Source organism: Sprattus sprattus, assembly GCF_963457725.1.
Source record: "Sprattus sprattus genome assembly, chromosome: 18".
NCBI lineage: Eukaryota > Metazoa > Chordata > Actinopteri > Clupeiformes > Clupeidae > Sprattus > Sprattus sprattus.
Window position 1 is genome coordinate 7,585,830 of NC_137916.1, and position 71,104 is coordinate 7,656,933.

Here is a 71,104-nt window from a genome sequence, read left to right on the forward strand (position 1 = left end):
TTAAGACAAGAGATGGAGATCTGGAGATGCTTCTCTTCAGATTGATTTACCATACTTAAGCCTAAAATTATGTGAATATAGCCTACTTACTATCCAATGGTTGGATATCTTTGAAGAATGATCTGCCGTCTCCCTATAACACAAACTATATTTACCTCCTTTCTTTTGCTGTAAAAAGTTGACTTAAATATGCTGTCATGCGGTTTTGTGAATCCCACACTTATCTCTTGTACAGTGACCCTGGGGATGGATGTGAAGCTTGCTGAAATGTTTCTGTTTACCCTTCTGCTCCTCCACACCTCTCTCCCTACCACGTCGCTCAATGCTGGAAGATTTAGAAGACACATGAAAATTGTGATAATGGGGGGATCGTAGTCACTCCACTCTGTGCCCTCTGTGTTAAGACCATGTTATTATTATGTTGTGATGAAGTTCAAGTTGTATGCTTTTGTCTTGCTGTATTTGTGTTGTATTTGCAGTATAAAGGGCAGCTTTGCCCATAGAATACTCTTAGCAAAAGTGTGCTTTTTTCCAATACAAGCTAAGACTCTTGATACTGGTGGTGTGATTTTATATATTATGTGCTAACTGTGCTTTCCCTATCATTTCACATAGGCCTATCTAACGGTAAAGGGAAAAAAAAGATTAGATCTACTGAAGGATTGTGGTAATTGTGTTAAAAGATAGTGGCAGTTTGCCTCTACATTTGAGAATAAAGAATAGTTCACTTTTTCCTGTATCTCTGTTTCACGGTACATCTAGGTCTTTGGATAATTACATACCATGCCTGGCATATACAACGAACCTGCTCAGAATATTTTGTTGTGATTGTGTTAAAAAAAACAATTATATGATTCGCAGCGCCACAGATGGCTTTTGACATAGTCAGTGAGCTCATGACAGTCAAGGGTGTCCCAGCTACAAAGCAAAGAGGAAATGGTTGATGAGGAGGCCACAGATTTAGTTGGGTCCATTGCCAGTATCAGGAAAAAATGTTGATGCAAATTGAGAGGGAAGAGACTATTTTGTGAATGTGTCACACATTGGCAGGATAAAGATCATGCATTACTGTCTGATCATTTGATCATTATGAAAGCAGACTATGAGTCCTGTTTTAATTCTCTGTCTGTATGCCACTTTATGTCAATAATCAGCCCAAATCTGTGTTGTCTATCTTTAGAAGATATTACGACCATCTGACAGCATCGTTTTAGGATGAATAACCAGCATGAGTGCCATGTACTGAAGGGAAGTTAATTACCAAAATGAAGTCAAACTGCAGTATAGTAAAATAAAAAGGACATTTGTGACTGGCAAGAACTAAATGCACCCGGCACTGTGCTTATTACAGTGAAGCAGTAAAACAGAAAGGCATAAAGTAGGTTACATTGGTATTTTTAACTGACAAGATATCAACTGTGTACAGAGGTGTTCTAAGAATATTCCATTATCTTATCATGCACCACATATCGTTTGTCTCATGCTGGATATAGCCTCTGTCTGTACCTAAATTCTTTACCCAAAAAGGTAAATTAGTTCACGCCAATTACTTGATTTATTCTGAAGACGGAAGATGATGTGAGACCAACTGCAGTTCCATCATATAACCGCACAGGGGAGGTAGAGAGTCGGGCCTCCCTTTCCTGTTGGGCGAATGCGTCCAAGAGCGGTTCGAGCGATTGGATGTGCGCTGCTGCGAGCTGTCTCTCCCCCCTAGATCGAAGATGGCGGTGTCCGTATTCCCCGGCGTGCGGCTCCTCTCAATCGGAGACGCAAACGGCGACATACAGCGGCATTCGGAGCAGCAACCTCTACGGCTGGAGGTGAAAACCAGCCAGGATGCGGTCCTGATAAACCTCTCCAACAGTAAGCAATTAAATCTTTGCACAAAGCCTCACAGGCCTGGAGGCTTTATACGAACACTATTCATCACTCCGCTGTAATTGTAACAAACGCTGCATCTGTGCCTGTCCGTAGTAGTGTGAGCTCGCTAAGAAGCTCACATTCCCCAAACCCAAATGCCGCCAATGAAGCACTTAGTTACAAGATTTCGCTTTTCTGAATTTTTCTTAGCTCTTGACTTCACGTGATTTGCTAAATACCTCGACAGCTTCGTGTTGCTTAAAGGCGCGTATTGGCAGGAAATTAAAAGCTACAAAGTCGCAGATGGTTGTACATAATCACCGATAGACCATGCTTTCTTTGAATGCAACATCAGGTTATGGGATGTCTGCGCTCAGAGAACATTAGCTAACTAGCGGGCTAGCTCTCTTGCTAACTTGTTTCCCTCCAGATCAGGAGAAATTGGTCAAAGTAATCTAAGTAATTTGGTTAATGTCAAGGCTCGGGCCTTGTCTTAAGACTGTTTTCTGTGACCGACTGCTAGCGACCTGCTAGTTTGCAACAGTAGCTACAACAGTTATCTAATGTAGCTGTACGTTATCTCAGGCTTCCCATTACATTTTCTGTTTGGCTTGAAACATTGGTTTCCAGTTGGTGACGTTAACGTGTAACATTAAACTGAAGGAAGAGCTGGCTACAGACTTGTCACATTTTAGTCATTATCCTCTATCATTCTCCTGGATAACAATGACTAGCCTTATAGTTTTGTGCCGTCTTAGTTACGTTATTTGTATCATTGGTATTGCGTACATCGGTGGAGGATGTATTTCAGCAGCCGCCAGCAAAACTTGCTCCGTGCTATCTCTCTAGACACTTACCTAGAATTGAATATGTTGTGAAAACGTTGCCAGTGTGCTAATTTTACCAACGTTAGCTACTTATGTATTCATCTTTGTTCTGCTGTGAACAATGGCAGGACGCCCGCCTCCCATCACTTCAGCTTGCTCGGGCCGCCAGTGGACACGGCTTTTGTTTGGGATGGCATGGCGCAGTGATGCTCCTTTGAAGAATGCAATGTTAGCTTGACTACTTACTCGAGGATGGGTCCGGGAATATACACAAACTTTAATTATAGTGGCCAGTGGTCATAGGTTGACCAGTTTGCAGTGTTACTTCAGGCCAAACAACTGACCTGTGTTCTGGCGCTCCCATATTACGACGTCTAGGTAGTCATTGCGTGGTGTGTCATCAAGTTTGTTTATTTCTACTTGCATGTTGCCTTGGCCTAGTCCTAGTCGGGGATAATACCAATGTTGCCATCATAGAAACTTAAAAGTAATCCACGTACACAACTTTACTGACAACAGTCATTTTTAACACGTTTTAGTGTTGTAGCTAAAGTAAGTTATCCGTACCTTTCAACGTGAGCAGTTAGACTTCTCAGATTAAAGGCACCCAGTGCAACTTTCGAGGCAAAAATAAACATTCAATTTCTAGTCTTTTTTACACGTAGTAAGTTTCAATAACTCCATACCATTACATATCGACATTCAAGGAGCAAAGATGAGACGTCGTTGTGTGGTGAGAACTGATAGAAAATCGTAAACAACAACAATCTTTATTTATTTGCGCCACCAATAAATAAAGCAGGATTCCCGTCGGCAATTCTCTGAGTTTTCGATGAGTCTCGAACGCTTCCGGAGATTCTAACAGGCAAGGCAGTGCTGTCTGTTCTAAGGTATTTGCTGAATGTTACACAATGATATTCCGCAAATGTGGCCCATGCATTGAATACAGTTGTTAGTACTTTCATGCCTGTAATTGAATACAGTTGTTAGTACTTACAAAATTAATTATTATTATTATTATTATTGCCTGTCCAACAGCACACGTGCAAGTTCGCTGTCTCTCTGCAGCCCGAGTTTCTCGCTTAGCTTCCTCCATTCGTCAAATATGTCGCCCAAGAGCACATGACACCCATATGCTTCTTATGAAACTTCTGTTTTTTCTGTGGTGTCGTGAAAACACAAGGTCGACCACGCTGCCTCTTCGTCTTCGTCTCGGAACAACTTAGATCATAACCATGCGCTCGCAAATAGTGAAGTCACGTGTTCGGAAAACTCAGAGAATTGCCGACGGGAATCCTGCTTTATTTATTGGTGGCACCAATAAATAAAGATTGTTGTTGTTTACGATTTTATATCAGTTCTCACCACACAACGACGTCTCATCTTTACTCCTTGAATGTCGATATGTAATGGTATGGAGTTTACTACGTGTAAAAAAAGACTAGAAATTGAATGTTTATTTTTGCCTCGAAAGTTGCACTGGGTGCCTTTTAAAGGGTAGGCTATATGCTACTTTCTTCCCCCTTGTGGACTTTTCAGTTGCACTCCACATTCGGCTTGAGCACTTCTGAGTAGATGTTTTATTGTTTGGAAAGATTTTAAGAGCAAGCACCAGAGAGCAATGACTGTAAATATTTTAAAACATGCACTCTTTACACTTCTTACAGCGAAAAGCTAGAAATGTAGTGCCCCAGACAGAATTCCGTAGTGAGGAGCTTGCGCATTAATATCTAATATAATTTTCTCATACACTCTGTTACATAAACAAGCAGGCTTGTCCCATCTGGAGGAATAGGTTCCCTCCTTACATTTCAATGTCTAACACCAGGTCAGATAGTAATTACAGATATCTGTCTTGTTTGGATGTAAAGCCTACCAACCCTCACCTACTAAACTGCTATTAAACTTTACCCCAGAGCAATCCATTTGTAAGTGATGACCAAACTTAACATCTTTCTACTTTATGTGAGACAGCTGGTCTCGTGCACATGCATAGACACTGACTTTGCGGGTGCCTGGGTATGGGAAGAAGGGGGGTGGTGATGCCAGGGCGGCACACGGTGCTGTCAAACAAACCAGAGAATGGCATCTGGCTTGGGGTTGGTTCATATGGTCATGTGGGTCCTGTACAGACCGTGTGGAGAACTTCAAAGAGCGTTCTGCCATTGTTAAGTTAGCATCCTATGGTCAGTTTGTTTACGCCACTGTTTCCTTAATGTTCCCTTTGACACGTCCACCTCTCCGCCACTCTTCACAGCAGAAGAGACCTGCGTGTTCAAGTGCTCCATCTCACCAGACACAGAATGCAGCCGTGTGGGCAAGCAGTCCTTCATCGTCACCCTCGGGTGCAACAGTGTACTGCTGCAGTTTCCATCCCAAACAGGTACGACAGGCCAGCGCTGCTCATTCAGACAGATGACTGTGTGTGTGTGTGTGTGTGTGTGTGTGTGTGTGTGTGTGTTAATAAAGAAAATGAAGGAGGATGGGCTATATGATTGTTCAAAGACATACAAACCTAAAACTTCAAAACTGTCATCAGTTGCTGCTGTGTTTGAGAAAAGATGTTAGCTTCAAACTGATAGCTGTTTGTCTTTCTTGGCTGCTTTGTGGCCTTAAAAAGCATCCATGATCTATATTATATGATGGGTTGTTTTCCAACGCCTCTCCCTGTCTACAGAGTTCTCCTCCTTCTACAACCTCCTTAAGAACTGCTGTGGACACCGAGGAGAGCAGTCTGTCTTCAGCGAAAGGACAGAGGAATCCTCTGCTGTACAGTATTTCCAGGTGAGTGTCCTTTGATGCCCACATACACAAAGCTGCAGCAATTTTTTGTTTGGTGAACTCGGTAGTAAATTACTTCTAACGTCTTAAATGCCTTTGTCGTAAAGTTGTAAGAATATGGAATTGAGTGTGCTCACTGGCTCTGACTGCGCCTCTCCTTGTTATCCAGTTCTATGGCTACCTCTCCCAGCAGCAGAACATGATGCAGGATTATGTTAGAACTGGAACCTACCAGCGGGCAATCCTCCAGAATCACATAGACTTCAAGGACAAGGTACCTGACTTTTTCCAGCCCATTGTCATATAAGCAGCTCTCAGCGTCACATGATGGAGTTTCTCATAAAAAGGTTTTAAATGTGTCCTTAATAGGGCACTGCTCTGTTGTTGATTTCCTTTTGTTTATTTTTTAATCACAATACCTCTGTGTTATTATTAGCTGAGTGCTTAACTGAAAAAATTATGTGTCTGTCTTTTTTTTGAGGGGGTGGTGGTTGGTAAACAGTACAAACACAAAAACACGTTCTGTGCATCTGGCATATAACCATCACAGTGGCCTACATTTTTGTCATTTAGGAATTCATATTTAGCCACAGTACAGTGAGAGCTTACATTGTTTCAGTTATTGTCCTGTCAGAAACCCTGACAGGACATGAAGCCCTGTCTTTAGAATTGCCAAGCTTGTGCTACGGAACAACAAAACCTGTCTTTGAAAGAGCATATGTCAAGTATGTTGTTTAAATCATTTAGGGCAGTCAAAATGAAAACCTCAAATTAAAGGCTTCCAAAAAGATCAGATGGGGACCTAAATTTGTTTAATTCTTTGAATTAGTTGATCATTTCCTCTGGCAGATGACTCTCATAATCATCGTGTTTAGGTCATAGTGTTTATTTACCATCACATACCACTCATGTCTGTTTCTCTCAGGTTGTGTTGGATGTGGGCTGCGGGTCCGGGATCCTCTCCTTCTTTGCCGCTCAGGCTGGAGCAAGGAAGGTGTACGCCGTGGAGGCTAGTAGCATGGCCCAGCATGCAGAGGTAAGGCAGCATTTGCCCACTGGAGTCTGCAAAGCATGCTCACATGCTGAGAGTGCAGAGTCCATTGGTGATTTCATATCAGGGTTATCAAAGGTGTAATAATAAAAAAGAAATGCATGACCTATGTTTAAATCTGAGCGTTTACAATGGTCTTTACAAATGTCTTGATTCTGCAGTCTTGTCTAAGAAAATGGTTATTGCAAAATATGTGGGTTGCTAGTTGCAATAAAGACTGCATATTGTACCTTTTAAGTGATGATGTATCATACCCATTCCTTTCCATTTAGTAGTAGTAGTTGCATTTGTAGTAGTAGTAGTAGTAGTAGTAGTTGCATTTGTAGTAGTAGTAGTTGTAGTAGTAGTAGTAGTAGTTGTTGTTGTTGTTGTTGTTAGCATGGCCTTCCAGCGCATAGCAGTAAGTTACTGAGACTTGGTCACTGTCCCTTCCAGGTACTAGTGAACAGTAACCGTCTGAATGACCGTGTGATCGTGATCCCTGGGAAGGTGGAGGAGGTGACCCTGCCGGAGCAGGTGGATGTGATCATCTCTGAGCCCATGGGCTACATGCTTTTCAACGAACGCATGCTGGAGAGCTACCTGCACGCCAAGAAGTTCCTCAAAAACAACGGTGAGTCAAGCGACAGGAGATCATTGGACCTTTGACAGAGCGTTAGTCCCCCAAGCTGCTATGCATGCCTTATAACAAAGGTGTCACAACATAGCTCAAAGCCAGCAGTGAGAAGAACACAAGCATGGAGAAGGGAAGACAAAAAAAAGGAAAGTAACTTTTAGGAGACATTTATTTATTTTGCTGACTGGAGAAAAACAGAGAAGCAAAAGGAAAGTCGCTGTAGCAATGCTGCCTACCCATGGTTATCACTCCAGTCAATGACTACCCATGGTTATCACTCAGGTCAATGCCTACCCATGGTTATCACTCCAGTCAATGACTACCCATGGTTATCACTCCAGTCAATGACTACCCATGGTTATCACTCCGGTCAATGACTACCCATGGTTATCACTCAGGTCAATGCCTACCCATGGTTATCACTCCAGTCAATGACTACCCATGGTTATCACTCCAGTCAATGACTACCCATGGTTATCACTCCGGTCAATGACTACCCATGGTTATCACTCCGGTCAATGACCACCCATGGTTATCACTCCGGTCAAAGACTACCCATGGTTATCACGGTCAGTGACTACCCATGGTTATCACTCCAGTCAATGACTACCCATGGTTATCACTCCAGTCAAAGACTACCCATGGTTTATCACGCAGGTCAGTGACTACCCATGGTTATCACTCCGGTCAATGACTACCCATGGTTATCACTCCGGTCAATGACCACCCATGGTTATCACTCCGGTCAATGACCACCCATGGTTATCACTCCGGTCAAAGACTACCCATGGTTATCACGGTCAGTGACTACCCATGGTTATCACTCCAGTCAATGACTACCCATGGTTATCACTCCAGTCAATGACTACCCATGGTTATCACTCCGGTCAATGACTACCCATGGTTATCACTCCGGTCAATGACCACCCATGGTTATCACTCCGGTCAAAGACTACCCATGGTTATCACGGTCAATGACTACCCATGGTTATCACTCCAGTCAAAGACTACCCATGGTTTATCACGCAGGTCAGTGACTACCCATGGTTATCATGTAGGTCAGTGAGGGAGGGAATGACTACCCATGGTTATCAAGTAGGTCAATGAGTGATGGAAGCTGTAAGAGAAAAAGTCTGCGTCCGCATATCAGCGTTTCCAAAGTATAATAGTTTGCAGCGCGGAAGCTCACTCGCTAAATCACAGTGTTTGAAACGATGTCTTTACATTGTGTGCAAAGGTTTTAGAGGTCTCTATGTTCTCTGCTCCTTCATAACTGTTTACTTCTCTATCTAAATAGGGATAAATGGGCCTCTGTTTTGTAAGTTTTGTAAGTGGCGTTGGGTAAAAGCTCCTGGTTCATGAATAAATTGCGAAAATGGATTTGGTTTCACTTCCGCTAGAGTAGATTTGTGCCGTAAAAGCTAGCTTTATTTTATGTCAATAAATTCACCCGTCTTTGTCTTCTTTTTGTTCCCCCCCCCTCTTTTCTTACACATGCTCAGGTAAAATGTTTCCAACCATCGGCGATGTCCACTTGGCGCCCTTCACAGATGAGCAATTGTACATGGAGCAGTTCACCAAGGCCAACTTCTGGTGAGTCCCCGGCCTGGCAGCACACATGTGTTAGGGTATGGATGGGCTCTGCAGGGGAGATGGGAGGCCCTGGGGGTCTGGAAGGGAAAGCGGAGAAACAAGGATGCATTTATTTCTATTGGAAATATATATTTCCATGTACTCATTTAGCAGACACTTATATCCACACTGATTTGCTCTTCAGTGCACACACACACTAGCCTGGTGACACCAGCCTACGTATTTCCGCCTGAATTGATTTCAAGCTCATGCTCAGTCTGGCCCAACCCCATTGACAATCGTCTCCAGAACTCAAAATTTTGCAGGACCAATCAGCGAACAGTTCAGAGCTGTGACGCAAAACTCGCCTTGGAGGAAAAGACACGAAAAGCTCTCGGAAAAGTTGTCTCAACTCTCGAGAACATCAGAAAATTAAAAGGAGAACAAGAGTATTTTCTTGTAAGTTTTATTATTGGAAAGGACGTCGTAGCTCTTCTCCCAACTGGCTTTGGGAAGAGTTTAACCTACCGAATGCTTACTAAACGTTGCTGATTGGTTAAGGGAACTCCAATGATTTTAAACCTCAAGATAAGCACCCGCCCATCTCGGAAACCAAAATGCATTGGGTTGGCCCAGACTGAAAGACGGAATGAAATGGAGTCACAGGCTGGTAATGGCCAGGCTACACACACACACACACACACACACACACAACATTAGAGAGACAAACTGTCATAATGACGTTGAGGGAAGGACAAGAGAAAGGGAAGGGAAAGAAGAGGCCTTAAAGGGTTCCGTAAGTGACGGCTCTTCTTTCATTCTATAAAAGAGGCAAAAAGTCAAGAATGGATAAAAACTGAAAGGATCCTCTTGGTGTTTGTTCCTTTTGCTACTCACTGACACCCTTCTCTCTTATTATGGATGTGTTCATCTAATCGTTCATCCCTTCTTTCATATGGTCAGGTACCAGCCGTCCTTCCATGGGGTGGATCTCTCTGCACTTAGAGGGGCAGCCGTGGATGAGTATTTCCGCCAGCCCATTGTGGTAAGGACAAGAAATGGAAGAATCTCTCTCTCTCTCTCTCTCTCTCTCTCGTGCTCTCTTTGGCTCTCTGTCACAACAGAGTTAGGGTGTGTGTGTGTGTGTGTGTGTGTGTGTGTGTGGTGAGGGTACATTTTGTCGTCATAGCAGACGTGCTACAGAGATTGGATGTCAGGGGAACTGAGTATATGGGTTTTGTGCCAGGGAGGGGGTTCACATGAGGACATTGGGGCTGTAGGTGTGCTTGTGTGGGAAGGTTGGGAACAGTCAGCATGTTGAAAGTGGGTGTTGAGAAAAAGTAAATTTAGTCTGTGTAGGCGTGTGTGAGTTGGTGTTGATAAAGTCATAAACTGTACTTGGTTTTCCTAGCAGTGGCAAGGAGGTTTGTGTATGTTTGGGAAAGTCAAGTAAGGTGTGTGTGTGTGTGTGTGTGTGTGTGTGTGTGTGTGTGTGTGTGTGTGTGTGTGTGTGTGTGCCCACTCTGGGCTTTTTTAAATGGTTTTGTGCTGTCAGCACCAGCAGTGCAGTCTTGACCCGTTTAGCAGACCCCACAAAAGGGGGACGACTTGTATCAGCAGTGCCTCAAGGCAGTGCCTTCTCTCCTTTCTCTCTATGCATGTGTGCCTGCGTACGTACGTGTGTGTGTGTGAGAGTGAGCAAGCGTGGCCTGGTTTGATAAGGGAATTTGTCATCAGAAAGCCTTGTAGGGGTGTTACTGGGTTACTGTCTCAAGATTTATGCCTGATCGATTCATTAACGCTGTGTGTGTGTGTGTGTGTGTGTGTGTGTGTGTGTGTGTGTGTGTGGGGGGGGGGGGGGGGGGGGGGTCCTGACCCCTCCAGCAGCAGTAGTCATCAGCAGGGCCTCTCTCTTGCCCATGTCAGTGTTCCACTACTGGGACAGTAATAAACTGAGGTCTGGCTCTGTTTTAGTGCCTGCAGTGCCCAGACTCACATCAGACTTCTTTGAGTGTGGTGGGTCTTCTCCAGACAGGAGGTCCAACACGGTACCATTCAGATTCAGTTCAGAAACTGAGCCCACAGGATTCTATCCGTGAGCGAGGAAGATGTTGCATGGTATAATAGAAATGAAGGCCTGACTGACTTAGTTCTGTCTTACAGGAAGTCGTTCACACTAATGTCTCCCTCTCCCTTTCTCTCTCTTTCTCTCTCACTCTCCTCTCTCTCCTCTCTCTCCCTCTCTCTCTCTCTTTCTACCTCAGGACACCTTTGACATCAGGATCCTAATGGCAAAGTCGGTGAAATACACCGTTAACTTCTTGGAGACTAAAGAAGAAGATTTATACAAGTATGTGCCTACATCTGCTTTAGATATTTAGAAGTTCAGTTGAACGTTTAGTGTTAGTGGGTTTAGGATAAGCCAGACAGTTTTATACACACACACTTTTTTCGAATACACACAAATATCACTTGAAACAAAGAAAACAGATGCCCAGAATGTTTTAGCTTAAAAAAAGAAAAAAGAAATACCTTATCTTATCATTGTGACTTCAGAAATAGTTATTACGAATTCTTTAGCTTTTGCAAAAACTAGACTAGACTAAGCAAACTGTCTCCTTCAGATATGAATTCTGTTTTTTGGCCAAGAACATATGCTGCTCATCGTTTTTTCCAGGTATAGTGTTCCTAAATAAAGTGTTGAAATTAAATATTTTCTCTCCACTTTTTCAGGATCGAGATCCCTTTCAAGTTCCACATGCTCCACTCTGGGCTGGTCCACGGGCTGGCCTTCTGGTTCGACGTGGCGTTCATGGGATCTGTGTAAGTTCAGTTCCCTCTCTCTCTCTCTCTCTCTCTCTCTCTCTCTCTCTCTCTCTCTCTCTCTCTCTCTCTCTCTCTCTCTCTCTCTCTCTCTCTCTCTCTGTCTCTCTCCCCCTCGCTCCTTCACAAGGTGTCCCTCACAGCCAGCGAGTGTAACTGCTGCTTGTGTAGTCCTTCTCTCTGCTGTGGAAGTAAACCTCTGTTATCCAGATTGGGTCCTATAATAATAATCCTTCTTTACTGTGTCAGATTGTCCTGGAATGTTGCATTATTTGGGGCACTTTTTTGTTGAAACTTTCTCCCCGCACCATGCTGTGATTCTTTTCCCTCCCCCTCTGTGTACCAGAGAGGGCACACCTGGGTGACATTGAGACCGTGCCTGTCAGTACAGTGAGTCGCTGCTGCTGCTGCTGAGAGTTAGGTCAATAAAGAGCAGTGGAGCATGTCATAGGCAGGGCGCTCAGGGACTCATAAACCCAACTGTCCTTCATGATTGAGGGGCCCAGAGCAGTAAGGAAGGGGGGGTGGAGAGAGATGGATGTCATCTGTACTCGTTTAGACAAAGGGTGAACAGCTTTGCTTTCTTTTTTGACTGAGGGAACATCAATTGCTGGTTCAGATGGTGCCAAGGTCGGAGCACTGGATGCTTTGGGCATTTTGAGCTCTCCATCCCTAAACTTTTTTTTTTTGTGTGCGTGTGCATTGCTGTCCATCTTTGACCTGGTCCATCTCGCCCACTGTGTTATGCCAGCAAGTGGCATCTAGTTGGTCCAACACCTACAGAACGTCACAAGCGAAGCTCCTTGCCTCTGTGTAGCTGCGGTGGCTGAACGAGCTGCCTGGCCCCATACACTCAGTGGCATCGCTCCTAGTATCCAGGCAGCATCTTAAGAGCCCACTGTACCACAGCTTCTTATGCACTTGAAATCATTTGAAGTTTGTCCACTTGAAAGTATTTGCTTCCAATGCTTTTTCCCTTCATTGACTATTCTGCTTGTTCTGTACCTCACTTATAAGTTATTGACTATAAAAGCATCTTTTAAAATGACCTCAGTATAACTGTGTGGACCCCTCCCCCTCCTCAGGGCGACGGTGTGGCTGTCCACGGCCCCGACGGAGCCCCTCACCCACTGGTACCAGGTGCGCTGCCTGCTGCAGTCGCCCCTCTTCGCCAAAGCTGGAGACACCATGTCAGGCACTGCTGTGCTCCTGGCCAACAAGAGGTGAGTGGCCCTGCTGCAGCCACTAGGGCTTGGAGGAGTAAGGGTATTGGAGAACACACACACACACACACACACAAACACCCACACAGATTCATTAGTGTACTTGTATATACATGCTCAGCTAACTTCTGTTTCCTCCCTGGTGTGCCCACAGACAGAGCTATGACATCAGCATTGTGGCCCAAGTGGATCAGACAGGCTCTAAGTCCAGCAACCTGCTGGACCTGAAGAACCCCTTTTTCCGGTGAGTGAGTTCACAGTGCCATGCTTGCCAAGGGTAGGCAGAACAGATGATGAAAAATGAGGGCCTGTGTGTGTGTGTTACAATGAGGGCTTGTGTGGCTTTTTATTTTTTTGGGGGGGTGGGTGTGTGTTTGTACGTGCGTGTGTGTGTGTGTGTTTTGTGCTTTTCTAAAACGGGACTTCTGTGTATTCGTGTGGGCTTACGGGCTTATGTGTGTGTGTGGTTTTTTTTTACCGTAGGTATACAGGCACCGCCCCAGCCCCCCCTCCGGGCTCCCACTACACCTCCCCCTCTGAGAACATGTGGAACACAGGGGGTGCCTACGGCGGGAGCCAGGGCATGGCTGTGTCCGGTACACACAAACACACAGATTATTACTCTCACACAGGGCATGGCTGTGTCCGGTACCCACAAACACACAGATTATTATCCTCCTCACACAGGCTCTCCCTCCACACATTAAGCCTCAGGCATCCCTCAGTCAGAGAATGTCCAGATTGGATTTCTCATCATTTGAAGGCATAACTGAGCTTTCATTGGCCAGAAAGAAATCCGCTGCCTCCTGTATTCAATAAAGGCAGTTAGACAACTACAGATAGTCTGTTGTTATGCATACACGGCCCATCATTAGTTATCTACAGCGACGCACAATCAATTAGTTTACGTGGTCCACCAAAGTTTTAATGGGAATCTGTTCAGCTCTTGCTGACGTGCAATATTGTAGGATTATAGCATGGTGTGTTGGCCATGCATGGGCTGGCAGTGGCGTGGGGATTAAGGATTATGCATGCGGCTTGATCCGGTGGAGGCTCTCGCACCTCTAACATCTGGCACGAGATCATCTCAAAACCATCTTCTGATGTGGTCTGGCCAGTCAGACAGCGGTCCGTGTCTCGATGGTGCTCGTCTTTCTTTTTCCACCATCTACTGGCTGTCTGACGCGCCCAAGGCACATCACGTGACCTAGTATAAAAAAAAGGGTTTTCAGTCTGAATGGCTGTTTCTTCTCCCTGACAAGTGTGTGAATTCCACTTTGGTACAGTCCAACCATTAGGTCTACACCTAATTATGTGGGAGGAAGTAAAGGTCTTTCATTCTGTAGTGTGTTTCACCAGGTGAGGGATGGGGGCACATCTACCTAAGTGTTTCAGCATTCATTGTAACAGTAATTATATACGTTAATTGGGCTTAGATGTTTGAAGCTCATCAGTGGTCTTTTGGTAAGAAATATGTGGGGTTTATCTGCCTTTAATGAACTATGAATGGTATTTAGTGAGCTCTTATTAATGGTGTCTCTCCTGGCCCTCCCCCACTCTCTCTTCTCTCTTCTCCTCTTCTCCTCTCCCCTCTCTTCTCCTCTCTCCTCTTCTCCTCTTCTCCTCTCCCCTCTCTTCTCCTCTCTCCTCCCCCCTTATCCTCTCTTCTCCCCTCTTCTCTTCTCTCTTCTCCCCTCTCCTCTTACAGGGATGCCTGCAGCCTATGACCTCAGCACAGTCATCGGCGGTGGTGGTTCCACAGTGTCTCACAACAACCTCATCCCCCTCGGTACACACACACTTTCTATGATCTGTTAAACATTGTTAACCATTTAAATGGGAGCTTAGATAGTCAGCATTTAATAAACGTTCATACTTTTCAGATGCAATCAAAACCTAATGTGTTATTATACACCCATCTAGGTGCTTGATGGGATTTTTGTGTTCTGCTCTGTTGTTGTTGACAAAGTGTGTGTGTGTGTGTGTGTGTGTGTGTGTGTGTGTGTGTGTGTGTGTGTGTGTATCCTCCTCTCCTCTCTAGTGAATACCGGCATTGTGAACCACACACACTCCAGAATGGGCTCTATCATGAGCACAGGAATAGTCCAGGGTACGTATGTCTGCCTTTAGAGGCTTGACCAATGGCAATCCCCTTTAAACCAAGCAAATAAAGCCACTGGACACCGTGTGCATGGTACCTCTCCTTTAACAGTGACAGGGCTACCCGTAGAGTTAAGAGTCATGTTTGTTATTCTGTGGGGTAACTCATTGGTGGCAGAGAAAAGGCGTAATTATAGACTGACCTGTGTGTTATGCCCTGCACTCTCTTCTCCCCCTTAGGAGCCTCCACTGGCCAGCAAGGTCCCAGCAGCAGCAGCTCTTACTATCCAGTAACCAACCAGTTCACAATGGGCGGGCCGGCTATCTCCATGGCGTCGCCCATGGCGATCCCAAGCAACACCATGCACTACGGGAGCTAGTGGCCGTCCCAAGGCTCCTGCATGTCAAGCCTCCCAAAACTGACCACAGCCAAAACCAGAAAACCAAAACCAGTGCTGCCGTCTTTGGGCGCAATCATCTGAACTATCAGGCCCGCCCCCTCCCCTTTCTTTTTTTTCTCTCTCTCTTTATCTTTGGTTTTGTTACATATCCGTCCTCTCCTACAGTAGCACCACTCTCAGCGAGATTGAAAGGGTGCTGCTGCCGCCGCCTTCAATCTCTCTCATCCTATAGCAGCTGCTAAAGATGTATTCCCAGTCCAGCCACAGGGTGGCAGCACTGATGAGCACAAAACTGTACAGAGACTCAAAAGACGACAAGGCAAGGATGTGAGTCCGACTGGACCGGGCAACCTTTTTTTTTTATGCTTCTCAGATGCGGCACTCGCGTACACACCACACACATGCACACAGGTAAATAGACTATTGTAACAAGAAATACTTCAACGTAAACAGACTAGTCTCAAAGAAGAACTCTTCTCATCTGGACATGGAGGGCTTTTAACTGGGAGTCCTTGGCCACTACAAACATTTGCTCATTGTACAGTGGGCGTCACCTCTACCGTTCTCTCTCTCTTTCTCTGTCAGTCGGTCTGTGTTTGGCCACCATGGTCTCGCCGTTCAGAGCCTGCTCCTCTCAGCATGAACTCATCTCTCAGTCTCAAGTCCTTCTTGCTAGTCTCGGGAAGATTCGTCTTCACTGTGGGTCATAGGCGCATGTGCACTAGTGTCATAACTGTCAGATAGCGACATGCCTTCTGAAGCATTTCTCAACCTGTCTTTGGGAGAAAAAAAAAAAACCTAGCTGGTAGACCGTTTGGATAGTCCAAACTCCATTTACACTTCTAGGTCTGTTTCTTTGTTTTACAGTAGTTATGGTTGTACGTGTCGACTTGGTGTTCCTTGTGAAGACTCTGTGGCAGGTTATCAAAACAGCCATTATCAATCTCTCCCGCCACCTCAACCTCAACCATACAGCCATGGATCTTTTTATCAATGACACTGTTGATGTTTTTGCCAACCGTGCTTTTTGGACACCACAGAAACGATAAGATTCACTCCCCTCCTCTTGCCACACCTGCCTGTTGGGTTTGCACTGAGCTAAAAGGGACAGTCGGCAGCATTAAGGTGGGGTGCAGGGGTGTGGAACGGAAAGCTGACTCGCGGAGAAAGAGTGCTCTGTACAAGTAGATAAATTGGACATTGCATCTGCGTGGAGGTGGAGGAAGAAGAAATGAACGAAAGAAAGAAAAATAACAGAATCTGAGTTTACAACCCCACGCTGCCCACCTTTTTTTGTGTATTAAGAGACTTCTGTCATCAAGGTCAGGAGAAGTCTGCCCCTAAACCTCATCCCCCTTCACCATGTCCCTCAGACCTGTATCTAGCTCCCTCACACCTGAAGCCCTCTGCCTCCCCCTTCCCCTCCATGGGTACATGGACACCCCCTTGGAGATGTCAGAAATGTGTATGCATTGCTTCCAGTCACATATTTTCAGATCATTTTGATTTAGCACCTTCCTGGAAGTAAACAAAAAACAGTAATGTCTGTTTGTAGAATTAACTTTTTTTTTTTTGGTTTAATTTTTTTTGTTGGGTTTTATTCTTTCACAAAAAGCAACAAACAAACGAGGAAAAAAAAAAAGAACAAATTAAATGTCGTGGGAGAAGTCCCATATACAGTCTGTGCAGTCTTATGACACGAGTATTTACGTATTTTTGTCATTTGTATAATTTAAGCTTTATCTCTGTGAGATAAGGACAGTGATTATCACAGGCTGCCGGCAAGAACTCCACTTGTTCTAATGCCATGTGCAGTTCCCGGGAAAAAGCCCAGGACCCCGAAGGCCTCCAGGGCTTGCTTGACTTTCCCCTCCCATCGTAAGAGCAAGTGCAGTCTGTTTGATGTCGGACTAAATAACTGAATCAAAGGAAGATAGCCACCCACTCACGGTTCTGTAAACTTCTTCAGGATAAATTATACAGTCCAATATCCTTATGGCTCACATGTTGTTTCAACGCACAAGTTTAGTAGTAAATTAAATTGACACGTTAAACAAGACCCATACATAAAACAATACAATCCAGAAAGAATAACTGAACAACTAGTACTGACTCATGTGGAATGACTTTATTTACACCCCAGGGAAAGCCCTAAGTCAACCGTAAATAACAAATAAATAAGTACAGGAATAAATGAGTTTACCCAGGGAAAATTGGGAACGGACACATGAACCCAGACCACTCGGTAGAATGGTTTGGGGTTTGCTGGGGAGTCCAAAGTTCAAACACTAATCCAACACTTCATCTGTATTTCTTTGCTGCACAAGTGCAAAAATAGAAGATTATTTATTAAATGTTTTTAATACACAAATTAAATCAGAATCACTCTCCTTCAAACCACTGCCCCATCCCAGTCTCAGGACAACAACACTAGTCTTCAACCACCAAACCCTTATCCAGGTACGTTGTCATTTGTCATTGGGCCCATGCTGGTATTCATAGTAAGATGGCCTGGAGTGGGTGTGGGTGTTATTTCCAAAGCTGTCTCAAAGAAATACAGCTGAAGGGGGGAAAAAAGGAAGACCAGATGTTCACTTCTCATCGTGTTTGATATGGAGGCATCCCAACTACACAATTGGCACTCTCAAAATTACAATTGGCACTCTCAACTTTCTGATCAATGCACAGGTGCTAGGTACATGTAATTTTATTCTTCATATCTAACATTCATTTTATTATGGAATTCTAGCTAGAAGAGTCCTGGGCATGACTTACCTTGCAGCCAATAGCCAGCAGGGCATGGAGAACCACAATACTTGCCACAGTGGCAAAAGCGGCCACCTTGGTGTCATCTCGAACCACAGGCCAAAATGTGAGGACTAGTACTGAGCCTGAGATCACCATGGCGATTACAATGAGAGTCCATTGTACCCATTGAAATGGTATGCTCCATAATACCTAAAAAAAAAGGCATGCCAGTAAGTAACAAATGGTCTGTCCGGCAAAAGTCAAATAGTGTAATTAACATCTGTTAAATGTAGCTTGGTGTCTAGGAAGAGGACTATGCTTCCCTAAAGATATCCTTCCATGATGCTGTTTGAGATTTCTCCAGCACTAGAGCTTAATCTGTATAATGCAATACCAGTAACATATCAGTATTATACTGCACATGCATTGTCTGCTGATGGCTTATGACATTATCTGTAAAAACACATTCAAGTCACTCTGGATGTTGATAGTCCTGTATGAAGGTTCCACCTGTTCCTGCACTCACCGAGGTGGGGATGAAGATGAACAAGGAGTATCCATAGACACACACTGTCTCCAGGAAGGAGTAGGCACTGGTCTGGCGCTCTGTCCCCTGCCGCCAGGTCAGGAAACCCCAGACCCCAAGTGGCACAAGCCATGCATAGAGGAACACCACAAGCGCTGCTATCGTCACTGGAAGCATACGAGGGGAAACATTTCTAAAAAAAATATTCTTTTTATATAAATGAAATCTGGAGTCTAGAGAAATTGAGAGCTCTCATGTCCGGTTTCCTAAAACCTCCCTATTCAAAACTGAAATGATCTACATGAAAAACACGTTACAGGTTTCAGCGGTTAAAGAATCTTCTCTCATCTGTTTGACCTGAAAAGCAAGCTTTACAGGCTCTCCTCGGAGTGGCTTTTGCAACCTCACATGGTCACCTGCAAAACAGCTGGAGGCCCTTACCTCTGTGGAACTGGGGCCTGTAGTGGTACTTCACATCACCCTGGTGGCTCAGAAAGTTTGAAAGGTTCCCACTGATGGCCACGGAGAACACCAGTGTTGCACAGATCCAGAAGGGACCTACAGTGGATGGGCATAGTATAGAGTCCCTCTTTAAATCCTGTCTACATGAATAGGACTGAGGTTATGACAGTGGGCTGATCTCTAAAGTATGATATGCTAAGAATTATTCAAGAATTTAAAAGAAATCTTGGAAAATATATTGAAACATTTGTCCCGTACCATATAAATCTGGATTGTTTCGGATGTGGTGCTTTATAAAGTTTCTCCCAGGCACAGGCATCACGGATCCTTTGATTCTATCCAGCACCTGCATATCAAGTAATGTCAAGGACTTTGTATGGAGCTATGGTTATGACCAGTATCACAACGTGTGTATTTAGAACCAGTATCGCAACGTGTGTGTTTAGAACCAGTATCACAACGTGTGTGTTTAGAACCAGTATCGCAACGTGTGTGTTTAGAACCAGTATCGCAACGTGTGTGTTTAGAACCAGTATCGCAACGTGTGTGTTTAGAACCAGTATCACAACGTGTGTGTTTAGAACCAGTATCACAACGTGTGTGTTTAGAACCAGTATCACAACATGTGGGTTTAGAACCAGTATCGCAACGTGTGTGTTTAGAACCAGTATCACAACATGTGTGTTTAGAACCAGTATCACAACATGTGTGTTTAGAACCAGTATCGCAACGTGTGGGTTTAGGGAGACTCAGATCATACCTGCATTGTGTCGACATTGAAGAAGGACTGGTAGTATTCAAATGTCCAAAAACCGCTAGTCTTATTCTCTCCACCTAGTAGCTGTAAAATGAACATAAGACAAATGTCATTCACACATGGCTACTTTTTCTGTGAACCTTAAAGCCACCGGGGTCCAAGAAACCTAGCAGTCCAGTGCTTCACTGTCAAGTAATGAAGCACTGGATCAAATGACCAGGTCAAGTCGTTAACACAGTGTCAGCTCACCCCAGAGTTCTCCTGCTGGTTCTCCTCATCCTCGGACAGGTCCACTTTAGTGTCCTGGGTCCCTGCTGCTGTGCTACTCAAGGCGGACACACTGAGGGTAGAGGCCCCAGGGTCAGCTGACAGCAGGTCTGCGGCCTCATCGAATTCTGCAGATACCGAGAGGAGGGCGGTCATTATAAGACTTAGGGTGGAAGGAAGGCATTGAGTTCAGGCAAACCTGCAGTGCAACGTTACCTTGAAATTTTAAGTCATCAGGACTTGCCATGATTGCAAGGGTCAATCTTCATGCAGAACTAAAACGAAGAAAACATTGTTAACCCAACTGGGACCTTAAAGAAACCAGGATAAATAAGAACTGCATTTTTGTTTGCTCTTCAGACTATTCAAGAATTGCGGAATAGATTTCCATTATACTCGTGCTTAATAGTGTAAATGTTGCATATAACAGACTGCTGATTTGCGTCCATCAGCAGCCTGCTTTTTCTGATAAATTGGTTTGATCGTAAAATTCCACCTATCAGTTAGCTAACAAACCACAACAAATGTATGGTTTCGTGTACTCATGACAACATCATCTTTTTCAATATCATGATGACACAATATTCCGTGTGTTAGCGAGCTTGCCATACTCACCTGGCCACTGTCTGCTCACTGGATGGACAATGAAGTTCTGCTGACTTGATAACGCTAGCTAGATAGACCAACTAGCTAACATTACTAGCAAATTTATCTAGTCTATCCTCTGACGTCGCTCGATAACTTTTTCAGAGAATACTCCAAAAATACCACAATTCTTTAAACCATACCAGTACATGAAATGACAATCATTTCTTCAACAGCATTTCATTCATGGTATTCGATACCACTCGGGATACACTCCACGTCACCCCTATATGGAATAACAGTTCCTGCTTAGCCCTGTGTCTACCTGATAACATGGACACGTGATCTTAAGACATGCGGAACAAATATGTCACGCAGAGAATTTGTTGTGAATAACAACTGTTGACGTTTTGTCATTTCTTTAAACTTTTAAAATACACAAACAATTTTATAATGTTCAATATTCAGGTTTGGGGCTTTTATCTGTTTGTATGATAGTATACAAACCTTAAGCCGGAACTTTTAATACCAGTCTTGTTTTTACATCGGTGCAATAATATATGCCCACATGGACAGACACGCCATTTTGGCTCACATGTGACATTTGCGGAAGACCTTCGATGAGCGGGCGGCGAAATTGGGATCGGAGCACTGATATTTCTTCCGGGTTTCTCCACTGTGAACTACCCGAAGGTCGTGTGTTTTCTAACTATGGCCGCCTCGTTGGTGTTCAGGAGATGGTGCTCCACAACTGTTGCAGAAACAGTAGTCCCAAGTAAAGGCACGCGATGGCAACGGTTTCTGAAAAGCCGTGTGGGTAAGAATGATCAGTGATACATCATTTCCTCCATATATTGCCGTCAGATTCTGTTTGGGGTTAGCATGACATTTAAGTTTCACGTGATTTAACATACAACCTAACGTTGTACTACGTTATACGAAGTTTTAGTTGAGTGGACCGCATTATGAGATATTTCTATATGAAGTTTTTGTGTTACACTTATGTGTCATAGGCAGTATGTCTTCAAAGCTACGTGTAGGTTAAGCACAGATATGGCAAATTCTTGCATCATGATTTTACAAAAGATAACAGGCTTTGAAATTGTCAGGTGTATGGTGCAGCGGCGCATTCAACGACTACAAGGAGGCATGCCGTGAGATAGTTGTGGGAGCCTGGGAGCGCCCAGTAAAAGCAAGTGTCTACCTCAGCCTGCTGGGGGGCGTCTTGGCCTCCTTCTACACCAATCCCTCCGAGGACTCCTTCCAGGCCGACCTGATGGACATGGCCAGCCAGCTGGGCCTCCTCTCGCCATGGACCCGCAATGGCGTGTCGGACGGTCACGTGCAGAAGCTGTCCAAGCTCCACAGTGAGGGCTGCCTGCGCTACGTCAGCCTGGGTGTGGCCTCACTGACCTACCGGGCTGACTATGACCTGGAGTCCAGCTTGTATGAGGCCCGCTGCTCTGCCCTCACTGTGCCCTTGCGGGAGCTCTCCGAGAGGCTGCTGGATGTGGGGTTTGCTGGACGTTGGTGGGTGCTGGACACTAAGATGAAAGACTACGATGTGAACGACGAGGAGTTCCGCAACCTGCCTCCTGCGCTCCTTGACACGGTGGTACCGTCGCCCCAGGTGACGGAGCAGAACGAGCAGCTGCACAAGGACTCCTGGAAGCATGTCATCGTGCTGGAGGAGGACGTGGAGGAGGGGAAGAGGGTTGCGGAGCAAATAGAGGAAGATGGACAGGGAGGGACTCAGAGTGATGCTGTGGGACAGACTCAGCAACAGACACAGACCTAAATCTGTCTCTCAAAGGATGCACCATGAAGTAAAAGCTGTCATTCAGCTAACCTGCTGATTGATTTACAGACAATCGTGGGGGCAGATGGGAAAGGTTTACACAATGTTCTCATGCTTATATTCAGAGAGAGAGAGAGAGAGAGAGAGAGAGAGAGAAACTAAACTAAACTAAACTAGACAGACTATTCATCTCTTCAGATAGCCTATGAGGCAATTTTATGGAAGACTATTCTAACAGTTCTACAGCATTCTGTTAGTAGAAAATGCGGGAATTACTGTAGATTACTTAAGCAAGCAACGCAGATTGGCAACGCAGTCAATTTATTCTATTTCATTACTTGTCATGTTCAGTATTAGGTTGTGTCATAATCTGCCATCTTTGGAATGGGTTTCTATATCTTCAGTCATTTACCAAAGTGTCAGCTCCTGCTGTTCAGCCTCCACAGTTGAACTTTTAGAAAGATGGGATGGGTGAAGAAAGCAGAGGGAGGCTGTAGTGTTACTGAGATGAATTAGAAAAATACAATTGAGATGTTTCAAACCAGCTGTCTAAGAAACAGAAGAGAAGAGATACTGATGGGAGCTGAGCTTTGGAGGAGGAACCCAATAAAGTATCTCACAAACAGATGAATTGTTAAATGTTTCTCTACTTAGAAATCCTATGTCAGATTTCTATGACCTATATCAGATGGATTCTGTTGGTTGGTTGTTTTACCAACTTTAAGTGAAATATGATCATTGATATGATTTTGAACAATATGTGTCTCACGATTTTATTAGTGCATCTCAACTGCTTGAATAACATACTGGCATAAATGCAAATTAAAATGCCTCTTACTTAGTTTCTTTCTTCAGTTAGTTCATTACATTTTTCCAAAATAAGATAATTCAAGCAGGGAAAATGGTTGCATCACATTTTTGCACACATGTCTGTCAATATTAAGATCATAATCTATTTTCCATGGTTGCAACCAGTTCCTTTATCATCATGGATTGATTATGTCTTTTAAACATTTTGTCCAGAAGCCCTGGCTGGTTAAAATCTTCCTGAGGACTAAAATTATTTATTTCCTCCTGAAAAGTTGAGTGACTGGCCGGTGCTTTCTCTTTAAAGCTCAGGTTAATTACTCCTCTAATCGGACTGCCTTTGAATGACCTCTTGTGTCATTGCAGAGCTTTAATTCATTTTCAGGAGAAATCCTCCTGCCTCAGATTAATCTCTTGTACGTCTACCTCTTCCACACACACACCCCCCCCCCCCCCCCCCCACACCCCTTTTTTCTCTCTTTATCTCTCTCTCTCTGTGCTAGGCAGTTCAGAGAGGCCAGGTATTGATCTGGAGGATCTCAGAAGGCAAAGCCATACAGGGCTCTTGTATCTGATGGGTATCTCGTTGCTGGGTTAGGATCATTCATCCTGATCAGGCAGTGTCCATCCTAGGAAAGACTCAGGTTGGAAGGGAGGAAGAGAGCTGTGGTATCTGTGGCAAAGCACACCATTCTGATGACATTTACAAGCGCCTCCGTCACTAAGCCTGCATGCTCTTATAAGCACTGCTGTTGTGGTCTGTTGTAAGCAGCTCTCACTTCAGTGGAGGCAGCATGTAATCAACCTGTGACAACGCTTGAACATGTTTTTGATCATATTCTTCAGTTTTAGTTACACACACCCTGAAAACTCTGCTCTAACCAAGAGTGAAAAAGAAGCATCTCCTTGAGATAATAGTTGCATGAAAGGTAGCCAGTTCAGTGTATTTATAGAGGGATATAAGTTTGCTATTTATTACCTGCATGAATAAATGATGGACACCAAAGCTGACAAGTGAGCTGAACTCTTGCACTTCCTATTCTTAGTGCCCAGCACTCATTCTTTGGCTTTGAGGTCACATGACGTGGTGGAAGTGGTCTGTCCAGTCTGTCTGGGAAGCGGGTCACTGGACGCACAAAACATCAAGGGGTGTGCTGCCCCCCAAGCTCGTAATCCAACTCCAGTCTAAGATGGAGAGTAGACCAAAAACCTGGCCTAATGGGGTCAAAGGTGAGCTGGTGATGTCATTAACGTCCTTTTACAAACCGCTTGTCTGAAATATCATGTGTCACTTATGAAAGTGATGGGCTGGGCCTTCACTGTGGCAGCAGAACTCTGACCACATGGCTGAAGAACTGCCCTTAAATAGAATTTCCATTGCTAACTTGATCCATTTTAATATATTACTTTAGAGGTATCTCAGTGAATTCACGCAGTTTGTGTCTCTTCTACCCTAATATCAGCCAGTCATTTTTGAGCTTGAGCTCACTCAGGCAAGACGATACGGTCAGAGCCTCCATGGGCAGCAATGTCTAATGAGACTCCATTTCCATAATGCACTGATGGACTGCGGCTGCCCATCAGCCTGTCTGTGGGGAGCTCTGGGCTCCGCGGCACGAGGCCGATCAACACGCTTCCCTACCCCTCACAAACACACACACACGGCGCCCACTTAACCACGCTGGACTGAGCCTCCTACTACTGCTGTTTATGACTTCTTCAGCACCTTGACAGCCATGGCCAGCTTAATGCTAAGTGTTTATGTTTGCCTCTCAAAAGCTGTAGTCTGCCTGGAGTGTAAAGCATATAGTTATTTTGCATGCTTGTGGAGAATGTTGTGGCAATCTGAAATGTAATATCTCTTGTCCTGGTTGATATGGAAGCTAAGTGCGAGGTAATGGTATTTTTTCATCAACTGTGACTGCGAGACATTAGCTGGCGAGAGAGATATGCCAAGACCAGAGAAGGGCAGTCTGTGATGCTCGTGATGCCTTTGTTATTTATTGGGTTGTCTGTCGAAAAAGAATGAAAAATATAAACACAATCACTTCCCATACTCATCTTTTATGACTATCCATCTCTTGCACACCTCCACACCCCTCCCCTCTCCCACCACCATGTCCTCCCTCTCATCAATTCCACCGTGCTCTCCATCGACCCTGCTGGTCTAGTTCTTCCCCATCCTCTCCTCTCCTCCTCTCCATCGACTATTGACAGTCACTCTATCTGTCAAATGGATCTCTGGTCAATGACAGCCTCTTGTGTAAGCAGAGGTTTGCTGGTGTGGACTCTTGGTGGTCAGTCTGGCTTGTTGACTGAAAGGAGATGGAGAGGAGAGTTTGGGGGTGGGTGGGTGGGTGGGTAGGTGGGGTGGAGAGGGAAGGAGGAGGGGGATGTCTGGCCGCTGGTCTGACCTCAGTGACCACAGCTTGGCTAGCACCGCACATATTTTCTAATCAATATGTAACTAAGGAGGAGATTGAGGGGGAAGGGGGGGCTGGGAGGAGGAGGAGGAGTAGGGGAGGGAAAGCTTGGATTAATGGACTGCCACCATTCTGTTTTAATAAAAACAACGTTTACAAATACAAAGTCTCATTTTCAACTGTAAATAAAAAAATGTGTTCATGGAAATGAGATGCACACAAACAACAACTAGACTCTAAATCAAGACATTAGATTTGACTCTAATCACAGTCTAGACCAAGTAACCACATCTTGTCAAGTCCATGTTCCGATAAGGTTAATGAAATTCTAAAAATGTGATCCTGTCTATGAACATGTGATCCATGTTATTAGTATTTAGCTAGCTGGAACATCATAATTTTGTAGAGCAATGAATTCCTCTCAATGTCAAAAAATGAAAACCCAACGTACTCACACATTAACAACTACTCATGCACTCGAGGTAAATAGATCTGATTGGCTTATGCCAGACAGAGATGATTAAAATATGCAAAGAAACCAAAGGGTTAACCGTCTGGCTCACACTGATCTAGAGATGTTTGCACGCTCATGTGTGTATGTGTGAGTTTGTATGTGCGTGAGGGAGATATATACAGAGACAGACAGTGATAGTGCAAGAGAAAGAGAGAGTGATGAAAAGGGGGTGCCGTGTATATAAATATAAATGTCTGTCTGAGTGTGAAAATGTTTGAAGGTGGGGGAGCTGAGGAAGCCTGGTGGTGGACAGAAAGAGAGAGAGAGAGAGAGGAAAGGAGAAAGAGGGAGGGGCAGGGAGAGGCGAGGTTTTCGTAGGAGGCGGAGGGAAGGAAGCCGAGAGAGGGGGGAGGAGGGAGAAGCAGAGCGTTCACAATTTTCATTCAAACTGACACAGCCTGTGTGTCCTGGTTTGCACTCCCCACTCCCTCTCTCCTTCACACACACACACACACAGAGCACACACACGCATGCACGGAAACACCAGACTGTCTGCAGTTAAGTTTACAAGCAGCAAGATGAAGGCTTCGGAGACACCGAGAGATCACGAGATCGGAGAACGGAAAAAGAGAGAGAGACAGAAAGAGCGCAAGAGGTGAGATTCTAAAAAGACAAGTGAAGTGAAAGATGAGGAGACATTGAGAGGGGGGCAGTTTTAAAATAGACGATAGAAAGGATGGGGGGGGGGCGGGTAGAGGGAAGGGAAACGGGAGGGATAGACTGGGGTGGAGGAATGCAAGTGGCTGGAGCGACAGAATTCGATGTATAGAAGGGGCAGGGGGGCTGGGAGGAAGCCAGACTGGGTGTAGGCATCTTCGATTTCCAAACCGGAGCCGGAGGACACAAGGTAAGTGCATTTAACCCAAAGTGAATTTCTCTGCCTGTGCATTGTTACGGACTACGGAAAACTTGACGTGTTCTGTTGTGTGAGAAAGCATAATCATCTTTGGAGCATAACAGACGGCAATGCTGAGAGACTATTTTTTATCACCAGACCCTGATTTGCTTTGACAGTTGTGACAAGTGCTGTTTATATGGCCAGACATGTCTGCATGAAATCGTAATGTGATGTAATTCAATAAGGCACCCGTGACCCATACATTTAGGCTCGTTTTACATGCTAGCAACACCTTGACTGCAACATTTTGTTGGGAATACAATAAAACAGATATATTTATCTTCAGATGTCAGAATAGTTATTCATGTGTATGTGAAATACTTTATTATGTTTCGTGAGATTTTCCGAAGGTTTAGTTGAAAAAAAAAAATAAGCAAGTTTGCGTGTGGTTTATACATGAAGAATGTTCTGTATTTCTGTGTGTGTGTGTGTGTGTGTGTGTGTGTGTGTGTGTGTGTGTGTGTGCATATACATTGGGGGCTCCATATGTGTCTTAGACCATGGGGGTATCTTTCCCAAAGGATGTGAATAACAATTTGATTAAAGTATTGATCTAGTCTGGTCCAGGTAGACATAGACTAACTAACCCAGACAGGGGGGATGGTCGAATATTCTCATTACCACCAACATCTTCATCAATATCTCAAACATCTTAAACAGCACACACATCCATGTAGGATTGACACCAGAAACAATTGCACAAGGTTTTTTCTAATCCTTTGGTGCTTACCATAGTTTATATGAACCCACTTTATTTTAAGAACTTTTTTTTTTCAAATCAAAGATTATATGTTTTTTATGACTGGTACACTTGCACAAAATAACTTATCACAAGTATTCATTACTTAGTCACTATGTGACTCAAAGATCACAAACAAACACCCACATACACAGACTCTTGCACAGGCAGTAATGACTGTCTCCCTTGAACTCATTCACCAGAGGGTCACTAGTTCAAGTCCCAGGTGGGGGAGGGGTCTGTCATAGCTGCCTCATTCTTCTTCAAAAAAGACCCTTCCCCCCTCTTTTCCGCACCTCAGCAGACACTGCAACGGCTGGACAAACACAGCCAGCCCAGGATATTACATTTTGTCCGCTTGCATGAAAAACCTCAAAGCTACTCGACCTCCATGCTGGACCTGGGCCTTGGTCTCACCGAGTCAAACCAACGTCTTGGAGATGTAGTAGTACAATGGCTGTCATGAAAGCACCATATCTGTGTCCAGCAAATCTAATATAACTTTTGAATATGAGGTGTGGGCTATTTTGCTGCGACTCTGAGCACACTGAGCAGGAAGCAATCCCTGCCTCATGTGGTTGAGGTGGGAGAGCAGGCCAGAACTGCAGCAGCCATGTTTGTTTGTTAGCCGTACGGCTTGCGGTGGCTAAAGCTGGTCTTTGCAGGTCACTTCTTTGCTGATGCGTGTCTTGGTTCAATGGAGCATGATGTCGTGCCCTCTGAGGGTTTCGTGTGTGATTGTTGGGGGTAGCGCTGAACCCGGCGACACCGACAGGCCCACCAACGGCCAGACGCACAGACAGACAAGCGGTGTGAACAGACAGCCACTCTTTCATAGGAAATGAGCCCCTTTGACCTTTGTCATTCAGGCTGTCTGGAAATGCTGAGCCTGGAATCGATCATCAACACCCCCACCTACCCACCCACCCACCCAAACACACACACACACACACACACACACACACACGCAAGCACACACACACACACACACACACGCAAGCACACACATGCACACTGCAGCCTAGACATGCACTCTCCACCTCTGCTCTCTTCTGGTACCTCCCCCTCTCCCCCATTTTTCTTTTTCTCTATGCCCCCCCCACACACAGACCTCCTTGTCCTTCCACTCTTCTTTACCATTCCTGCCTGGCCCCTTCATTCTCTCTCTCACTCTCTCTCTCTCTCTCTCTCTCTCTCTCTCTCTCTCTGTCCCCTCCCCCCAGGATCAGATAATAGCGGTTATGCTATACCTCACGCTAAGCCCAGGGCCCTGCTCAACATGCTAGCCAAGGCTGCTCCACTCTCTAGTTTGCCACTCCCTCCTTCCCGCCCTCCCTCTCTCCAGTGCCCGCCACTGCCAACACTTCCTTCCTGTCTAAACACAAAGCCACACACGAAGGAGGACATTAGTAGATGACTGGATTAGTACTGATCCCATTGAGTCATGATGCTTTTTCAATTTCAGGTTGTTGTTGGTTTTTTTTTTTTTTACACTGAGTACGTGTGAAGAATGTGTCAAAGGTGTGTGTGTGTGTGTATTTGTGTTGGCAGGTGTATACTATATAAAAATGTGGCATTTGTTTGTATAGGTCCATAATGATTATACAACTTGGGTGACCATTCTTAAATTGATGTGTATCCGCATGTATATTGGATGTATGTCTGTGTATGTGTGCAAGTGTGTGTATTTGTATGTATGTGTGTGTTTGTTTACATCATGATGTAAACTCAAGCCCCTGCCAGAGTCTCAGTGAACATTCAACGCTGTCGGTGAGTTTATGACTTAGAGAAACCATCGAGTGTTGAGTGTACCCTGCCTCTTGAGCTTACGCGTCTGGCTGACACGCCTGTGGGCATTCACAATCCATGCAAGACCAGGAATGGAACCATCACTTGATTAAAAAGAAGAAGAAAAAACATCAATTCCCTAATTAGGTCTTCATGTCAGAGGGGCCCCTGCCCATCTTGGGACTTTGGCAGAGGGAGAGGCTTCCTCACATGACACATGTTTGCATGCATGAACTCATTCCACCGCTGCTGCTACCGCTGCTGCCGCCCTGGCTGAGACGGTGACTGGAGGGTGCTTAATTTCATCAGAGGGGATCAGCGAAGCGAGAGACGGCACACGACGTCCACCCTCCCGGCAAAAAGGTCCCGATTCACATTCATTGCTGTCGGTGGGTTTTTTCCCCTCTGAAACGGCTCGACTCGCCGAACAATGAATGAACACCGTGGCCACCTGTAATCACGCTGTCTCCTCCGTCCTCACGCACACAATCACATTGCTGCTGTTGCCACCGCCGCTGAAATAACGGATGTGTCTAATGAAGGCAGTCTGAGAGCTGCAGTTACCTGTCTGTGATTCCTGTTTATCGTGCAATTGCCAGCAGAAAAAAATAAAGTATTGGAACACTTAACAAACATCTATGGTCTTGTTTTTCATTACATTTATTTGTTTGGATATTTATGCCACTACTTAACTTATGCCACTTTAAGATATTACCAGTGAACACAAAGGGATTGGAGGTGAGCATCAGAATAGTTCTGCTGCTGCACATCAGAGCAACAGAGGGGTTTCAAGCGAGGGAGAAAGAAACTGGTTGAATCCACAGGAGTGTCCTTAGAACTCTGCCTCAGTTCATCTGACGGATCTGTCTCCATGCCCTATCTGAGCTGAGGAGGCTGAGTTAAGGAAGATTCAAAATGTGTGCGTGTCCTGCTTCAGGCACTCACTGTGTGTGTGTGTGTGTGTGTGTGCTGTGTGAGTGTGCACGTGTGAAGCTCAACAAGATCAAGCCGAGAGAGAGACTAAAGTTACCACGGGAACAGTCACGATTCTACAAGGAAGAGCATGGCTGCTTCCTCTGCACGACAAAGCACTCAATGGCTCCGTGGGCATGAATGTTGCCACCAATTAAGGGACACGCTCAAGGAGCTCCCAAGTGGCCAGAGAATCCCCTTCAGGCTGGGAGCATGTCAGAAGCAACTGAGAGGGTGCTTCAGTGAATGAGCCAGTCTTCCTGGGCAATGACGAGGTTGTTCCCACACTACAGGGGAAAAAAGAAAAGAACCTGGTATTGTATCCTGTCACAAGCTATTAATCTAGGGTCATGTTAGGAAAGGAGATAAAAACATGAAAAAAAAATCATTCCAAACCTTGACTAGTTTCAAGCACACAATGGCTACACTGTTAGTGATGCATGCATATGGTCAGGGTCCCTGGGTTTGACGATATCTGAAGTTGGAAAAAGCTATGGTGACTGGGTGAGACAGACCTTGTCCTGTCTACTCACAGGGCCCAAGATCAGGCCTTTTCTGACCCAGTTAATTACTCCTCCTATTCTGCCGGCCACTGCAGTCATAAGGCAATTGGGACACATCCAGTAATCACATTGACCTGATTGCATCCACGCAAATAAGCTGAGGGAGAGGGATAGTGCGGCAAGAGCTAAGGAAGCAGGACCTTTTGATTGAAGACGACTCTCTAATTAATGCAGGGAGGAGGGTAGGGTGAATCGGTGAGATACAACAGAGACAGGCAGAGGGAGAGACAGAGAGGGAGGGGGGCGGGGTGGGTTGGGGGTGAGAGAGTCTGGGGCTGGGACACTGACATCAGCATGTCTCTGCCGCACCGGCCGTCTCATAAAACAGAGGAGACACAAGGCCATCAACAGCTCCTGTTTATCCTTGCAGCTCTCTGATCTCTCTTTATCCCCACCTCTCCTTCCTGCACTTCATCTTTGTCACACAGTGTTCCAACTATGAACACACTTTATGTGACTCTACATTTGCAGCGAAATGTCCATCCTTCTCTCACACACAACCCCCCCGACTACCACCAACAGAATATCTCCTCATCTCTTCCCCTCCTTCCCTTTTCTATTCCCTGTCCTCGTATCCTTTTCCCTCTCTACCCCAGTCCTGCATTCTGCTCGCTCCTCCTTTCCTCCGCTTTGTCTCCCTGCCTCAACCCCCTTCCTTTTCAACCTCTCCCTCTCTTGCTCCGCTCCCTTCTCTATCACTCCATCTCTTTTGGGAGTCTCCCTGCCACATCTCTCTCTGGCGCTCTCTCTGTCTCTGATGTGGTTTGGCTGTAAGTCAGACTGGGTGAAGGAGAGGGTGCCTGAGGTTGAAGCCGGGGCTGCTGTGGGGGCCGTAATGAGTGAGCAGGGGAAGATCAAAACACGGCAGAGTCCCACTCCTCTTCTGCTATCACGCTCATCCATATTAATTCAACAGAAACCCAACAAAGAAACGCCCCTGTAGTGTACATGACCTGGCCCAGGTCCTTTGGGGGATGCCTCAGATCATACAGATGCTCGAAGGCTATGGATAGGATAAAACAGACATCTCTCTCTCTTTCTCTTTCTGTCTTTCTGAGTTCATATTTTTTTTCTCAGCCATCATCATGTCCTTGGTCTTTGTTCCTTCCATGTGCTGTCCCCCCTCCTCATAATCAAAACCTCCAGGTTGTCAGAATCCAGAATCAACACATCTCACCAAATGCACCGATGGAGGGGAAAACAATGACTTTCTCTCTTGCAGGAAAAACAAAGAGTGCGTTCCTGCCCCTCGCTTGCCACTCTGGCCTGGGCTCTGGGCCAGCTGGGATGGTGAACCACTGAAGGAGGGCAGCAGTGTTGCTTCCCAATTGGAATCTGAGCCCCCTGTGACTTCTTGCCGCTAATCCCAAATGACACCCCATATAGAAACATGTGTCAACGTAGGGGGGAGACCTCCCCTAAAATTAGAACCATCCCTTGAACTCTGCGTGACGACTAAAGAGGGTGAAAAACAGACCGAAATGGGAGTGACTGGTAACCACATAAAAGACAGGCGTCCGAGGGACGGAGAGGAAAAAACAAAACATTGTGACCAAATGAACGTTTTGAAAGCACAGTGAAAGGTATTTACACTGTGGCTTGCATTCACCAAGATTGCATGAAGTTGAGGCACACAAACACAGAAAAAAGTGCAAGCTCGATGAATCCAGAGAAAAACTATTTACATCAACAGAGGGCACTGATAGCCCGTGTGTGTGTGTGTGTGTGTGTGTGTGTGTGTGTGTGTGTGTGTGTGTGTGTGTCTCTCTCTGTGTGTGTGTGTGTGTGTCTCTGTGTGTGTGTGTGTGTGTGTGTTTGTGTGTGTGTGTGTGTGTGTGTGTGTGTGTGTGTGTGAAAGAGAGGGCTGGGGTGGGGAGCTGGTTACCTCAGCAGTAGTCTCTGACCACATTGATGAACAGTCTCCCTCCAGCCATCCCCAGTCTGCACACGCACGCAGGCCCTGCACCACAGTCCAGTACAGTTGTGAAAGGAGCTGTCCGCAACACACAGTTATAAGTCACCTCGCTGCAAGTGCCAGCTAAGGTCACCAGAAGGAAAACAATGTATAATATGCTGCTTGGGCTGAGCATGCACAGCGGGAAAGGAACAAGACGTTCCATAAAATTACAAATCTCTCTGCATCCATAATCTCATAGAGAGAGAAACAGAGAGAGTATGAGACAGACAAAACTGCGTTATTTCTGAGGCTTTAGGTTCAATTCAAGCCGAGTTTTTTCAGTGACAAGTTGATAATATATAGCTACTATCAGTAGTCTATTTCTACAAGAAGTATTATAAGTATATCAGTATCAAGCTAATAAAGCCTGCCCTGCCTTATAAGTCATTCTGAACACAGTAGGCTTGCTGTAAGTACACCAACCTTGCACAAAAAAGACCAGGGGTGACCTCATACAAAGTACAGGTACATTTTCCTTGGTGTCTGGTTGCCAATGGAGACGCAGCCGACAACAGGAAGTCTGACATGTAATGGAATATTTCACATTTGGATGAGTAGCTACTTTCCTTCTACGGTAGGCTATGATAGCGACCTATTAGTAATTATAATCGTTTGAAAGCACCTTTCCCCCAAAACAATTATATATCCATGAATTTCACCTAACACGGTGTCTTTTAGCCTACCGTTTCTCTGTAGCTAGAGACAAATGCACATAGGTAAATCGTTGTATTGAAGGCTAGCTACTAGGCTACACCATTTGGTTCTTCTAGTGTGGTTTTGTAGCTTGTGCAAAATGGTGCAGAACCTTTAGAAATGGAATAAACGAGGATGAACAGGGATAATCCACATCAGTTGCATATTGTGAAATGCCTAAACTAATCATGGTGAAAATTATCTTTCGTTTGCCAGCACAGCAAATCACAATTTAACCCTAAGCATAAATACCACGACAGAAATCGAAAAGAAAGAATAAATAAATGAAATACGTAACAGTGGCTGAATTTACACATCATACATTGTGGTTTGTTAACTCTGTATTTTTTCTTTAGTAAGCTGAAAAAGAATGGGATGTGTTCTATTAAGAAGATGGAGGACATAAGTTGTTTAAGGGCCAATTGACAGTCGAAATGAGGCTACAACATGTAGGCCTAGGCTACTTTCATAGAAGTAGTCTATTTCAGGGATATATAGGCCAGCAGTATGGGTTTGTTTAGTGTATTAGCCCTTACTGACCACAGTATGTGTTGGATAAGCTTCATAATGCCCGATTATTGTGTGTATGTGTGTGTAATTGCTTTAGGGTTTTGGCAATTCATTATCGGACACGCAACTGTCTACTTTCAGATCCAGAGAGATTAGCACTGCTTTGTATGAAGGTGTTACTACTGGAGGAAGAGGAGGGTGAAGATGATGAAGACGAGGATCTGGAGTCTAACACCGTTCTGCTGGTAATCTCGCCAGCATACCAAGTTTGTGGACCAGCCTACTTACGCTTAATATGCCTCTACTCTGTCAGTGTGAAAGACCAAATGCTTTATCTGTAAATTAATCTGCAGGAGGACCATTGTTTCAGTGGTTGGACTGAGACGGCCTTAAAGCAGCGGCAGAAATCCAAAATAGCACTTGACTCTTGAATTGTTCTGGCCATCTTGCTACTCTGGTTGAACCACCCCAGATCAGGGCCAGATTCTTTCTAGACTCTTGAACATTTTTTTAAAAGCATATTCCAGCCATATTCCACACATGTCTCTAGAATCTAAAGACATATCCGGGATATGGCTGGAATTTGTTTAAAAAAATATATTATTCTCCATGAAATCTAAATGTTCCGTCTCACTCTGTCCCTAGGCAGAGTTAAATGAGCTTCTAAAAGAGGACGGAACAGAAGCTTCCACTCCTCAGACAGAACCAAACACTCTGCCTCACTCCACCACGGCACCTTCCACTGGCTCTGAAGGCCTGGAGCTGCTCCTCACTGGGCGGATTGATGTGTACCGTGCAGTCCTTCAGCACCCAGGGACAGCCAAAGTAGCGAGCCAAGCAGGCAGATACAGGAGGGGGTTGAAGGTGCGAAATCCAGAAAGTATCCCTCGAAGGTGGTTTTGAAGCGATTATCTGAAGCTGGTTATGTGGTATGAGGGGGCATGCCAAATATGAGATATACATGCTGCTGTTTATTCATTGCATTCAGAATGAATGAGAATTGCTGTAATTCCACTAGTTTACAAGGGCATTCAGTATGCAGTCATTTTCCTCTTTAGACCTTAGAGTCCATGCTGGAGTCAACAAGAAGGGGACATCCAGTCAGTGAGACCGAAATCCCACCTCCTCTTCTAGTTACACCCAGCAGATTGTCTTGGCAGAACGTGCAACCAGTCACAGATCAGAAGCAGGAGGGGCCATATCCTGGCATACTGTCCTCCACTGATGACACAACTCTATCAGACACCTCAGATTCAGGTGTGAGTATCCGTTTACCTTAGGACTACATTTATTACTGACTACGTTTAGCCAATTTCATATTAAATGTAGTGTGTGGCCATTTATGAATGTATTGACACCACTATGATGAATTTATCTTTGTGAATGACCATTGTAAAAGTTCAGGTTTCAGTAGGATGCACGCATCAGTGTTTACGTTACAGTAACCTCACAGTTATGATCAATGTTACCTGTGCTCTGGAATCTCTAATGAAACTTATCAGGGTTTCCAGTAGTAAACGTGATATTTTTCAGTCAGTTTTGATTTATGGCTTTCTATGGATTGCACATTTACAAAGGCAGAGAGTGAATTAGCTATTGATCTCGTCCGCTGGCTCGGGTCACAGAGGCCGAGTGTGATTTGTGAGGTGTGAAGACTACTCTGGTTAATATAATGGAATTATGGTTTCTTATTAGGGTTAATGGATTCATGATTCACCTGATGATGTACCATGACGCTTTTTGGCAAAGCTGATCTGGTTTTACGGTTTGAATTAATTCAGTTTGTAATATGCACAAAACTGTGCATCAGGATATGTTTCATTAACAACAAAATGACCTCAATGTTAACATGCTTGGGTTTTGCATGTTTCTTTCTTTCTCTTTCTCTCCCTTTCTGTGTGTGTGTGTGTGTGTGTGTGTGACTGTGCTTTGATCAGCACACACAGAGACCACCCTGCAGGTTCTGAGCAGACTAAAGGAGTACAAACTGGCTGCTGTCCAAGCAAAACAAACAGGGGACATGGAGCTGGCTAAACGTTACTATCTGACAGCCAAGGTGTGTGAATGGGAATGCTAAATATGTGTTTGTACACAAACACACTCACACACTCATTTATATATATACACACACACACACACTTACAAAAACACCACACACAGACATACACCCATACACACTCACACTCACAGAAGCATACACACGCACACTCGCTGTCACACACACGCTCACACACTCACACACACTCTTTGGGGCATCAGCTGGATGGTGTGCTCCGTGCATCTGTGTATGCCAGGGACACTAAGGAGCAGATCTAGGTCAGCACTGTGAATTTAGTGGCTTCTTCCAACGTGAGTGGTCCCCCTAACCTCACCAACTCGTCTCAGCCCAGCCAGACACTAGTCTCTGATGGATGACTGTAGTAGCATGCAAAATAATAAAGTCAATAATGAAGGTCATAAGTCAAGTTAATGGTTTGTCTGGCCTCTCTCCCTTTCACGCCCTCCCTCCCTCTCTCTCCCTTCCTCTCTGCAGAAACTGGAGTCCATAGCAAAAGCGTTAAAGGAAGGGGACTTTGCTCCAGACATAAGATCCCTACCTCCCCCTCCTGGTCAGAGTATGTCATGACACCTAAGTCTCCCCACCCCTCCTCTGTCTATATCATCTTCCTCCATATGGGACATGTCATCACTTCCTCAAAGACATTTCATTTGCTGCATAGTCAGACCTACAGCCCCGGGTAGACATCTTCATCAGCGCTTTCTTCTGCACTCATGCCATCTGAAATTAAGGACAGCACTATCAAAGGGTTGGGAGACTTTGGAGCAGAGGGAGAGCGAGGCTGTTTGAAGTGGGAGAGTTAAGGGCCTTTCATGGTTGCTGCGCTGGACTCAGAGGGCTGGGGGACAGGGAGGCTAACGAGAAAGGAGCTAATGAAGGCAAGCAGCGGCATGCTAATCAGCAGATCCTAATTTCCTCTCCGTCCAAATCTGGAATAGATTAACTCAGCGGCCTTGTGCATTATCTCTCTCTCTCTCTCTCTCTCTCTCTCTCTCTCTCTTTATCTCCCTCTCCCTCTCTCTCTCTCTTTATCTCTCTCTCTCTCTCCCCCTCTCTATTTCTCTCTCTTGCTCTCCCTCTCTATCTTTCTCTCTCCCTTTCTCTCTCTTTCCCCCTCTCTCTTTCTCTCTCTCTCTCTCTCTTTCTTTCAACCCTCATGGTTGAAAGGTGGTAGCCGTCCCTCGCAGTTCACACTCGCAGCCCAACCCTAACATTCCCCCCCTCGAACCCACCCTCAGGCTGAGAGTGCCGTGAAGGACTCTGATAAAGAGGAACTGATTAGTGTGTGTGTGTGTGTGTGTGTGTGTGTGTGTGTGTTTGTGTGTATGTGTGTGTGTGTGTGTCTCCATCTGTCTGTGAGTGTCCACAGTAGGTCTTTTTGTGTCAGAAATATTAAATGAGTTTGTAATGCTGCATGGCCTCATACTTAATTGAGATTTCTCTCATGCCTGTCTCTTCTCCATTCCTCCTCTCTCAGCGCCTCGGCCGTCTGGTCCTTTGGATCAGCCTCCACTGCTGAGTCAGGACACTTCTCAAGAAGAGGACCAAGCTGCCCCTGAGGCCTGCTGGGTGAAGAGCATCTGCACTGTAATGATCACAGTAAACCAAATATTCAGTCATACGATGTTGTGTGCCTGAGTGGATGAATGAACATATATTTTGCACCTAGCCATTTCAAAGAGCCCTTCAACCTCTCTCTCTGTTTAACGAGGACAGGAGGCAGAGACTCCATGTGAACAGCTGGAGATCAGAGCGTGTCCGCCCGCTGACTGCCCTGCACTGCCTCAGGCTGAAGACACCTACACATACCTGATAGATCTCTTCGTGCAGCAACAGCAGGTCTATCTTCGCTAACACATAAAATTGCCCATAGGTTTTCAACAAACTTCTTTTCACTTTTTACTAACTTCAGTTCAATCGACAAGCTATTTTAATGCTTTAATTGGCCTTGACTTAAAACACTTGAACAAGTTAAATATATACTGATTAAATGATTAAGCACTCTCTGACTATCCATGTTCTATAATGAAAGTGCAGCCAATTTTCTGCATACTACTTTTATCCACAGATATGCCTTTCCTACTGCCAGCAGTTCAGTCACATGGGAAACATTGAGGAGACCACCAGGTGATTAGCTCACAGTGCGACTGACAGACTAGCTGAAAAAACAATACAGTATTACTACATAGTAGATTTGAGTGTCTTTATGCTATTTGTATCTATAGCTTTGTTGTATCCAATCATTCTAGGTTTGAGGAACTTGCAGAAACGAGTGAGCAGCATGCTGAAGAACTCAGGGAATCTCAGAGAAGGGGCTATCCTGTGCCAAAACACCACACAGAGGAGTGCATCATCAACACGTTTAAGTGAGTAAAGCGCTGGATGTGCACGGAGGAGCAGTGAGAAGGAGTCGAGTCATTAAGCCTACTTCAACTTCTCAGAATATCCTGAATTAATTACGATTGCATACACTCAGTGAGCAACTGTCATGAAAGGAGTGAGACAAAGAGTGAGATTGCATACACTCAGTGAGCAAGTGTCATGAAAAGAGTGAGATAAAGAGTGAGATTGCATACACTCAGTGAGCAACTGCCATGAAAAAAGTGAGATTGCATACACCCAGTGAGCAACTGTCATGAAAAGAATGGGATTGCATACACTCAGTGATAGGGATGCATACCTAAACCCACGTTCAGGTTCAGGTCCTAATTCGAATCCAGAGGTTTAGGTTCAGGTCCGGACCTAATAAGTCCGGACCCGAACCCATGGCATATTTGAATATATGAACTGTTTAAAAGTATACTATTAATATAAATACAAACAAAACATTTGGCTTCAAACTACAGCTTTTTTTTTTTTACTTCAAACTATGAACATTATATTAACTGTAAACAACAGTTTATAGTCTACTTAAATAAATATAAATAAGTACAAAAAACACACACACACACACACACTACAGCTTCAAACTTATTTTGCAAAAATATGAGCATATTTGCCTTTGGAGTCAAAAATGTATTATTTTGTTTGTATTGTATTATTTATTTCATGAAATTTCACCATTTCTGATTTGTTTATACCTTTCTTTTCTATCTGTTTATAGTTAATCTTTTTACTTGAACACACTGAGTACGAGAAAATGTGCACTGCCCCTTTAAGAGACTAGGATACGTTTTGCTGTGATCTCCGTTTATTTGTCAGTCTGAGGTTGCTGATTTGCTGTTGACCTTCTCTCCTCTTTACACGCAATTGTTGTGTTACATTTGCTGCACGTCGCAATGTTTGAATCTTTTTGTGCAAAATACAGCCACACTTTTGATCGTTTACCTTTCGGTATTTTCTCTGTTAAAAGGTTTATGGCTAGTCTGTTTGTTCTTGTTCTGTGAAATGCTGCCTGCTCTTCATTAAGACTATTGCTATGAAAACACCAATGAGCGACACAGGACAAAGTTTATAGTGGGAGCTAGGGCAGTTGTAAATGTGCCCCACGAAATCTGCCTGGCAAAAAAATACAAAATAATTCATACAGATCATACTTACACCACTAACGTTACTGCTAGTTAGCTATCGCTAGTTTTTCTACTGTTTTGGAAGCAGCCCCTGTGTTTCATGTTGCAGCCTGAAATAATTCCTGTTTATAAGACAACATTTTTCATAAGTTTTCAAGATTTAGCTGCATGATTTGTTGCTGTTATTTATTTAAATCGGCTCAGGCACCGAAATCTGCGTGACATTTTGGTCCGGCGGTAACAGTAAAGGGATGTCTTTTTCCACCCTATGGAAGGTTTAAGATGGTCTAGAACGCAAAGGATATAGTATGTGAGTGCTATATTTTTTACAAGTCCAGTACCGAATCACTGGGGTTTCGGTTTTTCTGGACCTGAACCTAAACGTTTTTACAAGTCCAGAACCGGTCCGGCGTACCGGTACGCATCCCTACTCAGTGAGCATATGTCATGAAAAGAGTGAGATGAAGAGTGAGATTGCATACAATTGGTAGAATGAAAACCGCACTCTCAAGCTTTTCTCTTTTAACAATAAGACCAGTTTATTTTAGTACAGACGCGTTTCGGCCTTACGCCATCGTCAGTGATGGCGTAAGGCCGAAACGCGTCTGTACTAAAATAAACTGGTCTTATTGTTAAAAGAGAAAAGCTTGAGAGTGCGGTTTTCATTCTACCAATAGTTTACATTCTTTTACTCGCACCCGAAAACGCATTTATATATTTGTTTTGAAGTAGAGCGCGCCTATCCCTACGAATACTTGAGATTGCATACACCCAGTGAACAACTGTCATGAAAAGAGTGAGATAAAGAGTGAGATTGCATACACTCAGTGAGCATATGTCATGAAAAGAGTGAGATAAAGAGTGAGATTGCATACACTCAGTGAGCATATGTCATGAAAAGAGTGAGATAAAGAGTGAGATTGCATACACTCAGTGAGCATATGTCATGAAAAGAGTGAGATAAAGAGTGAGATTGCATACACTCAGTGAGCATATGTCATGAAAAGAGTGAGATAAAGAGTGAGATGCCCCTCTAAGGAGCAGGGTGCAGATATACTCTATATAAGAGTGTATTCAGACAGGGGAGGGGGCTGGAACTGAAGCCTTAGTTAGTGCTGCATCAGTGTTGTGGCCCGGGGGCAGTGCACATGCTGACAGTCATGCAACAGCATCCTTATTCACGCGGAATACAAGCCCAGTCAAATGCTTATTTGAACATTCTCAGAATGCAGGCTGGTTAACACACAAACAACCCTGTCTCTCACACACACTCCACTACACTAAACACTAATGTTATAATCCTTGTTCAGGATTAACCCTGATCTTACTGGCAATGAGTTGGAATTGATCATCATAAGGGGCATCAACCTCCCAGCTGTTACAGGTATGAATTCATCTAGTCATTTGTAGTTTTGTGTGTGTGTATGTGTGTGAGTGTGTGTGTGTTCATAGAGTTTCACAGATATTTCGCAATCTTTTTTTATAGGAGCCTCTTCAGCCCATGTAGACACATGTGTACGTTTTGAGTTTCAGTTCCCAAGTTTGGTAAGAATGTATCTCGGATATAGACTATATGAATACATAGATATCAATAATGAGAGAAACATGGTTGGAAATGTGTATATTAATTTATTTTTTAAGGAAGAAGCTCAAAAGGATCAAACACGGCCTGTTAAAGACTCAGCTAATCCAGGTGTATATTTACTGTTTGTTTACATGTATATAAACTTGGTCATAGAATATTGCTGTGGTCTTTTTTGTCATAACATTTCACTGCTTTCTCTGATTGCCCCTTCAGTCTTTAATGAACATTTCAAGCTCTATGTGAAAAAAGATCATCGTGCCTTCAAAAGAGTGATACTGTCTAAAGGCATCAAATTTGAGATCCTTCACAAGGAGTGAGTGCTTTCTTACTTTGTGTAAGTGTGCTTATGTAAGTGTATATTTTTGGTTAAGTGTGTATTTGTGTAATTGTTTTTGCATGCTTCTTGGCTTATATTGCATGCTTTTTCATGTTTGTATTTATGTGTGCATGGTTGTGAGTGTGAGTAGTGTGTGCATGGTCATGTGTGGTTGTCCTTTTGTGTGTGTGTGTGTGTGTGTGTGTGTGTGTGTGTATGTTTGTGTATGTGTATTTGTAGGCCTGTCACTGAGCCTCCTCCTCTTCTCCGTAGGGGCCTTTTCAAGACTGATAAAGTGGTTGGGAGTGGACAGCTGAAGCTGGACTCATTAGACACCCAATGTGAAACTCGACAACTGATCGAGGTAACAACAACAACATAGTGTTGTTCATTATTTCTTTTTAGTGTAGAATAGAAACTCAGCCTCAACAGCAATATAATACACAGTTTCTGTCATTTGTAGGCATAATGTGTGATAAAAATCTGAATAACAAAATGATTGACTCTCAGAGACTTAGCCAACATGTCACTGCATGGTTCTGCTTTGTGGCAGGTCATGAACAGGAGGAGAGCCACAGGAGGCCACGTAGAGGTGCAAGTGAGGGTGCGGGAGCCTCTCGGGGGACCACAGCCCCACACGGTGTCCCAATGTTGGCTGCTCCTCGACTCTCCCCCCATCCCTCGGGTAAGTCCATTGGAGGGTCGGATCTTTGCATCTTTTTCACTACCTGAGAGTGTAACCACTGTAGTGCCACAGCTTCAACTGTCACAGTTTGACTGGAAGACTGGTGCCACACAGTGGAGACATGTTTAAAGGATTTTGTGTCAGTGTCACAAGAAAATGTCTCTAGAGGTGTTTGATTTTGTCTGTCAGGCTTTGCCTCCCAAATCAAGACCCCAGGAGGATAACACAAGAAAAGCCAGTGGCAGGTGTGTGGTTATCATTTCTCTGTTTGTTTGTGAGGCAGTTGGAATATAGGCAGCATCATCATAGAGATTATCCTGTTTATACTGACTTTAGTCGGTTATCTGTCTGGATTGTACTTAAGGACATTTGTAAAAGAGTTAAAGGCACTCCGTAAGATTTAAGACTTATAGTCATTTTTCATATCAGAAAAACCTGGGGACCTTGTCTGATATGTTGGACTTGCTGTAAAAGTGGAATTACATCCAAAATAGTCTTCATTTTTGTTGAGGTTAGCTTCATTTAAAAGTTGCTTATATTGTATTAAATGATAACTTTATGCGTGTCACTAAGTAATGTCATTTTTGAAGGACAACTTCCGTACATACTTGAACGTGAACATTGTCACTAATGTGTTAATTACAATAACAGCACAACTTACTTGCATTACAAAGGAGAGGATTAAATAAATGTTCAATAACTAAAGGAATCAAGGACAACGCAATCAAGACAATCATGAACAGTGGAGCTACGCTGTGCCTTTGTACTGTGGCTAATTGAAAAGCTATTTCAATTTTGATAGATTCGATTTTATGGAAACCCTTAAAATACAACCCATCCTCGCCGGTATGTGCAATTATAAAACGCCATTGCAGCAGGACTGAAAAGCTTTTGTTCAGATCAAAATCATTAAAAAAATGTATAATGGCTGTGACATCAGGTAATAAAAAGGACCTCAGGAAGTAAGGCTCGCTAGGTAGTACCAGCAGGTAACCTAATCTCAACAGGAAACCCATGCTGAAGCGCTCCACCTAATGAGGTCTTGTTCTTCATCCAGCAGGTCATCAGCGTGTCTCCTACTCTGAGGAGGGCAGCTTCAGTGAGCCCTCCCCTGGCCTGAATGAGTCACCTGCTCAGCCCCTGCCAGGGACTAAGAGCTAATCCAGCAGCAGCCAATCCACCAGTCATGTTACTCATCATGACGCTATACCGAAGTAAAACTCTCTGACGTTATTGCAACCCCTGCTGGTTACAGATCACCGACCATAGACATTAGGCTACCTGACCTAAATTAACTCTCAATGTCAAATCATAGGATAGTTCTACTTTAGTTGAATTTATTGAAATGTTTCTTTCTTTGGTTCAATCTTGTTAGCTCATATTTGTATTATAAAAAAGATTGCAAAAGCTTCGTCTTTTCTGAATTTGTGTCTTGTTTGGACAGAAATGTCTGTTCTGCCTACGGCTGGTGGTGGAACACACTACACTTCCTCTCACTACACAGAAGTAAAAAAGCCCATGGCTGCCTACATGACCACGAGCGATTTAATGTGATATTGCGTTACCATGACAGCACAGTGAGACACACCCCCACCCCATCCCCTTAGACAACAAAGAATGAGTGAAAATTGAAGATAATGTTGACCATCAGGGGAGAAAAAGAGGAGAGAGAGAGACCATCTACCAATAGGGACAAAAATGTGTGGACACTTGTCTGAGGGCAATTTACCTTTTTTGCCATTGGAAACTTTTGTGGCATAATATTAAGATTTGGGCGTTATTTCTTTCTTTAAACAATTAGGCCTACCTCAGCTGAGTTCTAGTCAAAGTATTTTGAAACCCTTCCAACAACAGCATGCCTCGTATTTGCGTACGAAAGCTGTCGCGCTTTCTGTTGCAAAATTGGAAGTCACGGAAAACACTTGGATTGGACACCAGGGATTGGACACACTACAATTAGGCAGAAACCCCCCATAAAGAACACTTATTAATGGCTTGAGCTTGTGCATTTGAATGACATGTTTCCCTGCATGCTTTGGGCGCCTGCTGAGTCCGGTCGATCCTGATCCATATCAGTCGTTGGGGGCCTCAGTTTTGTCCTGCAATGTTTCACCATGGGTCCAGTCCATTGAGCAGTTCCTCTCCCTATTTCAGCCAAAGATCTAAAGGCAAGGCTTTCACGTTTGATGTGCAGAATTCATTTTTGTGGAGTGTGCCCCATACAGTTCTATTGACTTGCTGTCATTCCTGTTGGTCTGGTATTTATAGCAGCAGACAATGATGCACTTGGCATGATTGCATTTATCTCAATGCAAATGGCGAGCCATAAAATCCTGCTACATGAATAGGACTAGTTCAATATATTTTTGGTTTTATAGTTTCTTTATGGTTTATGTTCGTTTCTTTTACAACATTTATCGCCTACAGAAAAAGGGTATAAATACAAACAAGGTAATGCGCAAACTCATAAGATAGACCTGCACTAGCACTGACAGTTATGTACAACAACAATTTCAAAAATATTTGCTCTGGTGATTTCAATCTCCCACTTCAAAAATCTAGCTGCAGTAGAGTATTAAATACCCAAGAAAGTGCTTTGAGCTGGCCTGTCATGAGCGATGAGACTTTCTGGGGCATTTAGTCACAGGTGTGTTACCACCTTCATATTGAGAGAGAAGGTGTCATTGCAAACAAAAATAAGCCAGTTTATGGCTCAAATTCATAAATCCTCGAAAAACTTCAGACAACATAGCACTTGAACTTAGTATAGGTCTACCAGTCCGCATTATAAAACACTGAAACTCAGCACTGTTAAGGATTGCATGGTCCACACTAAGAAAACTGCTCAAGCCTTATGGGTTTAAATGTGCCCCATGCGGCAAGCACAATGTGATAAACCAATCTCTTACAGCTGTCATATCGAAAGCATGAGTGTTTGGCTGTAATCTCCAGACGAGCTCTGCCCTGTGAAATGCTGACTAGGTTTCCATTCATCTGCGCATCATCATGAGAAATCACGTCATAAATCCTCTCAATGCTCTCTATTAATATCTATCGTGCTGCTCTAAAGATACGCGTCTTACAGTGGGGGCAATGTGATTTTGGACGTGATGCCATTTCAGACTTGGGGGACGACAAGGATTTAATTCAAAATGTTTATATAGTAACAGTATAAAGACTTATTGATAGCCTCACCGCAAGTCCTTAGCGATGAATTAATAAGCCGTCAAATAGTTTTTGTCTGTTTAATCCTTGACGTAATCAAATGACGCGCCATATCCCGTATATGTAGACTAGCTGTCAAAATTACAATTCACACATGCGCTTAAGGTATCGCCTGCGCTTTGGGATGTTTTGAAGAACACCGTAAAGGGCTGTTAAAACTGTGTTTTTTGCTGAATTAGTGGACGAAAGCGCTATGACTTTATTCTTGAGGGTCCAAACAGGAGGTTCTAACATCCACTTGAGAATTGACTAGTAGCCTACCGGTCGACAGTTGTGGTTGTGGGTGTAGCCTATCAAGCCCCATCAGAGAAAAAGGCGATATCGGTAGCCTACTGAACGAAAAGGAGGACAAAGTCGTAGGCACACATCTTTGTGTACTCAAAACATTCAGTGGTCAGTTAAATCCTGATGAGTTGAAAGTGGATCGGTCAAAAATGGCCGTTATATCCTCTAGTACTTGCGCACAGCTGCCGCACGACAATGCGGTAAAAGGTGCAGAGGCTTTTATAGCATTGCGTTGCACTGCAATTTAACCTAGTTGTAAGTTATAGCTAAACGTGCCTTCTGACGAGGTTGTTAATTCATGGGAATGGATTGCCGGATTTGGGCATCACCAAGGTTACTGACAATGTAACTGATACGGGGATTAATATTACAAACGGGGGAGCTCATTGACACCGGTACAGAGATTTTCAGGAGCCTAATGCTGATAGGATTAAACCCTGCTAGTGTCAGATGTGGAGGCAGTGCAGTGTAACATTATGTGAGTTAGTCAGTCTCTTTCTGTGCGTTTTAATTCAATTCGAAGTTAAAGGGACTGTAATAGTCAGCCATCGGTACGCCAGTGGAGGAACTGTTAAGCAAACTGACTTTACTATTCTCAAACTTGAATGGACTCTATGTAATTTCCTCATCTTGTAACTCGCAGTCTGACGGCGCTTGAAATACCCAGGCATAGCATATAATAGGCTATTGTAAACCAGTAAGGACACGGTGAAGATATTTGGAATCAGTCAATTCACATGGGCGAACCGAGGCTTCGGTTCTGGATTGATTGGCCTCGGGCTCGCTGTCAAGACAACAGCGTTTCTGATCCAGAGAGAGAGAAACGATGGGCAGAATTGTTTGACCAGTTGGACCTAAACAAAGACGGCCGGATAGACGCGAATGAACTGCGCACTGGACTAGCCGCTTGGGGTGTTCCCGGTGACGTGGAGGAGGTAAGAAACAAATTGATAGCTAAATATAAGGTGCTATTTGGCCAGATATCTGATGATAGCCTGCTCTGTTTAAATGTCCCTGTAATTCTTTTCATATAATAATGACATTTTAAAATTCAATGGACTTTCAACTCAATTACCTTGGTTCGACCTACTTGAATTCGATCACGAACCTGCTACGGATGTTATTTTACGTAAGAGAAGGATTGACATGATCACTATTATATCAGCTTAATTCTGGGCCTGTGCATATTTTTGTATGTACATTCTCTTGCTCTCCGTTTTCGTGGTTTATTTTAAATGATGACGCCAACACCTGGGGCAGTAACTGTCTCGCGCGTATGCCCAAAATAACGCACGAATTGAGTGAAGTTAGAAAGAGTTAGAAACAAAACTGTCCATCGCTGTTGTAAGCCACAGTGCCGTGGACACTTGGCCTGAACTTAATATGTAATGTCCTGTATCGTCCTTGTGACCTGTGTTACCGACCAGTAGAAGTTACATATGCGATGTCCTTAAATTCATTCTAATTAATTAGGTTAACTGCGCCACTAGCAACACAAAGTCTCCAAAAATATTAGGTTTTTACTTTAGTTCACTTTCAGTATTCTCTGAAACCACGCATCACTCCTAAATATAGGCTATGAAGTGACCATTAGTTTGGAAACATTCTCCCTTAATCTCCCCTTTAATATGTCTTGATGCGCTGGAAGGCGATCCCTTGATTAATATTGAATTGGTGCAAGTCTGGTTAATGTTCCTCATAAATTCACTAAACGGTGTCACAGCGTGTCACACACCTGTATTTCTGTGATGTATACCAATCGAAAAGATTGTAGAAGCAACAAATCAAGGCTGTTTTAGATTTGGTTTTGATGTTGGGCCCTTTGAAAACACTGATTAATGTATTTTTTGTTATTTATAAAAATGGCATCGATGCAGAGACTCAGGTCTCACTGGGATCTTTACAGTTCAACCAGGCCAGATTACAAACAGACCCTCATACTATTGTTATTGTTTTCGAGTAGGTCTACTTCAACATTCATTACAGTCGGATCATGTCAGTCAAATACAAGTAAACAAATACTCCAGAGAGAAAGGGAGAGAGAAAGAGACACTGTCCTGCTATAGGGTCTCTATGGCCAGAGTATAACCTCTAAGCCGTTAGCCAAGTTGCTCTAGGAGTGCCTCCTTAAGTTTGTTTATGAGTAACCACGTGGTAGTGTTCATCTTAGTTAGCATAAATGTATCACTCAAGGTGAAACACTAATGTATGCACCCTTTCCAGGAAGTAAGATTAACTTTGATGTCAGTGATGTTTCAACAGGCCTAATACAGGGCTTTATGTAGCGTAGACTATATCAAGGATAACATTATATTATACTGTCTGTTTTCTTTGCATATTACATTGCCTTTTTTTGAACTATCAAGTAGTTCCCAAATTTAGATTTCCCAAGTATCTGCCTTTTCACCTATAGGTTTTGCCAGCATTACAGACAGCATCATATTTACAGTGATTCGGAGAGGGATTTCAACTGAATGTATTGAACAGTACATTAATAGGACCTTTTTACCCTCATTACATACAGTGGCATCAAAACGGCTAGTACTTGTCTAACAATTGGTGAAGGTGAAATGTAACCTCTATACTTCAGCCACACATATTTTTCAGATTCTGGTTGGTTGTCAACTCACCTGACAACAATTTGACGCAATTTGATCCCAACAAACAGCACTTTGTCCAAATTGTTGACAACTTGATGCATACCATGTCATAACCTCGTTTCTGTGTTCAGTGTAGTATGAAAGTGTTGATCCATCTGTGAAGGCACAGTGATGTCGTGACGGCTTCAAGTGTCCTCTGTGAGTTATCAGACACCTAGAGGCAATAAAGCTTGCCAAAATAGAAAGGTTGATTATTTATATCACAGACTGGGGCAGGGAAATTAGTGAACCAATTTAATATCACTTTTGCTTTAGAAGGTTAATTAGAATGTTGATTTTTTTTTTTTAAGTTGCACCAGTGTCATGGTGACTGGATGGACGGGATGGATGGATGAAGATATATACCAGTCAACAAAAAAAAAACATATTCTCATGTGGGTGTTACAAACTGGGTGCGATCATTAAACACACAATAGTTGTTTTTTGTCTGTGTGGGTTGGGTCTCTCTCATAGAGTAACTGTGTCAAGGAGACCTACTAACCCTCAATGCAGTACACAAAATAGTTTGTTGTCTCTAAGCAAACCTCCCCAAGCCCCCCCCCCCCCCCCTTTTTTTTCTGTGTGCTGTGCTGGGTTGTGTGTGAGTCATGTGCTGAGATGAGAGGCCTGTGAGATTAGCGCTCCATACACTCACACAGTCACACAGTCACACTCATACACGTACACCCACACACTCACACTCATACACTCACTGCAGGTTGTGTTGTGCTGCCGGTCACTGAGCACACGGGGAAGCAGATTTCTGAAAGTCCAGAGTCCAGAACAGGCCGCTCTTTTCCTTCTGTGCCTTCAAGATTTTCTCTGTTTTTCTTCCACACACAATCTCCTTTTTTTGACTATTGTTAAAGGATTAAAAGGAAGACTCACTCTTCTCTATAATAAAACCATGTAGATAGCAGCAACACTAGCAGCTAATGTCAGATTAGTATTTGTTGAGTATAAATGTGTTATTTTTTTGTCTGCTGTTAAAACTTGTCCCTTATCAAGTTGTGGCTTCTCCCCATGAACCTTCACCTTTGACCCCACCCCTTCTTTCTTTCCTTATCATCGCCGCCACCCTCTCCACCCAACCCCCATCCCCACCCTAGATTGTGCGCGTCAGCGATATTAATCACGATGGCCAGTTGGACTTTGAGGAGTTCACTCAGTACATGCACGCGCATGAGAAAGAGCTGCGGCTCATGTTCCGCAGCCTGGACAGCAACAACGATGGTCTGCATGCACACCTCACACCTCTCTGCCCGTAATCACACACGCCACCCATATGGAAAAGGGCTGTCAAATTCATACATGTAAAACATAAATGTATACTATAACTGTGTGTTAACACATATAATTATGGCCTCTTTTTTTATACAGCAACATAGAAAAAATATATGCTTTATGACCTACCTTGCATTTTGATTAGTCATGCAAGTATTGCACATGATGTGTGATTCCTATATGTTTTTACAGACCTTTTCCATTTGGACATGCATTAATACACACTAATACACATGCTGGTAAACTAGCACTTTGATGTATAGGAAAAGATTTACAAGCATGAGATCAGTATAACTTCAGAAAAACATACGCTCAATGTATTTATTATTGCATATGTTTGGACACAAATGTGTACTGTCAAATTGCTGTCTGTCCATTCATTGGTAACACTGAATATTCACAGGGAGTACAGTATGTCGAGAGCTGACAGTGTTTTTTTTCTCAGGTCGCATAGATGTGGAGGAAATCCAGCTATCCCTCCGCAACCTGGGGGTGGCTGTGTCCGTCGAACAGGCCTCCAGAATACTCCAGAGGTACACAAAGACACAAAGCATGAGGTTGAGAGACAAATCTATGCCCTGCCTTCTACAAAACTATAATATTAACATAGGGATTAGATGCTTTGGTTTCACAGCAGCCATAAAGTCTTAACTATCCTAATGCCTTCCGTTTGGCCAATTCTTCTGTATCACATTGTTCTGTGTTACATCTGACAGTTATAGTCAGAGTATAGTGATGAGCAGTGTAAAGAGATAGATAGATATATAATGTAACTGAATGTGAACACTGCCTTTGCACATAGAAGAAGATGCTTTTGGGTGATCACATATAAAGGATTTCTTCTTTGCTCACATGCCAGTATAGACAAGGATGGCACCATGACCATTGACTGGAAGGAGTGGCGAGATCACTTCCTGTTCAACCCCCTTCACAACATGGAGGAAATTGCTCATCACTGGAAGCGTTCTCTGGTCAGTGAGAGAGGAGAGCATCAAGAGGGCTTTCTGTGCTGAGAATGACCTACTAACAGCCTTCACTGAAATTATCTTATTACTGTAACCTACAAATACCCTACCACCTTTTCTTTAGCCATTATGAAATGGTGCAGCTTTCCATATTTAGTTGGAAAGAAACCCATCCATGTCAATTCTGCGGGTCTCTGTGTGGTCCTCTCATAGATGCTTGACATTGGTGAGCAGCTGACGGTCCCTGACGAGTTCTCGGAGCGGGAGCGGAGGTCTGGGGTGGTGTGGAGGCAGCTGATGGCCGGGGCCATGGCAGGAGCCGTCTCCCGCACTGGCACAGCCCCACTGGACCGCCTCAAAGTATTCCAGCAGGTCAGTGAGCCGCCGCATTCCCCTCGGTTACCATGACCCTCTACAGTCGGCTATGTAGGCGGCCGCATAAGGCTAAGATTCACTTTAAGGCCGTGTGATGACCTTGGTCACCGTGTTGTCTGTGTGCAGGTGCATGGCTCAGGTGGGGTGAGCCTGTGGACAGGCCTGCGGGGGATGGTCAAGGAGGGAGGCATCAGGTCCCTGTGGAGGGGCAATGGCATCAACGTGCTCAAAATAGCCCCAGAGTCAGCTATCAAGTTTACAGCCTATGAACAGGTTAGGGCCTTTAGCTCCTACTTTACACTCCATTATACTTGTGGTCTCACTGCTGGGACTCCTTTATCTCCATGTGGTTGTCAATAGAGGTGGCTCTCTGTTTTGATGTTTCATGTGACATGTCTTTAAATGGGCATAGTCACATTCAACCATATGCTTGAGATATTCTTTCTTTTTAACTGTGAATCATGGCCTTGGAGAGCACCCATTCATCAGTATCCTAACCTCATTAAGTCCTCATCCTTTTGTTCTTATTTCTTTCTTCGGTCTTTGGATTCCTCTTTCCCTGCAGATAAAATGGCTGATGAGAGGCTGTAAAGAGGGAGGCTCGCTGAGGGTGCAGGAGAGGTTCGTAGCAGGTTCTCTGGCAGGGGCTACTGCCCAGACTATCATCTACCCTATGGAGGTACAGCGGATTATCTATCCATCACCTGCCACAGAGACAAAAAAAAAAAAAAAAATTCTAGATCTTAAGGTGGTAGTGTATTTTCTAGGCTGACGACCCAAGTCACAATATTATTATTATTATTATTATTATTAATAAAAACATTTATGTCTCCAAGTCATACTCCCCCAAACCACTGCTTAGTATGCTTTCTAGCTAGCTACCAATCTCAAAGTCACAGATTCAAACTGAGTGCGGGGCAGTGAGACAGTGAAGGTTTTGCAATATTCCTTTGCTTTTGTACATGCATGTGTATAAACAGTTATGAAAAGCTCTTGTGCAGCCACAAAATAAAGATAGTAGATATGTCACTAGATATACTTCTACACAACAAAAGCATTGACCACAATCAACTAATGTTTAACAGCAGTTTCAGAAACAAATATATCCTCCCCTGCAATATTGTCATATTATCATACCTACCATAGCAAACAAGGTGGTCAACAAGGGCAAAACAAAGTTGTGACTCAGAGCCAAGGACGGAAACTTAGAAAGAGGATGTGGACTCACTAATGACCCCAACAGGAACGTGTGAGAGGTCTGCTACTGGAAGTGTGCGCTGTAAAGGCACGTGAGTGGTGATGGTATTTAATTTACTACCATATATTGGAAGACTCAGTTTGTGGATTTGTCAGTCATGTTTCAGGTTTATTCTTGAAGCAATGGTGGCCGACCATTGCGAGACAGAGCATGTGTTCCACTCCCCAGCTTCACCTCAAGATTATCTGCCTATCTCTAGTGAGAAAGGCTCTTATATACATAATGTTTAAAGGGTGTTACCATTTATTCAAAATAGGCCATGGCTGCAGGCACCTTTGTCTCAACCTGGGGGGAAGGGAGTTCTCACCTCCATCCCCAGGTCTGAACAAAGAGCCCTCACCAAGAAATGCCAATAAAAGTAATATAATTATACTAGGTATAAATAAGGTGGAATTATTGACTATGGCATATCATTATAAACTATGAATAATAAATAACCGGTCCCTTCAGTGGCGTTTGGCTGCAGGAGCATTGTTGAGCAGCAGCCCAAGTGAGTCCCATCGTTTGGAGCTCTGCTCTGAAGTTTAAGCCTCTTTTGAATGTGCAGTAGCAGTCAGCCCTGGCTGCTGGCATTTAGTCAATGAGGCGGACAAGCATGACTCTCAGGCTGAGAAGGGAGGGGCACTTTCCTCACCGCTTTAGGAAGATCAAACCATTTCAAACACAGCAAAAAAAAAAAGTACAGCGACTCACAGACTTTCAGAGACAGAAAGAGATTATTCATCAGCATTGCTGCTAAAGAAGTAGGTGTGGGGGGGAATAATGACCACTCAATTTCTCAATCCCCATCTTGTCCTCTCTGTTTGTCTCCCCTCCTCGGTACTAAACTGATGTCTTCCTATCTCATAAGTTACCCTGTTCTGCTCCCCTGACATGAAATTCTCCCCGGTGACAGGTGCTGAAGACTCGCCTGACTCTGAGGAAGACAGGCCAGTACTCTGGCATGATGGACTGTGCCAAGCAGATCCTTCAGAAGGAGGGTGTGCGCGCCTTCTACCGGGGCTACATGCCCAATACTCTGGGCATCATTCCATATGCTGGCATTGATCTGGCTGTCTATGAGGTTCGTGTCTGTGTGTGTGTGTGTGTGTGTGTGTGTGTGTGTGTGTGTGTGTGTTTGTGTGTGTGTGTGTTTGTCTGCCAATTCATCTACTCCAGTTGTCTTTGCCAGACTCAGACACTTTCTGGGAATGAGTGTAACACGCTGGTTGCCAGTGACCTCAGGGAGTGTTTGTTATTCAGCCTGCCGCTGTGTGCTTTCCTTTTTCCGTCCGCGTCAACTTTACTCAAATAGCCTCTCCACGCATTCTTACCAATCAGTAAACAGCTAAGTCCGTGATGACTTGTATTTCTATCCATTTCAAGCTTGAAGAGACTCTGATCCAGCTGAAGCTGACTTACCCTCTTCTCTCTCTCTCCCAGACCCTGAAAAATGCCTGGCTGCAACGGTACTGTGTGGGCTCGGCTGACCCAGGGGTGCTGGTGCTGCTGGGATGTGGTACGGTGTCCAGCACCTGTGGCCAGCTCGCTAGCTACCCGCTGGCTCTGATCCGCACACGGATGCAGGCTCAAGGTGAGCAGAGGGGAGAGACGTCAATAAAGCAGCTAGAGTCTCACGTATAGCGAGGCTTTAGACAGCCTAACAGGAGACCATAACCTTGTATGTGTGAAGGACGTGGAGGAGTGGTATGCGGTAGCTAATGTGGTAATGTGTGAATCAGGAGACACTGGTTTACCTTACCTCCTTGGCCAGCCCATGTGGTGTCCCTGGTGGTCGGAGGGTACAAGCTGTGGCATCCAACTGAAAATCCTAGAAATGGAGTTCAAAAGGAAACTGCTCAATGAATTCAGGGGGAAAGGTCAAATGAAAAAGGCAAGGGCAAGCACGGCACACTGACCAGTCTCCGAAGATGGAGGACCACTATCTGTAGGCTTCAAAGGCACCTATCCAAATGCCAGATAATCTGACTACCACAACCAACCCTTCCATTGAGCTCACTCTACTGTAGATCCCCAGAAAGATCAGAGGCAAGTCGCCGCCCTCTAGTGTATGGAGCCTGTTTTTGGAAGACTGCTGACTGGCTTAAGTGTGTGTGTGTGTGTGTGTGTGTGTGTGTGTGTGTGTGTGTGTGTGTGTGTGTGTGTGTGTGTGTGTGTGTGTGTGTGTGTGTGTGTGTGTGTGTGTGTGTGTGTGTGTGTGTGTGTGTGTGTGTGTGTGTGTGTGTGTGTGTGTGTGTGTGTCTGTGTCTGTGGACAGTTAAAAAGTTAAAAATAGTACAAAACAAAGTCTGTTTATTTATGTGACTCAGGCAACAGTTATTATTAAAACTAATTGTTGAAATGAATCCAGTCTAACCAATACTTTCATCAACCTTTATGAATGCTCCTTGAAAATGGTATGATAGTGAGTTTCAACAACTCAAGACTTCTTGGTATGGCACCACTGCATCAAATACTAAGAGAGTTCTGAGGTTCTTTGTTGACTGGAAACAGTTACATAAGCACATGAAGGAGATGATGCGCATGATGTGTCCCTTTAAAAAAGTACTGCTGAGTTGCAGCTTTAATGTATTTTTTTTGCTGTGCTTTTTTCCCTTCCTCCCTCTAGCCTCCATAGGGGGTGGTGGGCCCCAGCTGTCGATGGTGGGCCAGTTCAAGCACATAGTTTCCCACGAGGGCGTCCAGGGACTCTACCGTGGTATCGCCCCCAACTTCCTCAAGGTCATTCCTGCCGTCAGCATCTCCTACGTGGTCTACGAACACATGAAGAAGGTCCTCGGAGTCGGGTCACGAATATGAGAACATTCAGACGATGAAGAGAATCAAGATGGTTGAAGCATATGGAGGGATGCAGCAGGGAACAGTCCAACTCCAAACCCCTTCTCTCCTAGTGTACAAAAGTGTCTACTGTTTAGACCATCTATAGTTTATTAGTCTCTCAACCATCATAACTAGCTGGACCAGAAGCAATATCTGACAGCAGTGGAATTTCAGCACCAGGAAAGTGTTGGTCTGGCAATGGAGAATAATCCTGTTTATCCACGCCATGCCACATCTAATAATAGCTGCTCCTATTAACAATTAACTACTGGCAATTAACATATTGTATGGAACACAGACAGGTGGATAGCCTGAGTGATGCATTTTTACAAGAATTTTAATGCAGACCTATTTTCTCCATTCCAGTCCATTTTTCAAAATCTATTTTTGTAATGGCAAAAGGTGGCTTTTAGAGATATGATCAAGGCTTTCTTCACTGAGCAAGGTCATGAGTGGATTTGCGCTCATTTTCTAAGAGTGAATGTGTTCTCTCTCCCAAAGTGGTACTTAACTATGCAGATGCACACACCTTCTAAGATCAGAAAAATATGAATCCCGGTGTTCTTTAAAAATATATTTGATACCCATATGTATTTGCTTAATTATTGATTGCATTTATTGCATTCTGAATTGAAATACCTTTAAATCCAGGAAGGCAGCTTGTTAAGAGCATACAAGACATGAACAAGGAATGTAACGTTTTTCTGTTCAAGGTATTTGTGTGCTCAAGTTCCAGTTGCACAGAAATGTGAAAGCTTTGATTCCAGTTCACCTTGAAAGTGTTTACACCAAAAGCACTGAAGCCACTGTACATTGCACTCTCCGTGCAGGTCTGGAAACAGAATTACTTGGGCTTCAACAAAAATAGCAGCACAATTTTTTCTTGCTTGATATGGTGACTTGGTCAGGGTGGAGGCATACAATCTGATGTAGTGAAAGTGTTACAACTAATGAGAGCACTGAGAGAGAAGCATATTAGTATGGGTCCAGGTTAATGAGTTGATTGTTTTGTGGGATAATATCAATGGCTTTAGTCATAAAACTTTCTCATTGCCATGACCATGTCTTCATATAATGCTATTTACCTTTCTACTGTTTATGCTAAGTTTCCATGGGGGGAGGGGGGGGATAGAAAGACTAACCATACTGAGAAGTGCTGTTAATTTGCTGTTGCCTGTATTTGTATTATTTTGTGTGCTACCTAAAAGTAACCTAACTGCATCTGAACAGAACATATTGCTCCTAGAGTGTACACATTCTTGATCATAGATTTAAGATACTTACTGAACATATAGGTTGATGTGGTTAACTATATCATATCCAAGTAGAGTATAATGTCAATGCCTGCATTTTGACATGCATGCTATAGCCTACTCATATGAAGCCCGTTAGCTTTATACATCTGTTATGTATTAGTGGCAAGTAGCTGCCTATTGGTTTGGGTCAGTTTTGCCCCAAACACTTGTCTTATTGTTCACCTTGACTGCACTGTGTTTGGGATAGGGTGCCTTGACTCTTGGTAGGGAACTCAGATGTACTGTAGGAGTATGCTGACGCTATGCTGATGCTTATTGAAGGAGCCATATGTGATCTGCTCTGAACAGCAAGTCCTACTGTATTCTTGCCCTGCAGGGATTACATCCATATCTGGATGTAGATCTTCATGTTTATCTGAGATGCTACATGTCCTGTAGATTTTGTATCTTGTCATATAGGGGTGGCACTGTGTGGAAAGCTCCCATCTTCAGTTAGAGCACATGTGCTCTAAACAGATGTACAGTGTAAGTGTGCAATATGAGAGGAATTGGCAAGTGTGTACAACATGCAGTCAAAGACTGCACATTACAAAGTTCCACAATAACACTGATGTGGGACTATGGGGGACCCTTGAAGGGCTTTCTTTGCTCTGCCTAGTTCTTGCACTGACAACATAGATATGCTGAGTACTATTTTTAAGAGACTGTGGCTTCTGTTAATAACAGAACCTTCCCTCACCCATCCTTTAGCCTACTACTTGGTAGTTGTGTTACATAGTAATTTTAGATAGACTATGGTGTCTAAACTTAACTGTAATGCTCGACTGTAATGCTTGACTTGTATGCCTTCTACAAGTGGCTTGCCTTACTGCACAGGACAACTTTCCATATTGACGAGTTGATATTGACAGAATATTTAAATGTCAATCATTAGTTATAATGCTGATGTATTGCTGGGATTATAATACATGTGTCGAATTCAGGATGTAAATGCAGTTGAGGCTACTGATTTCATATTCTTCTTGTTCAGATTCAAAATGTTTGTTTCAATATGATTTGCATATTTGATTGATCTCCATGTTTGATTGCAACAATATTTAACAATATAGGTTTTGTGTAAAATAACGGAATTACATCTTGTAGGCCTATGCTGAAATTACAATGATTGTGTAATGCAAAGGCATTCATTAGCCTACCTTTAACTTTAATTTTCCAGGCAATATTCCACAGGCATTTGTACTATATGGATTCTAATATTTTTTTGCAATATTACTGCATTGAAATAAAGACTGATTTGCCCTTATTTTTTTATCTTTCATTGATTAAACACTCACACACGTTGGCACAGATAAATACTGCTTCTGAATAATATGGACAAACTATTTTGCCTTAAATATTAACGTTTAACGCCAACACCTCTATAAACTATATCATCATAAATCCCACTTTGTAAGTGACCGACTAAATCACATTTCTGACATTTGTAAACCTACATTGGTCGACATAACGGTAAGTGAAATGGGACCAGTGGCGGTTTTAGGCAGTCGCCCGGGGCGGCTCTTTCTCAAGTCACGTGGGGGGCGGCACGACAAAAAAATAAAATAAATAATAATCTGGGCCACGAAGCGGTTTTCTATTAGCTATACTGTATATCATATCACTGTGTGGAGAATAGGCAAGTTGGCGCCCCCTTCAATTAAACAGGGGGTGCTTATTCTGCATGGTGTCAAATTGGCCTGTCGTGATATGCACCCCCCCCCCACATGCATGAAACTCACTCTGCTTACTCATACTAGTCCCATGTCTGTACTCTGAAAAGCATTTGATGCTCGGCTCAACAGAATTCTTTTAAGGGGGGGGGGGGGGGGGGGGTGCATATCAGGACAGGCCAATTTCACACCATGCAGAATAAGCACCCCCGTTTCACTTTTACTAGGAAGGTGGCACATGCATGAAACTTACTCATACTAGTCCCATGGCTGTACACTGAAAAGCATTTGATGCTGGGATCAACAGAAAAGGGGGGGGGGGGGGGGCTTATTCTGCCTGTAGTGACAATAGCCCTGTCGTGATATGCACCCACCCCCCCCCCCCCTTTATGCGCCCCATCCCCTCTAAAAGACTTCTGTTGAGCCGAGCATCAAATGCTTTTCAGACTACAGACATGGTACTAGTATGAGTAAGCAGTGTGAGTTTCATGCATGTGCCACTTTCCTAGTAAAAGTGAACATGGGTTGCTTATTCTTCATTCATTTCTCATGTCTATAGTCTTTGTCATATTTTACTACTCCGTGTTACTGCACATATCTATCCTGTATATATCTTATTTAAAGTCTTTTCATAGTTTACAACCTTACTGCTCACATTGCACATACCGTATCTTATTATATATCTATATAAATCTCATTATTTATATACCACTGCCATTCATATGCACATATTCTGCACTTTCTGCTTATTTGCACTTCTGGTTAGATACTAAACTGCATTTCGTTGTCTCAGTAGGCTATATACCTTTACTCTGTGCAATGGCAATAAAGTTGAATCTAATCTTATCTAAAACATAAGTAGCTTAGAAATGAATAGCATTTGCCCCTTGTAACTACTTTATTTCGACATACAGGTGAACCCAATTAAAAGCACTTACTTTTGAACCTCTGAATTGCAAGAAATGCTAGAATCATATTTAGTCTTGTGAAACGCCATGTCAAATACATTAAAACTTGCTCAAAGCAAAATTAAGTTAATTCATTTTGTACTCATGGCTGGGGTAGGCTATATATTTCCACAGAACAAAAAGGTGTTATTTTGCGTTCGCTATTATCCGAGGTTTTTGGAAGAAAAACATGGTTGTTTGTACTCTTTAGAACAGTTCTAAAGACGGTAATCACTTGTGTTCTTCTCTTCCATCTCTTTCACAAATAATGAAATCGTAGTATAGGATTTTCCTCTGCGTTTGTTTAGGCGAACTGCTTTCCTTTCCGTTTAAGCGAATGGTGCACGCTCCCGCGAGGCAGGGGCGGATCTAGCCATTTTGGGGCCCTAGGCAAAATATAGACATGGGGCCCTCATTTTTGAAACACGTACACAAAACAAATAACCATCCCAATACTCTTAGAATCGCAATAAACCCATAGTGCACTGCCACTCAACTCTCCACAGTAAAATCAGTTTCAGATTTCTCCAGCCTTTGCCAAAATTACATGTTTATTACTCAGATCAAACGAGAGAGAGAGAGAGAGAGAGAGAGAGATTAGAATTTCCATTCTCTGCCAGAGATACAAAATGATCTTGCACTTAACAGAACTAAAATACAAAATGGATATGAGTCTATGAAAACCACCATTTAGGCTACATTTAAACAGGACCAATGAAAAGATTTTGTGTGTGGACAGGAATAACAGTGGCTGTGTGTGTGAGTAAGAGACAGGCTAAGCAGTGGTTCAGTGTGAGTGAGCGAGTGAGTGAGTGACAAGCTAAGTTGCGCTCGGCCAAGTGTATAATAATGGCGATCAGACGTTTCAAGATCTCTCTCCATTTGTTTACTTTGTTCACAAACAGCTCTTGATTTACATGATCTATGGCTTTACCTGTTTGGAGCCGTTGCTGAAGCGTTCGCCAAACAGCCATATTTGCGAGGTGATCAGCAGACTTCTCGTGTTCTTTTAGGAAGGCTGATACATTTTTCCAGTCGTTCGTGCCGTCAATTTCTGCAGTGTATCTGTTACAGAACCTGTTATCTATCTGCCGAGCAAATGTCAGGCTCATATACAAAAACATTAACGTGAATTAATTGATGCTAATACCTAGCGCAGTCTCTGTAATTTCCCCTATACGTTAGTATTAAGCTAACGTATTTTCTATCACAGTTTAAACACGCAATGCTATGTGAAACGAATGTTACGAGATGAGATTACTAAAATGTATTCTGCATGTCTGCTCAGTTTTACAGTGCTACCCAAGTAAAGGTTTGAAAATAACTTCAAGCTTCAGACTTTCTGTTAGGGAAACTGTTTTCTATCTGCCAAGCAAATTACCTATTGTTCTGGAGGTTTATTGCTTTGCCACAGGGGCAACCTTTCTAGGGATCCCTCTGCTTTGGTTTGAAGTAACGTTATTTCGCGCTGCGTGCGTTACTACGTAATCATATTCTGGACTAGTCCAATGCACAATGGAGGGGAGCATGTGTGCTGGAACATTTTTATTTAGGCATTAGTTCGGCGTTATGTTGATATATATATATATATTTTTCTACTAGAATTTTTTTTTTTTTTTTTTTTACTTTACATAATGGCTGGGGGGGTCAGATTTGGGGCCCCCTAATAAAGACAGATTTGGTTGGGGCCCTAGGCACTTGCCTAGGTTTGCCTAATGGAAGATCCGCCTCTGCCGCGAGGGGGTGCACCTGCCGCGGAGGGTGCTGAATCGGGTACAACAACGGAACATTTGACATTTTTTACAACTGTATTTCATGACAAATTATAGTTTAACAGTCATAAGTTGAAGTGTGGCATGCATAGAATTCTAGGCAGTAACAAAGCAGCTAATTGTTCCTCTCTGAAAGATAGGTTAATAGCGTCTAATGACAGATATTTGTACGCAGTGAGGGCATGTAAGGGCATGTTTATTCCCATTGATTCCCTTAAGTGTGTTATTTAAAGTTCTATAAAGGAATTTGTGCAATTGTGCAAAGTTTCTCTTTCATTTATTTAGATCGGGGTCTCGCCCGGGGCGTAATTCCATGTAGAACCGCCACTGAATGGGACAGACCTTGGGCTACCTGACTAATGTCCAGACTTTCTTGCTCTCCTCGCCCCTCCCCGATCCTTGACAGTTGGGCTCCCGCTTCTGCGCAACTCATCGCAGCGTTGCTCTTGCTTAGTAGACTACGGCGATACTATCAGTCTAAACGGAATGTCGGAGTACGATGCTGTTCCGCCACCGGGAATTGGAGCTCCTCTTGGCGGACAGGCTTCGATTGGAAATGGTGGAGGTATCAAGAAAGATGCATTTGCAGATGCAGTGCAGCGGGCCCGGCAGGTGAGAGGGGTGTGTTTGTGGTGAAGCGAATTGTGTAGCGGTGGTCGACAGAGGAGGAGAGGTCCAACAGCATGATGGTTAGTCTGCTTCAGCAAAGTGTCAACTTGTCCTGTAAGGTTGTCTAGCGTTTGTAGACTTGGCATCACTGACCTATTTGCAAATTAGCTAGGTTTCAACGATTTATTCTTAGATAGCTGGCATATCGGTAAACCTGAGCAGGCATAACGTTAGGTGTCCAGTCGTTTATGTTTATTGATATTAATTAGTAACCTGAGAAAGTATACCTAGTTAGAAATTGTCAACTTAAATGAACTCGCCTTTACGGACAGCGTTAATTTGTATTTGTTTATTAAGTTAGTACGCTACATTGTATGTGCTTGACAAAAACAGCAAGCTAACATTACAGGACAATTACCCTCAAAGGAACGTCACCTGCCTGCTTACCGCCGAATCATGTATCTGTAATGGTATTGTCGAATAATAGCTAGTTAATAGCGCGATTGAGTGTTGTACCAACTTCAACTGTGACTACACACAGACAAAATGAAATAAATAATGACAGCACTCCCTTCAGGTCCTGCATTCGTCTTATGTGCTACAAGAAACACTGAAGTTCGCGTTTGAAATTGAGCTAAATGTCCCTGCAGGTGAACAAACTTACAACATGTCGATACATCGGAATGACTTGATCCCTACGAGCACTAATGTTACACAGGTCTGACGCACTGTGTCAGATGTCTAACCGATGAACAGTAGCGCTATTTTCATGACCCCTCATCTCACTCCGCGGCACTGACTTGCTTTTACCCCTGTTGTTTTAAAAGAGCGTCTGTCTTTAAGCCGTCTGGGAAGGTGCTGCTTCTGCTGCTACACCGCTGCTACGCACGAGGCGATCTTTATATTAATATCAAATTCTATAGCTTAAAAACTGTTCTGTTTCTCGAGGTTGTGGTCTACTTTGTTAATTTCTTCGATTTCTGTTCCATTCATTCATAAATATGACCACTATTTGGTTTAAACCCAGTTTCCATTCATGTTTGAACTCATACACTCACTGATTGTCAGTGCATCTGAGTGCTGGCATAGGAATATGACCTAAAATGTGATCTTCCAAGAAACAACATTGTAATATGGTGCACGTAGCTTGTAATTTCTTATAATCTTTGACCTATGTAACCTATACGTTACACGTGTTGACTTGTCACAACAGTCTGAGACTATAAATAGCAAGAAGTCAAGTTTTAACTACTCCGGGACTGTTGTCAGAGATTAATGTGTTAACCAGAACATATCATGGGAACACTCCCTTCACCATATCTTCTTCCAAGGCGTCCTCACCCCCAGTTTTCATGACCCAACAGATAGCTGCAAAGATTGGGGGCGACGCGGGAGGGCAACCCATGATCAGCCCCAGCTCGGGAGACGCAGGCTTCCCTTTCCCCGTGACGCAAAAGCGACAACTGGAGGATGCCGGTAACCGACACTCCTCAGCGCACTCCTCTAGACACCCACCGCAAAAACCTGGCGGTGGACTTAGTTATTTGGGCCTACCAGTGTAGGTATGGTACCAGTTTATTGGGATTCACTGTATGAACTGAAGAGTTGGTTGTTTGTACTGGTAATTATTATCATGAAGGTCATTTATAGAATTCCGTAGAGCTTTGCTTATTTCTCCTTTCTGGTGTTTTCAAATGTGTTCATTTTCACTTGGCGTAGCAGGCACAATGAAATCCCTGTCTCACAGGAACACATTTCGGTCCACCCAGGAAGACTGCAGTGGATACAGAGTAAAAAGACAATGGTCTTTGCATTGAAACATCTGCCTTTGTGTTGTGTCCTTTTGTATTCATATGTATGAAGTCCCTTAGGGTGCAGGTAAAGGGCAGTATGTAGGCCCAATTTATATTTGCTGAGATCTTTCTTGACAAATGGACATACAACAAACATTGGGCGCACAGTACCCCTTTGAGGCAATTGGTTTCGATCTCCATACGTAATCATGTGAAACTTGAACGCATTTTTCACAAATAATAACCCATCCTATACGTGGGCTGGTTTCACATGCACTTTTTTATGTGTTACTGTAAATTAATGTTGTGCAGGTATGATAACTGCAGACAGGTGTACTTGCATAGAGAATTGAATACATGAAATATCATTATAATGACTGGTGCAGATTGTCATCCTTTCAAATGAAACGTATTAAACTGGACACATGGATGCAACTGTTGTAGGTGTTGTTGAGCTTACTGTTGACTGGGATGTTTGTTAAGACATACTGCTCAGTTGAACAGGAGTATTAAAGTATATTAATTCAATTAATACTGTTATGCTCTTGGGTTGATTGTGCCACAGACCAGCCAGAGAGCAAGAAGATGGCACCCCAGAATGACAGAGATCCAGCAACAGCTCTCGGTAAATATTAACTACTTACTGGCCGAGAGTGAGGTCATGCAGGTAAATATCAGACAGAGGCCGTAAGGTATCGACCGAGCGATAGAGAGGTTGATGCTGCGGGGCCGAAGTCTGATATACCTGCATGATCGAACGGTCGAGGTTAGTAGTTGTTTATTATATGGTATTTAAGCTCTTTTCATTTTGAAAATAAATGGTAATTGTAAATAGAAAACATGTCGTTTAGTTCAGCTCTCAAGTCTTCTCACGACAGTGTTTCAGGTGTTGCCTAGCAAACAATGACTTGCTAACTTCAAGTTACAATGATCAATAGAAAACGGACAACAGGGCCCAGCTTAAATGGCTTTAATTTACAGTTAAACGCAAGGTTTTCAAACTATAGTAGTCAAGTCTTCATCATCACTTTCAATAACACATTTTCGCTGCTTCTGAAGTCCTATAAAGTATTACCCGGTATCAAAATGTTTGCGAATTCTGTCAACTGTCATGTTACCACGACATTCAACTGGTTTCCTGTTCTCAGATAATTTCCTAATAGGAGTCCTGATTCTATCAATACATGCTCAGGGCTGTTGATATATCGCTAATTTTTAAGGATGTAATGTTTAGTACTTGGTACATGGTATCACTAATTTTTAAGATTGATGGGGTGTGCAATAAGAATACTTATCAGACCGCAGACCGGCTAGAACGTCAATGCGCGGCTGGCATGACTACCCATTAGCCAATCAGAATGCTCGTACTGTCGTTGCCATATAATAAATTCTTTTAATGATATATGTTAGATATCCACATTTAAAGCAGCACAACGGAACAATAGCTATTCGCTTAAGGTATGCTAGCAGCTAAAACTAACGAAATCTCTTGAAATGTGCTGACTTTGACATTATGACAAACTAGTTACTCAACGACTGTCCTTACACTGTCAAACATCAAGCAAGTGCAACATAAGACAAAGCAAGACGGCAAATAAGCTACTTACTAGATCGGCAGAAAGTAAACAAGTCAGGTCGGCGGGCTGCGGCAGGCAAAACTATAGAACGCAGTTATATGCCTATGGACCCTGCTATCGCAATGGTACGGACGCGATTCTCCATATTAAAAGTCATTGTAGCGCCCCAATTTTTTTTAAGCTGTTATTTTAAGGTTAAACTGCTTATCCTTACCCTAATCCTGAAGTATAATTGTTGCTTATTGGGGCTTTAAAATGTACACATTTAATTGACAATGCCCCATACAATGACCATATCTCTTTATTGGAGCTGTTTTTGCCTTTCAGTCGCCCCCCTTTGCCTCTTCTTTTAATTTAGCTCCTCAGCTTTTGCTGTGATCCACTGCCAGCATTTCCTGGTCTGATCTTTCTTTCTTTGTGTCCCCCACAGCCATTGGAGCCCAATTGGCAGCTCTTGCCCAGCAAAGGTAATGGATTTCATGGCTTAAATCACTGCCAGCCCAGGCGCTTTTCCACTGCCAGAACTCAGGGCACTTACCAGGTGGCGTGAACGTTTATCGACCCTTTGAGCCTTTTTCGGTTCCCATTGCAGTGCAGGAACTACGTACATACACGTGACATAATATTTTGCCCTTCAATCGCAATGTCAATACCGAGCATCTCAAAATGATGATGTTTTTTTCAAGGCAGCCCCAACATTTAACGTTAAACTAGGGATTTTCTGTATAAAGTTAGAATTACCTCAAGCTCCAGCAGACAGTTGAATTTTGCTACAAAGTTACTACCACTCAATTTCTCTTCATGGCCCCAGTGTCAAGCTATCTGACTTCAGTTCAGTTCAGTTAACTTATTTGCACGAAAGTCCTTATGTCACGCCATTGGCATGCATACACCATTGTACTTTTATAATACACTGCCAGAACATGAAACTCTATGAACGCATTTAGGTAAATCTTTGTTACAGCCCAGGACATTGGCGCGAGTAAGTTCAAATGCTGTGAATTAAAGTACGTTTGACCAAAACCATAGAGCAACCTCAGATTGAACTAAGAGCATACATTAAAATAGAACCTCAGACTGGCACCCAATTACAATCCAGGGAATGCCAGTCTGTAAAATAATGTTTTTAGTCTAGTTTTAAAAACAGTCAGAAGATCTGGTATTAAATGGGAGGCTATTATATAATTTCGGACCAAAAAATAGTAAAAGCCCAATCACCCTTAGATTAGACCAAGGTTAAACCAGTGCAGGTGCAAACCATAGTGCATTACAATTTCAGAAATGAAAGCATGGACCACCATCCCACAATCTTTATGGGGACAGGAATTTCATCACTTTCCACATCCATTATGCTAAGTTGGTAAAATTAGGCACTAACCACAGAATTCATTTTTCTGTCAAATTTTTCTTCTGAGTCAAAAAACAAGGTTCTTTATGGCAGGCTTTAGGTAAGGTGCAAGTGGAGCTAGCACAGTGCTAATGTCTGCACTGGCAGTAGAGGGACCAAAGATAATAACCCCTGTCTTGTTCTCGTTCAGCTTCTGGAAGCTATAACCCAAAAGAGACCAGACCTTTGGGGGAAATAAATCTTGGCATCATCAGCATAGCAATGATAAGTAATCCCCTGCTTCCTCTTTCCCAGGGGCAATAAACAGAACAGAAAGGGACCTACATGTAATAACGAACCCTGGGAAACCCCACACGAGAGGGGGGCAACATTAAAGAGGTTGCCATCAGTATTTACCACAAAGGCTCTATCCATCAAATAGGAGGCAACCCACTCAAATACTCCAACCGCAATGCTCCACTGTATTGAAGGCAGCAGTCAGGTCTAACAGGACAAACTGAACAGCCCTTTGAGACAGTGGGGAGACAGCAGCAGATCGTTTGTAACTTTCAGGAGTGTAGACTTATATCCCATTAGATCTCTGGGATGGGAATATGCTTGTGATGCTCATTGAATTTGACCAGAAGTGTAATGGACTAGAATCACGGACTACACCTTTAAGCACAACATTATTTGATTTATTTCTCTTTTAGGAAAACTTCTTGTATTTTGTGTTAATGACTTTGCCATACTGTATATTGGACACATCAAACACCATATGTTCCTCAGTCTAACTATATAACTGTCTAACTTGTCCTCACACAAACCTTTTTGTCAGGCCAGCCACCGCCTCAGAAAAGTACAGTGTACCTGACAGCATGGTGGGACTCAGTGAGTGTTCTGGTTACGGCATGCACATCTGCAAAACATATTCAGTATTATTGAGTATAGTAAACCGGCATTTGACCTTGGCACTCTTATTTAGACTCCAGTCAGAATGATGTGCCTCTCTTTTATAAGTACTCCTCATGCCTTTCCCTTCTCCTATAGCAGGGTGGAAGTATGTTTTTGTTTGGGGGTATAACTGAAATACAATCCTTGCAATCCTGCCTTGCTTTCCCATTTTCACTTTCTCCTTTCTTCGTCTTCTTTGTGGTTGGTCCTAGTCATTGGACGCGGCGGAGAGCAGATCAATAAGATCCAGCAGGATTCTGGGTGCAAGGTCCAGATAGCAGCAGGTAAAATAGCATGCTTGAGCTGGAGCAGGATGGGGCAGATGATGGGCTGAGTAGAGGGGCGTTCCAGACAGCTGCTTTGATCATTTACATAACACAGAGTCAGCGCTAAACCTGGGTACTGTTCGGCGACGCTCACTAAGCAGTTTAGCGAGCTAGATTCCAGCCTTAAAAAAAGAGAACGCCCCTTTATAGGGTTCGGCGAAGTAACTTCTGATAAATTACCATAGTAACATATCACTTAGCACTAACCTGCTCCAGGGCAGGCTAACCAAAGTTTAGCTGGCTAAACTTGCCATACCCACGCCAAAAGGAGGGATCCCATTGACAAGGAGTCATATTATAGTTTGATTAGTGTAGGAAGAGTTCTTTGCGATCGTCAAGATCCATTTTTCCATCATGATGAGTTATTGTAAGAGCGCTACCGATCCACCCGACAAGAAATAATGAATTTAAATTACCTTCTCGAGTAATGTATTGCAAAGCCAGTCAAACATTGAATGTCTTCACTTTTTTGCCAGTGGTAGCCTTCATTTTTGTAATGTCGGCGATGCGGAGAACAAAGCACTCATAATTATATGACAGTGGTATTAGTATAGTTGAGACATGGGTACAGTTGATACACCCAAAATAACTTGCATGCGCAGCAATCCTGAGACGTGGTTTTTAGTTTGCACTTGAATACTAACGTCTTTTTTGATCCCAGGAAATTTGAGCACATAACCCATCTCCTTTACGGAGATATTGGTGAAAGTTATTTTACCTACTTCATTGCAAACGTCTAGTTTTGCAAACGTGTCTAGTTTTTGTGCAGTAGTGAATAAAGTACTCTGTCTACTACACCATAGCATATCATTTTTGTAGAAAATGGTTAAGGTGGATGCATGATAAGAAGAGAGAAATACACACAATATATTTTCATTGCTTCAATGTCTTGAATTTTTATTAATACATTTACATTTAGTCATTTAGCAGACGCTTTTATTCAAAGCGATGTACAAGGAGATGTAAAACTACAATTAGTACTGAGGGAGTCGAACCAGCCATCTGTGACATTCAAACAGGAGCTCTACCCACTGCACCAGTCACATATGGGACACTGGAAAAGATGTTGCTTATTAGACAGCCTATAGACAGTTTCTTATATTGCTGTTGTAGTGCAGTGTTGGCTTTTGACATGATTATGGTCTTGAATTCTTCATAACGCGTTCATGGTCACATCCTGCCTTAGCGGAGAAAAAAATTAGTCTTTTTCTTTGAGCTTAGACTATTGTACCTTTAAAAAAAAAACATGGTTTTCGTGATCGACCTTTCCTGCCTTTTGAAGCAGGACGTGCACGCGCAATTTAGCTGACGAGATATCTTAACTAGACGATTTTTTATCTTAGCGCACGTCGCCAGACCCGCTTGGCCTGTTCTCATTTAGCGAGCTATATTATCTCATGTCGCGAGCTAAATTAATTATCTTAGCTTCAGTTGTACGCCGAACAGGGCCCTGGGCTAGGTTGGTATCCATGGACACAAACCCTACTTTGGTGGAGCTGGACAATGGTCAGAGATCTACAGTAATGGGAAGAAATCACTTTAGTTAAAGAAATATGCAAATGCTAATTTTTAGTATTTTTTATTTTATTGAAGAAAAGACATACCTATATTCCTTAATCATTGGACAATAATGATAATAATAATATTGATAGGACATAAGTATAATACACAGTAGGTTCTCAGTAGGTCTCCATGGTAAGGTTATGCTCAGGCAAATTTAGTCTCAAAATGAAATGTCAACACAATTATTTGTCCTTTATTTTGAACTGTAAATAATTATAATAGTTATTTTCTTTTCCAATTATATTCAGCTTCTTTAACATTTTATTTTTATTTATTCAGTCATGCAATCTTATTTTAAAGGAAATCTTTGGGATTGTTTTAATCTGGGTCCTATTTTTAGACCTTTTTAGGTCCAAAACTTTAGGGACACCACCTGACCGAAATCGGTCCATTATTGGGTTAAACCGCTAATTCCAAAGGAATCCATTGAGGGAAGCATTTGTATCAAAGTGAACCGCATGTTTTCGCCGCTCATCAATGTTATTATAAATGTCTGACAACATGGAAAGGATTACTACAGAGATACACCTGCATTTATGCCAAGGAGGTTAATTAAGTCATTTATTAATTAAGATGATTATTAAGATTAGGACCACTCATGCAAAGTCAAATCCATTATACTGTGTGTGTTTGACCTTCCAGACAGCGGAGGTCAGCCAGAGCGGAGTGTGTCCCTCACAGGGTCCCCAGACTCTATACAGTAAGTGTGTGTGTGTGTTGGGGTCTGTTGGCATATGTTTTACTGTTTTGTTTTTTCCTTTTATATTTTTATAAGGTGGATGTTTGTATACAGACAAATGGGGAAACATAACAAGTAATTTTCATCTGCGTGGGGCAGAACTGTGAAGAATAGCCAGAGTAGGTCACTGCTCTTGGCTTTGCCACAAACGCTGATGCTCACTAACTGATGCTAACTAACTTTATATCCCAGGAAAGCCAAGATGCTGCTGGATGAGATAGTGTCACGGGGGAGGGGCACTCCCCCCTCCTCCTTTCATGATTCCACCAACGGCGAGAACGGCTCAGTGCAAGAGATGATGGTCCCTGCAGGCAAAGCTGGACTCATCATTGGCAAGAGAGGAGAGACTATTAAACAGCTGCAGGTACAATGAGAGTGAGAGAGCGTGAAAGTGAAAGTGAGGGTGTGTTGTGTACCCTCAGTCAGCAGTGTGATCAATTAGAGACAGTGTGATTATTCTATTTGGGTGATCACAGAAATGTTGTAAAAGCTTTTAAAAATGTATATGCGCTATTATTGTCTATGTATTTTTATCTGTGTGTGTTTGGGTATGTGTGCGTGTGTGTACTTGTGTATTTTTCTGTCTGTGTGTGGGTGTGCATCTGTGTGTATGTGTGTACTTTAGGAGCGAGCAGGAGTGAAAATGATCCTCATTCAGGACAGCTCTCAGGGACCCACTGTTGACAAGCCTCTGCGCATTATTGGGGAGCCGTACAAAGTCCAGGTGTGGATCTGACTACCAGCACTTTATCTGGCTAACGAAGGTGAAAATGGCAAAGCACTTACTCACACGTAGGCCAAGATAAGTGCTAGGCGTGAACATAGTAACACTGAATAATGTATAAACCAGAGGTGGTGAGTCGCATTAATTGTAGTCTCCACTCCCACCATGTTCCTATAGTGAATTGAAACTGTTGAATCCTCTGGAAAGATCTATTGGCTCAAGAATTTGCCATTACATGATACTAAGGGGAAAGGTGTGCCGGTTGATGGAGATTTGGTGTCCTCTCTTTCCAATGCTCTTTCATTTCACCCCTGTGGTCTCTCCTCTCTGCAGCAAGCCAAGGAGCTGGTCATGGAGATCCTTAGAGAAAGGGACCAGCCTGGCTTTGGAGACCGAAACGACTACGGCTCTCGTATGGGAGGCAGAGGCATAGATGTGGGTTCAAGCAAACAATACAAAGTAAATTGGTGGTGAAGTGTGTGGTGAGGTTCTTGTTTTGGTGAGTTGCACACGTCTCTGTTTGGCCTCCAGATTCCAGT

At 43.5% G+C, this 71,104-nt stretch overlaps 5 protein-coding genes across 6 annotated transcripts in view; 4 read left to right on the forward strand and 1 right to left on the reverse strand.

The window, feature by feature from the left end:
- Window positions 1–1,683: 1,683 nt before the first annotated feature.
- Window positions 1,684–16,939, forward strand: carm1 (coactivator-associated arginine methyltransferase 1; the record flags this gene model as incomplete). The annotated part of the gene is given in 17 exon segments (XM_080855822.1): window positions 1,684–1,710; window positions 1,713–1,866; window positions 4,948–5,073; window positions 5,368–5,474; window positions 5,641–5,745; window positions 6,397–6,507; window positions 6,958–7,135; window positions 8,641–8,731; window positions 9,674–9,755; window positions 10,975–11,060; window positions 11,444–11,533; window positions 12,619–12,756; window positions 12,911–13,000; window positions 13,240–13,352; window positions 14,465–14,545; window positions 14,798–14,866; window positions 15,097–16,939. Coding segments are annotated over 17 exon segments (1,788 nt in total). The 3' UTR covers window positions 15,237–16,939.
- A 431-nt stretch (window positions 16,940–17,370) lies between these two features.
- yipf2 (Yip1 domain family, member 2) lies at window positions 17,371–48,658 on the reverse strand. 2 transcript variants are annotated; one of them, XM_080856483.1, is made up of 10 exons: window positions 48,559–48,658; window positions 37,750–37,908; window positions 20,234–20,292; window positions 20,000–20,145; window positions 19,754–19,834; window positions 19,252–19,339; window positions 18,973–19,089; window positions 18,532–18,698; window positions 18,033–18,215; window positions 17,371–17,817 (listed from the first exon to the last, which is right to left on the reverse strand). In XM_080856483.1, the coding sequence occupies exons 3-10, from the start codon at window positions 20,262–20,264 to the stop codon at window positions 17,710–17,712; spliced, it is 921 nt and encodes a 306-aa protein (XP_080712609.1). In that variant the 5' UTR covers window positions 20,265–20,292; window positions 37,750–37,908; window positions 48,559–48,658; the 3' UTR covers window positions 17,371–17,709. The 2 variants fall into 2 exon arrangements, with proteins under 2 accessions (XP_080712609.1, XP_080712610.1); XM_080856484.1 differs by lacking the exons at window positions 37,750–37,908; window positions 48,559–48,658 and adding an exon at window positions 20,633–20,893.
- On the forward strand, window positions 21,181–23,313 carry timm29 (translocase of inner mitochondrial membrane 29). The gene is made up of 2 exons (XM_080856979.1): window positions 21,181–21,419; window positions 21,712–23,313. Exons 1-2 carry the CDS (start codon window positions 21,314–21,316, stop codon window positions 22,398–22,400), a joined length of 795 nt encoding a protein of 264 aa, XP_080713105.1. The 5' UTR covers window positions 21,181–21,313; the 3' UTR covers window positions 22,401–23,313.
- slc25a23b (solute carrier family 25 member 23b) lies at window positions 46,666–55,248 on the forward strand (the record flags this gene model as incomplete). Its single annotated transcript, XM_080857241.1, has 10 exons — window positions 46,666–46,863; window positions 49,677–49,800; window positions 50,297–50,384; window positions 50,711–50,822; window positions 51,030–51,188; window positions 51,318–51,464; window positions 51,757–51,870; window positions 53,345–53,512; window positions 53,872–54,022; window positions 55,058–55,248. The coding sequence occupies 10 exons, from the start codon at window positions 46,666–46,668 to the stop codon at window positions 55,246–55,248; spliced, it is 1,452 nt and encodes a 483-aa protein (XP_080713367.1).
- A 6,191-nt stretch (window positions 55,249–61,439) lies between these two features.
- Window positions 61,440–71,104, forward strand: part of LOC308379076 (far upstream element-binding protein 2-like) — a gene marked incomplete at both ends in the record, with an annotated part of 15,201 nt that continues 5,536 nt past the window's right edge. The window contains 11 exons of the mRNA XM_080856132.1: window positions 61,440–61,565; window positions 62,927–63,038; window positions 63,921–63,980; window positions 65,363–65,399; window positions 67,098–67,150; window positions 67,426–67,497; window positions 69,745–69,802; window positions 70,034–70,205; window positions 70,467–70,565; window positions 70,899–71,000; window positions 71,097–71,104. The exon at window positions 71,097–71,104 is cut by the window's right edge and continues 95 nt beyond it. Of these exons, the coding sequence (XP_080712258.1) occupies window positions 61,440–61,565; window positions 62,927–63,038; window positions 63,921–63,980; window positions 65,363–65,399; window positions 67,098–67,150; window positions 67,426–67,497; window positions 69,745–69,802; window positions 70,034–70,205; window positions 70,467–70,565; window positions 70,899–71,000; window positions 71,097–71,104 (899 nt within the window). The remainder of the gene's footprint in view (window positions 61,566–62,926; window positions 63,039–63,920; window positions 63,981–65,362; window positions 65,400–67,097; window positions 67,151–67,425; window positions 67,498–69,744; window positions 69,803–70,033; window positions 70,206–70,466; window positions 70,566–70,898; window positions 71,001–71,096) is intronic.

What these genes read in the sequence shown, in the direction of transcription:
- yipf2 (XM_080856483.1), bottom strand. Translation starts at nt 20,264, where the DNA reads ATGGCAAGTCCTGATGACTTAAAATTTCAAG. An exon ending in ACCAGCAGGAGAACTCTGGG is followed by an intron (nt 19,835 to 19,999) that starts GTGAGCTGACAC and finishes TTCATTTTACAG; the next exon opens with CTACTAGGTGGAGAGAATAA. An exon ending in TCAATGTCGACACAATGCAG is followed by an intron (nt 19,340 to 19,753) that starts GTATGATCTGAG and finishes CTTGATATGCAG; the next exon opens with GTGCTGGATAGAATCAAAGG.
- timm29 (XM_080856979.1), top strand. Translation starts at nt 21,314, where the DNA reads ATGGCCGCCTCGTTGGTGTTCAGGAGATGGTGCTCCACAACTGTTGCA. An exon ending in GTTTCTGAAAAGCCGTGTGG is followed by an intron (nt 21,420 to 21,711) that starts GTAAGAATGATC and finishes TGAAATTGTCAG; the next exon opens with GTGTATGGTGCAGCGGCGCA.